The 72,089-nt window shown below is 38.4% G+C and overlaps 1 protein-coding gene across 1 annotated transcript; it reads left to right on the top strand.

Moving 5' to 3' along the window:
- Window positions 1–20,640: 20,640 nt before the first annotated feature.
- On the top strand, window positions 20,641–64,464 carry CPB1 (carboxypeptidase B1). The gene is made up of 11 exons (XM_020980930.2): window positions 20,641–20,711; window positions 20,817–20,892; window positions 22,990–23,114; window positions 34,196–34,295; window positions 34,387–34,488; window positions 35,352–35,453; window positions 38,395–38,505; window positions 38,599–38,689; window positions 40,552–40,754; window positions 60,808–60,892; window positions 63,483–64,464. Exons 1-11 carry the CDS (start codon window positions 20,641–20,643, stop codon window positions 63,668–63,670), a joined length of 1,254 nt encoding a protein of 417 aa, XP_020836589.1. The 3' UTR covers window positions 63,671–64,464.
- Window positions 64,465–72,089: the final 7,625 nt, after the last annotated feature.

Genomic DNA, 72,089 nt, shown 5'->3' with positions numbered 1-72,089 from the left:
ACTCTATTTCCCTTAATCCTATCCTGCCCTCCCATTTATTCTGTTCTTTCTTTTGACCCTGTCCCTCCTCAGAAGTATTTACTTCTGATTACACCCTTTCCCAATCTGCCCTCCTCTCTATCATCCCCCTGCTCTCTTGTCCCCTTCTCCCCCTATTTTCCTGTAGGGTAAGACAGATTTCCATACCCAATTGAATGTGTATGTTATTCCCTCCTTAAGCCAAATCCTATGAGAATAAGATTCACTCATTTCCTCTTACCTTCCCCCATTTCCCCTCCACTGTAAGACCCTTTTCTTTTCTGTTTTTTGTGAGATAATTTACCCCATTCTACCTCTCCCTTTCTTCTTCTCTGAGTATAATCATCCCTCATCCCTTAATTTTATTCTCCAGATAAGACCCCTTAATCTTCAACTCACCCTGTGCCCTCTATCTATCTATCTATACACACATATAATTTTTTCCCTCCAACTACCGTAATACTGACAAAGGTCTCATGAGTTATAAATATTATCTTTCCATGAAGGAATGTAAACAGTTCAACCTTAATAAGTCTCTTATGATTTCTCTTTCCTGTTTACCTCTTCATGTTACACTCGAGTCTGTATTTGAAAGTCAAATTTTCTATTCAGCTCTGGTCTTTTCATCAAGAATGCTTGAAAGTCCTCTATTTCACTGAATGACCATTTTTTCCCCTGAAGGATTATACTCAGTTTTGCTGGGTAGGTGATTCTTGGTTGTAATCCTATCTCCTTTGCCCTCCAGAATATTATATTCCATGCCCTGCGGTCCTTTAATGTAGAAGCTGCTAAATCTTGTGTTATCCTGATTGTGTTTCCACAGTACTTGAATTGTTTCCTTCTGGCAGCTTGTAATATTTTCTCCTTGACCTGGGAACTCTGGAATTTGGCTATAATATTCCTAGGAGTTTTCCTTTGGGGATCTCTTTCAGGAGGAGATCTGTGGATTCTTTCAATTTCTATTTTGCCCTCTGGTTCTACTATATCAGGGCAGTTTTCCTTGATAATTTCTTGAAAGATGATGTCTAGGCTCTTTTTTTGATCATGGCTTTCAGATAGTCCAATAATTTTTAAATTCTCTCTCCTGGATCTATTTTCCAGGTCAGTTGTTTTTCCAATGAGATATTTCACATTGTTTTCTAATTTTTCATTCTTTTGGATTTGTTTTACAGTGTCTTGATTTCTCATAAAGTCACTAGCTTCCAATTGCTCTATTCTAATTTTTAAGGAAGTATTTTCTTCAGTAATCTTTTGGACTTCCTTTTCCATTTGGCCAATTTTTCTTTTTAGGGCATTTTTCTCCTCATTGGCTTTTTGGACCTCTTTTGCCATTTGGGTTAGGCTATTTTTTAAGGTGTTATTTTCTTCAGTATTTTTTTGGGTCTCCTTTAGCAAGCTGTTGACTTGTTTTTCATGATTTTCTTGAATCACTTTCATTTCTCTTCCCAGTTTTTCCTCTGCTTCTCTTACTTGCTTCTCAAAATCCCTTTTGAGCTCTTCCAAGGCCTGGGACTGATTCATATTTTTCTTGGAGGCTTTGGATGTAGGAGCTCTTTGTTATCTTCTTCTCATTGTATATTTTGATCTTCTTTTTCACCAAAGATAATATAGTCTGACTCTTTTTGCGCGGCTTGCTCCTGATCCCGGCCAATTACTTGAGTTTTAAACTCTTTGTTAAGGTAAGAGTCTGCTTCCAATGTGGAGAATATACTGTCCCAAGCTTCAGGGGTTTGTACAGCTGTTTTCAGAGATACTTGTAGGGACCTGTAAATTTTCAGTTCTTCCAAGGTGGTATGATAAGAGGCGAGGTGTTTACTCCTTTCCTGGCCTGTGACCACAAGTATTCCTTTCTGTCCTGTAACTGTGAGGAAGGATTCCTCTCCACAGCCACTACAAGCTCCTCCACACCAGCGCTCCTCCTCACCCCAGCACCGCTGCCCAGAACTGTGACCCAGATCCAAACACGGGCAAAACAAGAGATTCCTGCCTCCGCACTAGCAAAGAGATCCCTGCAGTCCCTCTGTGATCAGCCACTGGATTCCTCCTCAGTCTATGGGCCGGAAGCTTGGGAAGCAGCTGCACCCCCCCCCTGGGCCACACTCTTGGGGAATGGAGCTGAGACCCCACCTTCTTCTCTCAGCACTGACAGAAACAGACTTTTCCCACTGACCTTCTAAATTGTCTTTGGCATTCGTGGATTGAGGAGTGTGGAAACTTCCACAGCTGCCCGTGATTCAGTCCTCTGAGGCCTGTTCCAAGTTGGCTGTGACCTGCGTGCCCACACTGAGATGCGCTGCACTCCAAGCCTGGTGTGATACACCTTTCTGATCAATCATCCAGGTTGTCTTGGGCTGGAAATTTGTTTCACTCTGTCTTTTTATGGGTTCTGCTGCTTCAGAATTTGTTTAGAGCCATTTTTTATGAGTATTTGGAGGGGTTTGGGGGACAGCTCAAGCAAGTCTCTCCTTTCACTCCGCCATCTTGGCTCCGTCCCCCCAAGGTAAGATCTTCTACAGGATAACGGGACAAGTGACTCTGGAGAACAACACAGTGTCTAGTTGGACTGGTTCACTAAGGCATCAGGATGGGGAAGAGAAGAGAGTATAACCAGTAGAGGGATGATTGCCTTGGTAAAGAACTGAGGGGCACAGGGATTAAAGGTCATGGAGAGGATAAAAAAAATGGGGCTTCAGTTTGCAAGACAGAAGGAAAGGTGAAATGACAACAAATAATGATACAATGAAGGAATTTCAGAGTTCTTAAGCATGAAAATGGAAGAGTTGTGGGTAATGGCAAAATCAAGGGTTATGACCATCTCTGTGTATAGCTGTGCTAGGATAGAGGAGTAAATCATGGGAAAGGATTAAATGAGGAATTAGGAGATTAGGATGTTTGAGGGAATGTCCATGTATATTTTGTAGTCCCCTAATTTGTGAGCAGAAATGGGGGAAAAGAAAAAGACTGTGAGCCATGCCCTGACCTCACTGAGGAAGGAAAGGGAGTGAGCTGGAGGTTGGTAGAGAATAGCTACCAGAATTCTGATCCAATCAGTACAAAGACACGAAAACAGGAGACAGAATGGCGTCTGTGAAAAACATTGGGTAGTCCAGTATGGCTAGAATGTAAAATGCATGGAAGGGGAAGAGGGAGAAGGAAGAAGAATAGAAGAAGATTGGAAAGGTAGGAAGGAGCCAGGTGTTTGAAGAGCTTTAAATGCCAAAAAAGGACTTTATAGTTGTTCCTGGAGGTAATAGACACTGACTTTTGCTGAGCAGGGGAATATGAAAATAGCCTTGACAGCTGAGAAGAGCATGGAATGGAGTGCGGAGAATTTAAAGGCAAGGAGAATAATTAGAAGGCTATTATAGTAGCACAGGTGAGAGGTGATGAGGGCCTGAACTATGGCAGTGGTTGCTCTGTGAGTCGGCAGAAGGAAACATATGTGAAAGATACTATAGAGAAAGAAGCTACAAAATTTAGCAACTGATTAGATATGTGGGGTGAGTGAGAGAAGGGAGTTAAGAATAACTCTGAGGTTTCAGATCTTGGTTATTGAAAGGATCAGGGGACCCTGAACAATAACAGAGAAATTCAGAAGGTGAGAGAGTTTGGGGAGAAGGCTAATGAACTCTGTTTTGAACCTGTTAGGTCTGAGATGCCTGGGTGAGATCCAGTTCAAAGTGTTCAAAAGGCAGTTGGGCTTCTGGGAACAAATCTCAGGAGACAGATTAGAGTCTGGAAGTAGATCTGGAAATCATCATCAGAGAGATGAAAGTTGAACCCAGGGGAGCTGATGAGCTCACCCATTGAGACAACAGAGATGGAAAAAGAGGAAGCCCAGGACAGAGCCTTGGGTGTAACCTGGATGAAGATCCAGCAACAAATACTTTCAAATAAAAGCGGAATAGGCTGCTATGAAACACCATGGAGTCCTCATCCCTGGAGGTGTTTAAGGGGAAATTGAATGTCCTCTTAGTGCAAAGGTCATTATTCTTTAGCTGTGTGCCTGAGGACCTGTCTGAGATTCTCCTACTTTATTCTGGGTGGTAGCTACAACGATTCAGGCAGAAAATGTACCTTCTGTATCCTAGTGGCTCCACACTCAGAGACAAAATTAGAAGACAGTTTCCAAGAAGGATGAAAAATATAGACAACCTAGACAATCAAGCAACCTATGGTTACTTAATATGTCAAAGTCTCCCTTAACATAGTATTGACAGCAAATCCATACAGATTTTGCTTTATTTTATACATTGACATACATATTGACATTATTTTAGAGGCACCAAAACATAATGGTTACAGTGTTTGACAGAGTCAGAAAGACTTGTGTTCAAATTCTGCCTCTAAAACTAAAATCACTTAGCCTGTGTGCCTTCAGATTTATTTACTGAGTTCTAGACTGGTTGAGATCTGCACTTATCAAACAAACCTACCTTGGGCTAGCAGCCTGGGAGCTTACACAAGATTAAGTGAGTATTGTGGCTTCTAAGCCCTGGAAGAATTCCATGAATAGTGGTGAGCTGACACAGCCAGCCTGGGAGTCAGCAAGTCCTACCTTTGCCACATACTGGTTGTGTGGCCCTGGGCAAGTCACCATATACTGAGCATTCTGGATAAATCTCTAAGAATATACATTGAAGAATAGGTGCAGATCTACATTGGTAAAGGGAGTTTCCCCACGAGGGAGCTCTGTTACCAATGAAATCCCCAGTCAAGGGGGAGGAAGGAAGGGAGGGAGGAAGGAAGGAAGGAAGGAAGGAAGGAAGGAAGGAAGGAAGGAAGGAAGGAAGGAAGGAAGGAAGGAAAAGAAGGTGAATTGAAAAAAAAAATTAGGGCTATTTCCATCCATATTTAAATGAAAATCCAGAGTTAGCTTTCAGTTTAAAATTTGTAATTTAATTTTATTTTGGTAAATTTTCATTTTAAAAAATATTTAAGGACTTCTGGGGATTTTGCCAGATGGTGGAGTAGAAGAGGCACTCAGCTGAGATCTCCCAACATTTTTCTCCAAACAACTTTAAAATAATGGCTTGAATGAAACTCTAGAGTGTGAGAGCCAATAAAAAAAAAAGTGAGGGTAAGACATTCTTCCAGCCCAAGGCAACTTAGGAAATGTGAAGAAGAGATCTGTGACATGGGAATGGAGTCTGACTCAGAGCCCATGTGGATGAAATACCAGTGGTGGGAAATGATGGTGGAGACGTAGGCAGCAGCAGCTTGCAGAGCTCTCAAGCCAGAAGTAGTAATAAGATCTGGCAAGTCATCAGAAAGAGATTACATGGGACCCCTGTGGTAGCACTGGTCACAGGACCAGATGCTGTTTCACAGCACATTGCCTATTCCCTCTTTTCGGTCACAGTTCATGGGCAGAGAGGAGTGTTTTTGGTAAAGAGGGAGGAGGTGCCATAAGGAATAATATCTCTTCAGTCCCAAGGGAGTTCGGGACCTGAGTGCAATCCCAAGGGATCAGGGGTCTTTCCTGAGTAAGGAACACAGTGTAGACCAAGAGAGCAGTGACCACACCTCTCTCCAGATCACTTCACTTTGGAAGCACCAAAAACTTCCAAACCTCCAGAATTAGCTCTAAAAACAGCAGTGCAAAATAGGCTGAAACTTGGGACCGTGCTCCTCTCCTCCCCAGGTGAGGAACAGAATCCAGTTTCAACACAAAATCAAAGTTAAGAAATAGGCTGGAAAATTATTTTTTTTTGCTTTCAATTTTATTAATCTTTTGATTTTCAGGATTTCCATTTTGATGTTTAATTAGGGATTTTTAGTTTGCTCTCTCTAGTTTTTTTTTCACTTTTTTAATTTAGAATTTTGTTTTTCCTCAGTTACATGTAAAAACAATTTTAACATTCATTTTTAAAACTCTGTCTCTCTAGTTTTTTTTTAGTTTCATGCTTAATTCATTGATCTGCTCTTTTTTTTCCCCTTTTTTTATTGATGTATGCTTTTAGAGACATATATTTTCCCCTAAGCAGTGCTTTGACTGCATCCCATAAATTCTGGGATATTGCCTCATTGTTGTCCTCTTTAATGAAATTGTTGTTTTTATAATGTATTCTTTGACCCACTTGTTCTTTAGCATTAGATTATTTAGTTTCCAATTAATTTTTAATCTATGCTTCCATATCCCTTTATTCAATGTAATTTCTATTGCATTACAATCTAAAAAAAAGTGCATTTAATATTTCTGCTTTTCTGCATTTGTTTGTGAAGTTTTATGCACTAATTATGCACTAATACATGGTCAATTTTTTTGAAGGTGCCATGTAAAGCTGAGAAAAAGGTATATTATTTTCTATTCCCATTCAATTTTCTCCAAAAGCCTATTTTATCCAACTTTTCTAAGCTTCTATCAACCTCCTTAACTTCTTTTAGATTTATCTAGCTTTGAGAAAAGAAAGTTGAGGTCCTCCACTAGTATAGTTTTACTGTCTATTTCCTCCTGTAATTAATTTAAACCCACACAAATCATTAGCATCTCTATATACTACCAATAAAACCCAACAGGAAAAAATAGAAGGAGAAATTCCATTTAAAATAACTGCAGACTATATAAAATACTCAGGTGTCTACCTGCCGAAACAAACTCAAGGAATATACGAACACAATTACAAAATATTTTTTCACACAAAAAAGCATAGAGCCAAACAATTGGAGAAATATTAATTGCTCATGGGTAGGCTGAGCCAATATAATTAAAATGACAATACTACCTAAATTAATTTAGTCATTCAGTGCCATACCAATCAAACTACCAAATAATTACTTTATAGAGCTAGAAAAAAAATTGTAACAAAATTCATCCAGAAGGACAAAAGACAAGACTATAAAGGGAATTGATGGAAAAAAAAATCTAAAGGATGGCAGCCTGGAAGTACCAGATTTCAAACTATATTACAAAGCAGTAATCATCAAAACAATCTGGAACTGGCTAAGAAATAAAGTGGTGAATCAGTGGAATAGATTAGGTACACAATACACAAAAGTAAATTATTATAATAATCTAATCTTTGACTAACCCAAAGATCCAAGCTTTTAAGGGAAGAACTCACCATTTGACAAAAATTGCTGGAAAAACTAGAAAGCAATTTGGCAGAAACCTAGGTATAGACCAACATCTCACAGCATATAACAAGATAAGGTCAAAATGGATAAATGATTTAGATATAAAGGGTGATATAAGTAAATTAGGGAGCATGGAAAAATGTACCCGTCAAATCTATAGATAAGGGAAAAGTTTATAACCAAACAAGGTATAGAGAGGATCATGGAAAGTGATATGGATAATTCTGATTATATGAAATTAAAAGGCTTCTGCTCAAACAAAACTAATACAGACAAAATTGGAAAAAAATAAGAAACTGAGGGGAAATTTTATAGCAAGTTTCTCTGATGAAGTCTTCATTTTTCAAATATACAGGGAACTGAGTCAAATTTATAAAAATAAAAGCTATTCCCCAATTTATAAATAGTCAAAGGATATGAACAGGCAGTTTGCAGAAGAAGAAATCAAAGCTATCAATGGACACGTGAAAAAATGTTTTAAATCACTATTAATCAGAGAAATGAAAATTGAAACAACTCTTGAGTTGCCACCTCACACCTATCAGATTGGCTAACGTGACAGAAAAGGAAAGCAACAAATGTTTGAAGGGATGTGGAAAAATTGGGACACTAATATACTCTTGGTGCAGTTGTGAACTGGTCCAACCACTCTGGAGAATAATTTGGAGCTAATCCCAAAGAGCTATAAAACTGTGCATAACTTTTGACCCAGCAATGTCATTACTAGGTGAATAACCCAAAGAGATCAAAGAAAAGAGAAAAGGACCTATTTGTCCAAAAATATTTATAGCAGCTCTTTTTGTGGTGGCAAAGAATTGGAAATTGAGAGGATGCCCATCAATTGGAGAATGGCTGAACAAGTTGTAGTATGCAATTGTGATGGAGTACTATTGTGCTATAGGAAATGATGAGCAGTATGCTTTCAGAAAAACCTGGGAGATTTATGTGATCTCATGCAAAGCGAAGTGAGTGGCACCAGAAGAACATTGTACACAAAAATAGCAATATTGTAATGATAACTATGAAAGGTTTAGCTACTCTGCTCAGTACAACGATCCATGATAATTCTGAAGGACCCATCATGAAAAATGCTATCCATTTCCAGAAAGAATTGATGAACTCTGAGTGTGGATTGAGACATAGTTTTGTACTTTCTTCATTTTTATTGCTTTTTGTGTGTATGTTTTCTTTTGCCACATGGTTAATATAGAAATATGTTTTTCATGACTTCACCTGTATGATCAATACCACCTTATTCGCCTTCTCAATAGGTGGGAGAGAGGCAGGAAGAAGGAAGAGAATTTAGAACTCGAATTTTTAAAAATTAATGATAAAAAATTTTACATGTAATTGGGAAATTTAATGAAATAAAAATATCTAAACTGTTCTTTTTAACTGAATTTAAATCATTTTGTGCACTCAATAAGCCGGAGAAGGAAGGCAGTAAGCATTTCTTCAGTGTCCACAATGTCCTAGGCACCATGTTGGGTGCTTCAGAAATATTTTATAGGTTATAGCTTTGACTGAGAAGCTTTTGTTTATAGGTTTGTCTCTTGGCATCCTGACTTTGTGTGTCAACTTTCTTGGTGATAATATTTTATATTTATACACCTGTGTATAGTTTGAAATCAGAGGATCTCAAAATTGGAAGGGAGCTGGACGTGATTCCTACCTAGGACATCCACAAGTGGTCATTGACCTTACACTTGAAAACCTCCAGGGAAGGGAATCTCATCGCCTTCTCACAGGGATCGTCCACTTTCAGGCAGGTCCAATTATTAGGGTGATTCTCATAATATCAAACCAAAATCTTCCTCTCCATCTATGCATTTGTCTTTGTTTTGCCTTCTGGGCTAAGCAAAGCAAGTCTAAATCCCTCTTCAACAAGACTCAGATATTTAAAGATAACCAATAGTCCACTTTTCCCTCCACCAAACCCCCATCTCTTTGCATTCACATTGATTCCGTACTTTATGGAGCAGCTGGTGGCACTATGGATAGAGCACCAGGCCAAGAGGCAGGAAGACCTGAATTCAAACCTGCCTGACATTTACTAGCTGCATGACACTATGCGAGTCACTTGACCTCTGTTTGTTTCCTCAACTATAAAATAGGGATAATAATAGCTCCTACCTGGCAGGTTTGTTGTAGGATCAAATAAAATGACATTTATCAAGTACTTAGCCTGGTGTCAATGAAATGCTTATTCCCTTCACTTCCCCTACTGTAATTTAAGGATACATATAAAGACTAGGTCTGTGATCTGATTGGTATGAGAAACTATACTCCCCACTCCCAGTTTTTTCCATGCATTCATATTTATTCTGTATTTAACTATATTAGAGATTGAGATTAGAGACTGGACCTGAAGAGAAATAAAGAGACAGGAAAATGAACATGGTGGTCTTGTATCATGACATCCCTAGCCCAAGTAAATTCTACTTAAAACACCTAGAAAGGATAAATACAGTTCCTCTGCTGTTCTTAAAACAGTTTCTTCCTATAGTGTGTGCCCTGAACTTCAAATCAAGACAGCCTTCGATGAGTAAAACCCTTGGACATCCTCTCTTAGCTTTTTGTCAAGAGCTTGGGCAGGGGCAGCTAGGTGGTGCAGTGGATAGAGCACCGGCCCTGAAGTCAGGAGGATCTGAGTTCAAAAATGGCCTCAGACCAAACACTTGACACTTACTAGCTGTGTGACCCTGGGCAAGTCACTTAACCCCAATTGCCTTAAAAAAAAAAAAGAGCTTGGGCATCTGGGTTTGAGAGCAGTGGCAGGGTTCACTATGATTGGTATCACATGAGGAAGTAGTCAGATCTTTACCTTAATGTTCAAATCTCAATTTCACCCCCAGGGACCCAGCTGATTGGGTCAGAATATAGGACCCTGAAGAGATCCTTGGTTGCTCTAGGTCGGAGTCAGGATGAGAGTATGAGTATAACAAGGAAATGGGTTAGGCTTTGGGAGGTCTGTAAAACACTCAAGATGCGGGGCAGCTAGGTGGCGCAGTGGATAGAGCACCAGTCCTGAAGTCAGGAGGACCTGAGTTCAAATCCGGCTTCAGACCAAACACTTGACACTTACTAGCTATGTGACCCTGGGCAAGTCACTTAACCCCAATTGACTGGAAAAATAACTCAAGATGGAACTGGGGCCAGTGTGAGGGTTTGTGTGCAGTAAAGGTAAAGGTCATATAGAGAGACAAGGTTGAAGGTCATCTAAGTATGACAAGTGAGCCACCAAGCTGTCCTAGAATATTCTGGAACAAAGAGAGAGGTAAGGATGGCACTGTATGATGAGACACCTGTGTGGCTCATCACATGAAAGGGTAGGAGACAGGAGTCACTGTGGGATGGGTACACCTACAAGTATCATTGAAAATGGCAGGAATTGGGCTTTAGGTTAACAGAGCCTGAGCAGATAAAAAGGCAATGTTGTGTGCTGGCATTCATTTTTCAAGCAGATGCCCTCAAAGCTACTAACCTACATAAAAATATTGACATTAACTACATCTTGGTTGGCCTATCACCTCAGCCTCTACGTAGGACAAATTCATAGTCCAATCAGAATCCTGTTCAATCAAGTCACCTCTTACCTATTCTTGGATGGGCAATGTGCTTTCCCACAACATGTAAAGACTCCACTGATGCCATGTGATTTGGTACTTGTCATATATCCAGAATGTGTAGAAAGTTTTAGCATCTGTCCTCTCCAACTGCATCTAAAAAAGAAGCAAGATACATACAAAGAAAAATACCAGCACCAAATATTTATGCTCTGTGACAATTCATTACACAGGTACACTAATTGTTTGTTTTTAATCTGGACCTGTCATTTCATTGGAGCAAGAATTCCTAGTACAGAACATCCCTCCAGTAATGAAGATTGCCAAATGATCTGTGATTTATAGACTCAGAAATTTTCCTTGGGCACAGAGATATTAATTGGCCTGCACAGGGTCACACAGTATGTCCCAGAGATAAGACTTGAGCCTGAGTCAACCTGACTTCAAAGTTGGTCCTCCATGCCCTACCCCATGCCACTTCCTCATCAGAAGTATGTAAAAGAGCCACATTTCAAATAGTTTCTACACATACTTGTGTATGTCTTTCTCCTGATGTTTCAAAATATTCATGATAATATTTAACATTTTTCATAGCATGATAGAGAGTCCACTTTATAGTGGACCCATTATTTTTACATACATCACTTAATTTAAGGCTCACAATAACTCACTAAACTTGGGCAGGGCAGATAAAACATCCCCAATGGACCATTTGAGAAACCTGAAGAGATTAAGTTACTTGCCCAAGGTCAGACAGCTATTACCTGGCAGAGGGCAAGGTAGGTTCAGGACTCATTCCACAAGACAGATGTTGTCTCTCATTACAGTGCAATATGGTGGATGGAGAGCTGATCTCAGAATTGGCAAGACCTCCACCTCTGCCACATACTAACTGTGGAATACTGGAAAAGTCAGTAACAACTTTCTAACACCGTGGAGAGCCATGGCTGAGAAATTACTGGTTTGCATTAGAAGAGGAAATTCCTCCCTTAGAAGTCCATTACTCCAAAGAAATAACAAGCTCAAGTAAACAAGGGGAATGGAAGGGAGAAAGAAATAAGAATTAATAGAATATCTAGTACATGCCAGGCAGTGTCCTAAGTGCTTTATAGATATAATCTCATTTGATCCTCATAACAATCCTGGGAGGTAGGTACTATTATTATTTCCATTTTACAGATGGGGAAACTGAGGCAAAAAAAAAAGTTAAGTGACTTTCCCAGGGTCACACAATTAGTAAGTGTCTGATCCAGATTTGAACTCAGGTCTTCCTGATTCCAGACCCAGAGTTCTATTCACTGTACCACCTAGCTGCTGCTACCACCACCACCACCACCACTACTAATCTCTATCTTACAGGGCTGTTTTAATAATCAGAAATGGTCATGTAAATAAAATGTCTTGCAAACCTTAAATTGCCATATAAAATAATCCATTGTTATCATGTAATCCAAAGTCTAATTCCATAAACACTTGTTAAGCACCAGTATGTTCAAGCAGTTACTATGCTAAGCCCTGAAGATATAAACCCAATGCAGCACAGAGATAACTGTTCCGCTCCTCCACCACCTCTGCCATGGGCAAAGTTCAGATATGTTGTCCATCACAATTGCCCACGTGGGACCATTGCTGAGAGGAACCTCAGCAGTCATCGAGGCCAAGACCCACATCTTACTGATGAGGAATCCAAGTCCCAAAGAAGAAGAATGACTTGATCATGGTCACATAAATGTTAATTGGTACTGATTTTGACTACAAATCCTAAGGTCTTTCCATATGGTTTGCATTTTTCAATTAACACTGAAAATCAAAGTCACTAGGCATTGCAAACTCTATTAGTCCCAAATCAAATCAGGAGTATTCCAGGGCTCCAAATGGCTAATCCCCGCCATGATGGTTCAACAGCACAAGTCTAGCAATGAGCTGACTGTGTGGTCTACGTAAGCAAAGTGAGCTAGAAAGCTAAAGAACTATCAAGCTGTTTCCAATAGAATTCTGGCCATAATAACATATTTTTTTTCTTTAAAAAACAGGCTTTGCCCCAGAATTCCTGATGATCCCTGCCTCAGCTATCCACTTCACGTTGCCACTGAGACCAAGCCACTGCCTCTAACTGAACTGTCCTGAAGTCCCAGACGTTTCTTTATCAATCTGACACTGCGTCACAACTTATCATTCAACCGTTCCCAGCTGCTAACTTTACACACGTTGGACTTAGACCAATCATTCTCCGCACATTTCTCTCTGAATTAAATTGTGTGTGAAAATTATTTTTTGTTGACTTTTGTGGATACCTTCCGCAAACAACAAAAGGGCAGATTTCAACTGGCCACTGCCAAAATGGCCCTACGTCCCATCTGTTGACTGCACATAACTTTCAGACTTTTATTATCCTCAGAAATGGGCAACTCATTTTATGGTGTTAACTAAAAAGCTCCAGTCAGTAAAAAGCAGCTCTCACTGACCTTGGCAACCACTGATGTTGAGCAAAATCTACTCAGTAAAGAAGTTTACTATAGTAAAAGAGGAGGAGGAGGAGACCCCTCCAAATGGTAGCACCAAAATAAAGGTTTGTGTCGGTGAACTCATTGAGGCATCTCATCTTACTGGATGAAAAGATCCCTGAGAGGTTTGTTTTGTGTCTTAAAGAGCAAATAAGATCCAGAATTGTGGTGAAGCATGATTCCTTAAAGGCACTGCTCCCAAGACAAGATTTTGTACAGGAGTCACTCTGCCAAAGGAAGGCAAGTACTTTCTTGCAAATGGTAAAGCTGTAACAGGCTTCACCATTAGGGGCCCTGGGAGAGGTAATGATCTTTTGCCAGAAGAAGAGAATAAAATTGGGGAGGCCTATATGGCTTTTTACAGTTCTACTTACAATTATGCATTAAACAATTTACCCCTTGTTGGTGAGCACCTAAACCATGCTGAGCTGCTGCAGTTGGAGAAATAAGTACATGCTGGTTTTTCTTCTGTTGCATTTTATTTTTATTTTAAAAAAAAACTAACAAACAACAACAACAAATTCTGCTTCACTAAATTTTACCCTTTCCAAGAAGACAGACAGCATAGATGAGCCATTTGTCCAGCTCCGGTAGTAGACACCCACAATAAAAGGCAATGGCTTACACATTCATGCCCAGTCAATGTCCTCTGGGCTGATATTCATAAAATCAAGGCAGCAGATGGCCCACCTAAATTTAATTTGCTATTTGATTTATCCTTGCATTGCCACTTTGTAATGCAGATATTGAATGCTTGTGTACTGCTGTTTGAAAACACAAAACCAGGCTTGGAGCACTTCATCAGCACGTTTGACACCTGGCCATCAATCCTCTTATGCAAAAGGAAGCTCGTCCCCAGATTACATGGCAGGAGCTTGCTTTCCATGGAATCTGAACCGTCGATGGCCAGGCCCATCATGCCGTGGTGTTGGCATTTTAGAAGTTTGGGACTAAGGATTTAATAGCTACAAGCCTGTGAGGGTCGGGTTTCAGGTGGGCATGAGTGAAGATTGGGAAGGGACCGGGAAAAGATGTTTTTCATGCTATTAAAAAACACGAGAAATTTCTTTTAAGAACTCTCAAGGTTCAAAACTAGCATTCTTTATTCCTGACTTGCTCTCTGGTGTTTCATGGGAAAATGATGACATCTGTCTTTTGTTTAATTATTTCTTGTGATGATTTATTCATTGTGGGGCCTGAGCTTCATCATCCCATGCTAATATCTTCGCTGGTGCATTAGTCCATGTAACGGGCCAGTCATGTAGATCTCGTACTTGGAACATGGAAACTTCTGAAGTCCTGCGTTCATGTTTCTGGCAGCTGTTGGAATAATTCCTGCTGTCATCCTGCATAGCCTACTTGCCTCCAAGCCAGATTAGTGTGGGGTAGCAACATGCAGTGCTGCTAAATTAGGTCATTAATTGCAAGAGAAGTTTGAACCTCCTTGCACTGGGGGAAAACAAAACACTGAGGTAAATGGGGAAAAAACACTTGAGAACTCTGGAATCTGACTCAGTGTAGTTGAGGATCCTGGGATTTAGAGTGGAAGGGACCTTGGAGATCATCTAATCCAATCGTTTTATCTTACAGATGAGGAAATCAAGGCCCAGAGAAGTGAAATCATTTCCCCGAAGTCATGTTGGTAACCAAGCTTAGTTCTAAATCCAGTACCTCTGACTCCAAATTCAGTGCTCTTTTCATCCTACCAAGTTAGATGTCATCCTTTGCTGCATAGTTAAACATCTAATTCTCAAAGGCATTATCTGCAATGATCTAATGATTAAGAAGAATGGTGTTTATAATAAGTGACCATCTAAGGTGCTGCATAATTAACAACTGGCTGGAATGCTTGAATCAAGGTATGAGGATGGCATATTTATCAAATTTGCCAAAAGACCCAAAGTTAGTAAGAATAGCTAGCACACTGAACAACAGAACTGGGCTACACAAAGAACTTGCCCAGATAGGACATGGAATTTAATAGGGGTAAATGCAAAATCTTACATTTGGGTTCCAAAATTCAGATTTACAACAAGAAATGGAGGAAATATGATCAGACAGCAATTCATCTGGAGCCTTTAGTAGACAACAAATTCAGAAGGAATTAACAAGGTTACCTGACAGGCTGTAACGCTAATTCAGTTTTAGGCCTAGCATCCAGGAAGAAGGAGATGATAATCCTATTGTAGCCTTGAGTATTGGCTTTGGTTCTGGCTTTAAGTCCACTGAAAAACTGTAAAGTGTCCAAAAGAGGGCAACCAGGCCAATGAAAGCATCCATTCTATATAAGAATTTCTTAAAGGAGCTGGAGATATTTAGCCTGGAGAAGCAAAGACTTGGAGTAAATATGGCAGCTGTCTTTAAGAATCTAAAGGATTGTTCACATAGAAAAGAAATGATATTCGTTCTGCTTGGCTCCAGAGAGGAAATGGAGAGTAATTAGTCGAATTTGACAACTCTTTCTACAAACAAAGTAATCCATGAAGTCCCAAAGAGTTACCTTAGGTCCAGTAAGGTGGAGAAACTTTCCCTCAGTTACATAGCAATTAAATGGCAAAGGAAGGTAATTGGACCCTAGTCTTCATGACTTCTGAGCCCAGCAATGTAGCCACTACTCCTCCTGTATCTCATTTCAAAAGGCGTTAAAAAAAAAAACTTTTATTGAAATGATGGCACAGTGTATAGAGATTTCAGAGTCTAGAGTCAGGAAGACTCATTTTTGTGAGTTCAAATCTGGCCTCAGACATTTACTAGCTGTATGAACCTGGGAAAGGGAAGGGGAGGGAAGAGGAGGGAAGGGGAGGAGAGGGGAGGGGAAGGGAGGGGAGGGGAAGGGAGGGGAGGGGAAGGGAGGGGAGGGGAGGGGAGGGCAAGGGAGGGGAGGGAGAGGAAAAATAAGGAGGGGAGGAAAAGAAGGAAGAAAGGAAGGAAGGGGGGAAGAAGGAGGGGAGAAAGGAAGTGAAAGAAAAATACACATAAGACAAAAATGAAAAAGTAAGCCAGCCTATAAAAAATAACTGAAACCAACTTACAACGTGCATTTAGATTTACTTGGCATGATTCCAACATTGCATTCACTCTTTTTTGTCCTGCTTTGTAAGACCACTGATGTTGTTTCTTTCATGTCTGTTGGGGGACTGTTGCTATAAAGATAAAAAAAGAACCAATTGCCTTTCAGCTAACACATCATTCCCAAGTTAATCAATCACAGCTTGCCTGTTTTAATTATCTTGCAAGTTCCAAGTAGATATACACTTGCAGTTTCCAAATATTTACGTGATTAAAGATGCTTTCCTGGTTTCAATAAGGAACATAAAGTTGTTGAGTCAGAAGTTAAGATTTATGAGAAAGAGTAGTCATATTTATCTCTTGGCTTTCTGAAATAATGTCTCTCAGTCCAGTAACGAACAGCATTCCTAACATTCCCAGAGATATGTAGGCTATCACCACTAATGATGATGAAGATGTTAAAAAGCATACTGAAACCCTTAAATGTGAAAAGAAGTTACCAGCCAAGGATATGTTTCATAGCCTGCCTTCTCGTGCCCACAAAAAGAAGGAAAGCGCATCCAAGTTTGTTAGATATGTTCACCGTGATACAATGTAGGTGCATTATGATGAAATTTAACCAACTTGTTTTGCTGGAGAGGAATGTCAGAATGCTGAGCAATCATTCAAAAGTATCTAGTTTATGCTGGTTCAGGGAAGAAACTGATTGGTTCAATAAAGTAAAATAAAACGGGACTGGGGCGGGCTCAGCTAGATTCTTGCTAAGGTTTCTTGCAGTTCTACATCAATGATCTCAGTTGACCAGACTAGAATACCCAGTTTAGGTGTCATGGTATAAACATGGCCAAAGTCAAATTACTCCGAGAAATGGTTCACCGCTTAGAAACTTATCTCTCCAACTGCATTGAATAGGATATTTTTATTCTGAAAAGGAAAGCAAAAAGGTGATATCCAAGATCTATAGGAATGTGACACAAAAGTAGGACTGAGCCATTTTCCAATAAATAAGTGTGCGAAATACGGACGAATAGTTTTTAAGGGAAGAAATTAGCATTATCAACAACTAAATGAAAAATGCTCCAAATCACTAATAATAAAAAGAATGCAAATTAAAATCTGATGGTTCACCTCTTACACATTGGATTGGTAAAGATGTTAAAAGTTAGAAATAGTTTATATTAGGGAAGTTTTAGATAGATAGGAACATGGTTGGTAGAATTGTGAAATGATTCAGCCATTATGAAAAACAATTTAATTATGTAAAAAAAACCACTAAATAGTTCACTTCTTTATGTGACAATCTCATGACTGGTTATATACTTTAAGAGGGTCAAAGAATGAATTAATGAATGAATGAAAAAGTACTTCTTAAGCACTTGCTATGTATATGTGCATATATTATACATATACGTATATGTATATGTATATATATATATTATATGTATAGGTGTATATATATATGTGTGTGTGTGTATATATATATATATATATATATATATATATATATATATATATATATATATATATATATATATATATCAGATACGGGGCTAGGTTTCCAAATACAAAAATGAGGCAGTTCTGAAGCAGCTTACACTCTAATAATAAAACACAACGCATACATGGGAGGAATGGTCAGTCAAGAGGGATTTGGTCTGAGGAGGCAAGGGGATGATGAGTTGATCCATAGGGCACTCAATTGATATACCCCTTTAAGAAATAATAGTATTATTGATTTAATCACTGTGCTCAGATCAAAAAGTGGAAAGGAGGAAGGAATACATGTATGGAATAGTAGAGCACGTGGCAAGATGGTGAGAAAGGACATTTGGGTGTTACATGAGATGAGGTCTGGCCTAGATACAGAATTCTCAGATTGAAAGGATCACCCTACTATGGCCAGTAGCCTATTTTGAAAATAGATTCACTCTCAGAGCAAAGCAGAAAAAGAAAAGAGAAGTCACAGAGGGACCATTCCTATTCTTCTAGGAACATATTGTTTTTATTCAGTCCTTTCAGTCATCTCTGACTCTTTGTGACCCCATTTGGGGTTTTCTTAACAAAGATACTAGAGTAGTTTGCCATTTCCTTCTCCGGCTCATTTTATAGATAAGGAAACTGAGGCAAACAGGTTAAATGACTTGCCCAGGATTACACAGCTAGGGTGTGAGGCCAGATTCAAACTAAGGTCTTGCTGACTGCAGGCCCAGAGTTCTATCCACTGTGCCACCTTGCAGCCAATATAATATATGCCTAGCTACTTAAAAATTGAACCTCAGAAATTAACTGTGGGACCTTGAGCGAGTCACTTAACCTCTTGCCTTGGCTTCCTCATCTGTAAAATGGGGATAATATTACCATTTACCTCATAAGGTTTTTGTGAGGGGAAAAAAATGAGATAACAAGAAAGGCACTTTGTAAACCTTAAAGTACTTTATAAATGTTAGTTATTATCCATATTTTCTCACTGGTTCTCCTTTGAACAATCAGAAAATTGCCAAATGGCTGGCTAAGCTTGGTCATGAACCAACTCGCTTGCAGAAAAAATTAAATCCTTAACTTTGACCTCATTAGCAAAGTGATATAATATTTCCTGACAAATAGTTCTTTGACCCCTATTCCCATGGACTGGAAAGCAAACATAAAAGGTAGGCCTATTGAAGGTCTTCCATCAAAAAAAAAAAAGCAAGCCAATATTTAGCACCAATACTACCAATTAGGACTTCTACTTTAATAAATCAAGTGCCTGGTGCTTTTTTTTATATCCAGAAATCAAAGATTATTGAAATATATCATATATCACAACTCTGGTACATTTTATCCTGATAAATCTCTACTGTCTGTATAAGTCTTTATAGTCTTCTTAGCCTGAAGTAAAGAGAGCAAGTCTGCCTAAATCTATGCTGGCTTTTGTAGCCCCCAAACCTCCCACCTCAGTAGGAATCAAGATACAATTATACTGAAGCTCAGAGGGCCACTAAGCAAGGGGGCATGGCAGACAGGTCTTTGGCCACCAACATACTAACTGCTTTTTATCCACTTTAAATTACATAGAAGGACTCAGATTCTTAAAATCCAGCCACTACTAGGATTCTTATAATCTGGCCACTGCTCAGATTTTTACAATATAGCCAATAGCTCACTAACGTTCGGACTCCTTAAGAGTCTGCCCAGTATGATGGATGTTCTAATAAACCTTGTCTTTGGCTGAAAAAAAAATTACATAGAAGGCAGCCCCTTAGTAGGCAGCTAAGTGTTGGGGGTAAGCTTGGAGGAGGGAGAGTGACCGATGCTGTAGAGAAGTATTCCTCTTTAGGGAAGATTCAAAGTGAGATTCTGGGGAGGGCAAAGGAGGAGTTAAGCAGATTCCCAACAAAAAGAATGTATTGCTGTTGTCCTCCTAGGCACAAGGCGGGAAAATTGTCTTTTTCTTTCCCCTTTATGGATTATAAATTTCAGAAAAACATATTCATAAAGCACTCTCCCTGGCAACTCAAGATCTTTCCATCTCTCCATTTCAAGTGCAATCCTATAAATTGTCATCCTTGATGATAATTTGAGTGCTTCAAGGATATCTAATTTCATCAATAGTCCTTCTAATGCTGCACATCTCAATCATCTGAAACATAGTAGTTGGTCTTTAAGAGCTGCTATGGCTGAAAAAAAAATCATTTGCCTACAGCCACCACCTGATGAGTTTTTCCTATCTTAGCCAGGATGGCCCTTGGTCTACAGACATCTGGCCCATCACAGTGCTCCTACTTGAAACTTTTCCAGCCTTGTAGGTTCTACTCCAGAGGTCCATCACACTGGCATAGACATAGAAAACTTTGAGCCACCTCCTTGCCACACTGAAACATTCAATGAAGACAACAATGGGAAATTCTTAATGACAGGAATCAAATACATATCAAAATAATATAATTGAAAAATGCACTCAACTTTAGATTTTGTCCATGGAGATCATAACAGAAAATCTTATTGCACCTTATTAATTCATTTCTGAAAAACACTTCTCATTCCATTACAATTCATTTAGTTCCACATGGGATAGCACTATCCTCATGAAAACAAGCTTAAAATGGCAGAATTTGGAAAGTTCTCTGCTGGTCATTGGGACCCCAATTTATTTTGTATTTTAAATAGGGTCTAAGTATATCAGCAGGACTGAAACTTGTTTGGAAAGAATCCTCCTACATTTAAAACTCTTTGATTTTTAACTCTGAAACATTCAAGTCCTGGGCCCCTAATAAAATATCTGGGTTGAATCTGAGACTATTTGTTCTGTGACCACAGGTGTTGAGAGAGATACCCAGTCAGACTACACAGTTCTGGGCTGCAGCAAGGCCAGCAAGGCCATTAATCATGATTCCGGTGTGCCAATCTCCTGCCAAGGTGAGAAAGGGAAGCAATGGGCTGGGTATATAAGCAGGTGAGACCCATTCATCAGTGTTGGTTGAAGCACCATGTTGACCTTACTGATTCTCATTACTGTGGGCCTGGCCTCTGCTCACCATTCTGGTGAACACTTTGAGGGGTAAGCCTCTACTTCTTCCTTGCTTTGCCCAATTTAGGGGAATTTCACAGTTGACATTCTCTGTTTTGTGTTTCTCTCTGTTTCCTTCTCTACTTCACCTCCCAGGGAGAAGGTGTTCCGAGTGAGCGTCCAGGATGAGAAGCAGGTTCACCTGATGCATGTTTTGGCTAACAAAGTACAGGTAAATGGACAAAGCGTGCAATTGTTGGGGTTTTGTTGTTCTTACTTTTGAATTTTAAATTTACCCTGTGATTCCTGCCAACAAAAAATGAAAATGAAATATGAATGGTCACATGCTTTGGAAGAGGCAATGAAGATTTTGAAGACAGTCTGTTTTCAGACTGTTATTGTTTACAAGATTTGCATGACTTTCCTGGTAACAGACATTGTACTTTATCTGTTGCCATTATTAAATTAGGGCAGTTTCGGTCCTGGCCTGTGATTTTATCCTTCAAACAGACATTCCCTTCACCCGATGCTAGACCAAGAACTGTCTTTAACTTAGAGTCTTAGAGTGAAGCCTGGGACGTAGAGACATGGTATGGCTTGGCTATGATCAGAGAGCCAGTGTGGCAGAGGTAGTCTGAGTTTTCTTGACTCCAAAGGCCAGCCCTCTCTCTACTGACCCGTCCAGCCTCTCATTAGTTGCCAGAACAAAACAGATTTTCAGTAAACTTTAGAACAGTCGACAGAGGCTGTCAACCTGCTTCAGAATTGGTGACAACCATGGGAGATTTTTAATGCAGAATAACTGACCTTCTCCCTCAAAGGAGTAAAATGATCTGCTTCGAAGTAACCTGGAAAACAACCTGGGCTTTTAGCCAGCTTCAACTTGAGCTTCATGTGCCATGTGTCATCACTTGTCTCTGAGTTTCTTTCATCCCAAAGCAAACTGTATGTCCTTGCTTTGGGCCCACTCTGAAAGACATGAAAGGAGACAAAACAACAATGTTGGGGAGGGGGTTTTCAATACTTCCCTTTCTCTTTGCTGTTGCCCAAATTCCTGTGCTAGTTTTTTTTTTTTAAGCATCTTCCATGGAATGGGAACTGACATTTTTAATTATATTGATGGTATCATGGGGCTGTAACAGAACATAAGGTGGTTCAGTACAAGCCCCCAAAGGGCTGTCACTGTGCCCCTTTCTGATGAATACCCAACTCAAAATATTCCAGCAGTTCTGCAATGCGCCTTAAAAGTAAAAACTGTTTCTTTTCTGCTTTTAAAATGATTTACTACTTGAACTTTGTGCCCAATACAGTCACGTCATGCCCGGGTCATGGGGGCTTGATCTAGGGTTATAATAGGAATAGCTAAGACTTATATAGAGTTTTAAAATTTACAGATGACTTTACATACATCATCTCATTCGATTCCCGCACTAATCTTGTGAGGTAGGGTCTATCATCGCCTCCATTTTACAGATCAGGAAACTGAGGTTGAATGAGATCAAAGTACTTTCCCAGAGTCAGGCAGCTAATACCTGAAGCAGGATTTGAATTCAAGTTGTCCTGCCACCAATTCCAGGGCTTTCTCTACTCACTGACACATTCATTATCTTCTCTTACATTATGGAATTAAGTGCCCACAGAATACAAGCTCCTACGGGGCAAGAACTGTGCCTTTTGTATCTGTATCCCTGGTGTCCACCACAATGCCAAGCACATGATAAGCACCTCATAAAGGTTTTTCGGTCAATCCATGGGTTGATTAATCTGACTCAACACGGGTTAGAGCAAAATAATGGGAACATTAAAATGATGGAAACCTAGATTTGGAATAAATTAATTCTCACGTCTCATCCAAAGCTTGGATCTTCTCTGCAAGATTCCTGACCAATGGTTACCCAGCCTCCGCTTTCATATCTCCAAAAATGAAGGGCTCACTCTTCCATAGAATCAAATATATTTTTGAAAAGCTCTAATTGTAGGAAAGCCCTTTCTTACAAAGAACTGAAATTAGCTTCCTTCTCTTTCCATCCGTAAGTCCTAGCTCTGCCTTATCCAACTACACAGAATAAATTCAATGTTCCTTCCATGTGATAGACCTTCCAAATATTTAAAACCAGGTCTCATCCCAAGGAAGTTACTTAACTTCTCTGGGCCTCAGTTCCCTCATCTGTAAAGCAAGGGGGCTGGATTAAAGCACCTTTGAGTTACTTTCTAGCACTAAATCTGTGATATTATGTTCATCTCCTCCTCAGTCTTCTCTTCTGAAGAGTAAATATAATCAGTCGGTTAAATTTAGCATAAAATGTTAGTATTTTGTCCCTTTTTTCAGGTTGATTTCTGGAAACCAGATGCAGTCTCTCAAATCAGACCAGAAAGCAAGACTGACTTCCGTGTTAAAGCTGACCAAGTTGTCGAAGTTGAACATTTCCTGGAAGAGAATGGGCTAACTCATGAGTGAGTTCATTTTTCAAAATGAATATATTTTTAATTACATTTTAAAGTCTTTTACATATATTTTTTCAAACGGGCTCACAGACGTGGTCTCATTGGTGCTTAACCATCAATTCCATAAGGGCAAGGACTGTGCCTTTGTATGCGCTTAAGAGCTATCTTTTCTAGGAAGACCCTGCTCACCCCCTCCAGAGTGCCTTCCTCACTCACCCTTCTTCATTCTGCAAATGAGAAACTATGGCCCAGGGATTTTAACTGATTTGCCCATGGTCATACAACTAATCAATGACAGAAATAGGAGTTGAACCCAGGTCTTCTGTTGTAGGGTCAGTGCTCAGTCTATTTTACTGCACAGTCACCAGTTTCTATTTGATTGTTCTTTTAAAAAAATTATTTAGTATTTAATTTTCTCCAATTATATATAAAAACAATTTTTAATATTCATTTTTAAAATTTTGAGTTCCAAATTCTCTCCCTTCCTCCCTTCCCGATCGCCCTCATTGAGAAGGCAAGCAATTAAGTGTATGTTATGCATGTGTTAGTCACGTAAAACATTTCCATCTTAGTCATATTGTGAAAGAAAAAGTAAACCAAAAAAAAACCTCAAGAAAAATAAAGCAAGTAAACAAAGTATGCTTCAATCTGTATTCAGCCACCATCAGTTCCTGTTATGGGGACAGATAGTATTTTTTATCGTAAGTACTTCAGAGTTGTCTTGAATAGTTGGAGTGCTGAGAATAGCTAAGTCATTCCCAGTTGATCATCTTACAATATTGCTGTTACTTTGTACAAGGTACACTTCACTTTGCATCAACTCGTGTAAGTCTTTCCAGGTTTTTCTGAGAGCATCCTGCTCATCATTTCTGTTGTTCTTTTATTTATTTATTCTTTAATTTACTTATTTTTTATTTTCAACAGTCACTTCCACAACATTTTGAGTTCCAAATTTTCTCCCCATCTCTCCCCTCCCCCACCCCAAAACAGCATACATTCTGATTACCCCTTCCCCTAATCTGCCCTCCCTTCTATCATGCCCCTTCTCCTATTCCCTTCCCTTTCTATTTTCCTGTAGGGTAAGATAGATTTCTATACCCCATGGCTTATGTATCTTATTTCCCAGTCTGCTCATCATTTCTTATAGCACAACAGCATTCCATCACAATCACATACCACAATTTGTTCAGCTATTCCCTAATTGATGGGCATCACTTCAATTTCCTATTCTATGCCCTCAGAAAAGAGCTGCTATGAATATTTTTGTACATATAGGTCCTTTTCCTTTTTGTTTTTTACCTCTTTGGGGATACAGACCTAGCAGTGCACTGCTGGGTCAAAGGGTATGCAAGGTTTTATAGCCCTTTGGGCATAGTTCCAAATTGCTTTAAAGAATGGTTGAAGCAGTTCACAGCTCCACAGACAGTGCATTAATGTCTCATTTTTTACCATATCCCCTTCAACATCTGTCGTTCTCCTTTTCTTTTCTATTAGCCTAAGTAACAGGGATGAAGTAGTATCTCAGAATTGTTTCAATTTGCATTTCTCCAATCAAAAGCTATTTAGAACACCTTCACATATAGATAACTTTGAAGACTTCATCTGAAAACTGTTCATATCTCTTGATCATTTATCAGTTGAGGAATGGCTCCTATTTTTATAAATTTGACTCAGTTCTCTATATTTGAGAAATAAGGCCTTTATCAGAGAAACTTGCTTCAAATTTTTTTCACAGTTACAATTGCTAAATGTATTTCCCTCCATCCTATTTCCCACCCCCTTGTTTATTCTATTCACTCTCTCCTATCACCCTGTCCTTCCTCAAAAGTGTTTTGCTTTTGATTACAGTCTCCCCAATCTCTCTTCAATCACCTTCCTCCTTCTCTTAATCCCTTCCACCTCCTACTTTCCTTTAGAGTAGACAGATTTCTATACCCAATTGAGTGTGCATATTATTCTTTCTTTGAGCCAATTCTGATGAGACTAACATTCATTCACTCCCCCAACCCCACATCTTCCCATCCACTAAAAAAGCTTTTTATTGCCTCTTTTATGTGAGATAATTTACCCCATTCTACCCATCCCTTTCCCCTTCTTCCAGTGCATTCTTCTTTCTCACACCTTAGTTTTTTAAAGATATATCATTCCTTCATATTCAACTCACACTTGTGTCCTCTGTCTGTATGTATTCCTAACTGTCCTAATAATGACAAAGTTTTTATGAGTTACAAGTATCATCTTCCCAGGTAGGAATGTAAAGAGTTAAACCTTATTAAATTCCTTGTGATTCCCTTTCCTGTTCACCTTTTTATGTTTCTCTTGAATGTTGTATTTCAAAGTCAAGTTTTCTATTCAGCTCTGGTCTTTTCATCAAGAATGCTTGAAAATCCTCTATTTCATTAAATATCCATTTTTTTCCCCTGAAGGATTGTATTCAGTTTTACTAGGCAGGTGATTCTTGGTTGTAATCCTAGCTCTTTTGCCCTCCAGAATACCATACCCTAAGCCCTCTGATCTTTTAATGTAGAAACTGCTAAATCTTGTATTATTATGATGGTGGCTCTATGATACTTGAATTGTTTCTTTCTGGATACTTGCAGTATTCTCTCCTTGTTCTGGGAGCTCTGGAATTTGGCTATAATATTCCTTGGAGTTTTCATTTGGAGATTTCTTTCAGGAGGTGATCAGTGGATTCTTTCTATTTCTATTTTACCCCCTAGTTCTAGAATATCAGGGCAGTTTTCTGTGATAATTTCTTGAAAGATAATGAGTAGGCTCTTTTTTATATCATGGCTTTCAGGTATTCTAATACTTTTAAATGTTCTCTCCTGGATCTATTTTTCAGGTCAGTTGTTTTTCCAATGAGATATTTCACATTGTCTTCTTTTTTTCTTTTTTTTTTTTTGGTTTTGTTTCATTATTTCTTGATTTCTCATAAATTCATTAGCTCAATTTGCTCAATTCTAATTTTTAGGGAATTATTTTCTTCAGTAAGCTTTTGTACCTCCTTTTCAATTTGGCCAGTTATACTTTTCAAGGAGTTTTTTTTTTCTTCAGTGAATTTTTGTGCCTCTTTTTTCCATTTTACCAACTCTGCTTTTCAAGGCATTCTTCTCCTCATTGGTTTTTTGTACTCCTTTTACCATTTGGCCTAGTCTGTTTTTTAAGGTGTTATTTTCTTCAGTATTTTTGTGTCTTCTTTACCAAGCTATTGATTCTTGTTTCATGATTCTTTTGCATCATTCTCATTTCTCTTCCCAATTTTTCTTCCACCTCTCTTACTTGATTTTAAAAATCCTTTTTGAGCTCTTCCATGGCCTGAGACCAATTCATAATTTTCTTGGAGGCTTTAGATGTTGGAGCTTTGACTTCCTTATCTTCTTCTAAGTGTGTGTTTTGATTTTCCTTGTCACCCTAGTAACTTTCTATGTTCAGAATTTTTTCCTATTATTTTCTCATTTTCCAGTTTATTTCTTGACTTTTAACTCTTTGTTAAAGTAGGGCTCTTCTTCCAGGGTGGAGAATGCACTACCCCAAACTTCGGGGATTTTGTGCAGCTATTTTCAGAGATATTTTTAGGAACCTGTAAGTTTTCAGTTCTTCCAAGGTGGTATGATCTAAGGAGAAATGTTTACTACTCTCTCTGTTCTCTGGTCTGTGAGCAACCAAAAGGAATCTTTTCTGCCCTGGAGCTATGACAAGGGTCTCAGCCATCCTGTAGCAAAGTTACTGTTGATTCCTGTCTTTACAATGTTTTGAGAAAACTTTACCATACAGCAGTATCTTATGAAGGAATTCCATTTCAAGTTGGCAAAATTTTTATAATTCACCTTCTTTGTTCAAGGCACTGAGGAAGCAAATAGGAAAATGACCTAGTCTCTTGTCCTCAAGGAATTCACAAATATATGGAGACTAGGGAGGGAGGTGACAAAGGATAATACCTGAGAAGGGCTGGTCATCTAATTTGTCTGGAATATAGAATGTGAAATAGAACTAGAAAGGAAGGTTGGAGTAATATCCCAGAGAGCTTTAAAAACCAGATTGAGAATTGGTACTTCATTATAAAGGAATAGGGAGCCATGGAAAGTTATTGAATGAGAGACCAATGGCCAGACATAAATTAAAAAGAGATCTTATTTTCTCCCTTATTCATCGCTTACAGTAATTAGTCAATTGAAAAGTATTCATTAAGCACTTACTATGTGTCAAGCATTGTGCTAAGTATTGGGGATACAAATAAAAAATCTAAGACAGTCCCATCTCTCATAGAGCTCACATTCTAATGGGGGAAGGCAATACATATAGGAAATTTCAACTGCAAATGCCCTAAGGAACACTGAGTCTTACAGTACAACAACAAATCAGAAGGTAAAATATCTACTTAAGGGTCATTTCAACAATTAAAACCATATCCACTACTTAACAGTGCCAAGGATGTTAGTGATAAGAACTTTCTTTTCTGGATCTTTTAGTAGCAGGGGCAGTGGACAAGGCAATCAGTGGACACAGTACCTGCAGAGGGGCTTACCAGGTCCCATCTCCATAAGGGTTGCTTCTCTAGACATAGGGGTGCGCTGGAAGCAGCTCATACAAGCTCAGAAGAGCCTACTGTTAAATTTTCATCATGACCAATTTATGTCTTGGAAATCAACAGTGCTGCAAATTATGGCTTAATTTATTGTTTTGTTGATTGTCTAGACTTAAGAAAGTGAAGAAAACATTGATAAGGCAGATTAAACTTAAAAGTTTGTCATGCATACTTTTTTGTGTGGAAAGCCAGTTGTTAAGCATTTAACAGCATACCCCTACCTACACGTGACCAAAGGAAATTAATGATATTTTTGCTGGTGTGAAATATTAGAATTGCCCTCTTATCACATCTGTTTAATGATATTATAACTATGTTATAAAGTATTCTGCAGATATATTTAATTACAGAATAATTATTCCAAACATATTATTAAGAAATGCAATTGAGACTATGATAGTTTAATTTTAGTATCATGTCCCATGCAGCTTAGATTTCTGCATCTGCCCAAGGGAAGTATTTAACAGGATATTTTAAGTCTTTTTTTTAACCCAAAAATATAACTGTGTTGAAAATGTTGTATAATCTGATGTTGACCATCTGCATTAAGGGTTCTTAACTTCAACCTTAGCCTTGGGTCCCTTTTCAGAATATGACTTTTAAATAGTTGAAGGAAATGATAAATTTCAGTTAGAGGTTAAGGAAAGTAAATATGTAATCCTTTTTTCCCACCCAAGTTCACAGACCCCCTAATGTTTTTCCCTGGATCCCTTAAGCCCAGGTCAAGAACCCCTGATCTATGCTATGGACCATGAAGCTAAACTTCTGGACCTTGATGCCATCATTTAAAATTTAATTATTATAATTGTTTAAGGAAAACAGAAGAAAATTAATGACCACAGAATAATTTCAGCAGCCTGGCTCATGGCCTAGTTCTATTTTTATTACTCAAATAGTAAGAGGACCAAATGGCTGTATTCTCACATCAATCTCCCTTTATGAGCTGGGCACATCACCATCTTTTAGTGGCAACTTTTCATGGGAGGTTGTCAGTGTGTTATCTCTGCTCCAACTCAATGAGATCCCCAAGGGAGAAAACCTTGCTAAGTTCAATTCCCATGTGCTTATGCTTAGTGGATTTTCTGTACATGGCATTCTCAGCATTAAGTAATAATTACATCCCTTTAAAATCCCCAAGAAGCAGGCCTGCAATATGTCTGCAAGTATTATAAGGAGCCCCTGTGCATTCCAGGATATCCCCACATAGCAATACTAAATTAGCACCTCGATGATTTTTTGTCTGCAAGAATTTATGTTTGTGTGCCTACATACTAGGAGCCAATTCACGCAAATAATAATAACTGACCATTTTAGACCAGATGGTAAGGCTTACAAAGTGCTTCTATAAGCAATATTTTATTTAAGCCCCATAGTAACCCTATGAAGTAGGTATTAGTAACAACCCCATTTTGCAGAGGCAATTAGGTGGCACCATAGAATGCTGGACCTGACGTCAGGAAGACCCAGGTTCAAATCCAGTCTCATACAATTCCTAGCTATGTAACTCTAAGCAAGTCACTTTTCTCTCTCTCTCTCTCTCTCTCTCTCTCTCTCTCTCTCTCTCTCTCTCTCTCTGTCTGTCTCTCTCTGTCTCTCCATTTCTGTCTCTCTCTGTCTCGCCCTCTCTCTCTCTCTCTCTCTCTCTCTCTCTCTCTCTCTCTTTCTCTGTCTGTCTCTGTCTTTCTCTCCCCCTCTCCCTCTCCCTGAAATAATAGGAATAATAATAGCGCCTATCTTCTAGGAAGATGCTATTTGTAAAATGTTTTGCAAACCTTAAAGCACTATATGAATGCTAGCTGTTATTATTACAGATGAGGAAACTGAGGTTTAGATCTGCCTAAGTGACTTGCCTGTGGTCAAACAATTAGTTAAGTACCAGAAGCACAATTCAAAGCCATCAGTAAGGTAGCAATAATAACAGGATCTACCTCTCAGAATTGTGAGGCTCAAATAAGAGATAGCGTAGAATTTGAAAACCTTAAAAAAGTGATTCTTAATTTTTTTGTGCATCTCTTGGACCACTTGGGCAGTCTGGTCAAGCCTGTGGACCCCTTTTCAGAATAATGTTAATTATTAATCAATTAAATAATTAACTAGAATTAAATAATTAATTAGAATTAATAGATTAGAATTAATCAGAGTTAATGTTGAATTCAGAAAATGAAACACATACAATTACAAAGGATACCAATTATATTGAAATACAGTTATCAAAGTTTATTTTCAAACAAGTTAATGGACGCCTAACTTAAGAACTCCTTGCTTAAAGCACTGCGTGAATATGAACTATTAGGCTGCTAAGGTTGCTTGTATACAAACCTTCCCTTGAATCTGACCAAATAACAGACTCTGGTAAAATAACAGAAGAGTCACCTCTTCATCCTCAAGGTTACATCCCCCAGCTCACTGGTCTCCCCAGTATTCTAACTTGCTTGTCTTTAAAAAAAATAGCCAACAGCTTGGTGGCCATCACAAAAAGAACATATAAAAAGAAGAAAACGAAGCACAAACCACTTTACTTCAGAACTGGAATGAGGTTCTTACTGTAAGAGACATTGTTTTAATCTCCCAAGAAAAAGGCTCATTACTTAGCAATATTTTATAATAGAACAAAACTAATGCTCTACAGTAAATCTAATAATATTAAATAATCATTAAGCTAAGAAAGCTCTTCTGAGGTCATTGCTTGGCCTTCGGGCAATGTTCCTTCCATACCTACTGTAAACAGGACCTTGTGCTACAAGCTGGGAGATAGAAAACATTTAGATGCCCCCCAAATCCTTACAGTCTAGCAGAGAGAAATGGCACAAGACACTTCGATGCCAGTGAATGCAGCTCAAGTGCCCTAGAAAAGGCTTAAAACAGCATGCTGTGCAAGGCAGTGAAGGTTATATCCAACTGGAGGGAAGCACAAGTGGGCTTTAAAATACATTGCAAGGACTGTTTGGGGGGGGGGGTTCTTTTTGTTTTTGGCAATTGGAGTTAAGTGACCTGCCCACACAGCTAGTGAGTGCCAAGTGTTTGGTCTGAGGCTGGATTTAAACTCAGGTCCTCCTGACTTCAGGGCCGGTGCTCTATCCACTATACCACCTAGATGCCCCTCCAAGGACTGTTTTCAAAGGGCTACTCAGTCTCTTACCACTGGACATCATCCTAAATTTAATTAGCATACCCTCTGTTTCATTATCTAGAAGCAAAGGTCATCATTTTGACCTCCATAAGTTTTCTACCATGAACCAAAAACTGGATGGCAAAATGGGGCAAATATTGTGGGAGCAGGAAACCTCCCCAAGGCCATTTTTTTCCTTTTAATGAAAATGGTGGCATTAGCCATCTCCGGGTATGACCTAAAGCCACTTGTAGTTCTACAGATGAGAAAACTGAGGCTCAGAAGTGACTTACTTGTCCAGGATCATAAAGGATCTCATCACACTATCCGCTGTGGCCTACTGCCTTTTGCACATAGAATTCATCTATCTGTTCCTTTCAATCCACCAGGCATGTCACTTGAATAAAGGAGCTTGCAAATTTGGGCAAGACTCGTTCTTTATAAAAACTTAATGGCTGATACCCAAAACCTCTCCCCTCTTTTTCCCCCTCTCCCTCTTCTTCTAAATCTCCTTCTCCTTCTCCCTCTCCTCTCTCTCTCTCTCTCTCTCTCTCTCTCTCTCTCTCTCTCTCTCTCTCTCTCTCTCTCTCTCTCTCTCTCTCTCTCTCTCTCTCTCTTTTCCTCTTTCTCTTCTCCCCCTCTCCTTCTTCTCTTTCATTCCCTGCACTTCTCTCCCTCCATCTCTCTCTGTCTCTGTCTCTCTCCCTCCCTCCCTCCCTTTTCTCCTCTCACTCTCTCTCTCTTCTTTCTCTCTCCTCTTTCTCCTCTCTTCTATTCTCTCTCTTCTCTCTTTCTCTTCTTTCTCTCTCTCCCATGTTCATATATGTATATGTGTTTGCATATTAATTTTGAGGTGACACTTTTTATAGAATTTTTTTTCAAAAGTCAAAGCTAAACATGGAATGCATAGTCTCCAATACATTCCACCACATGGATCAGATTTTTTCCTAATCTTTAGGTACTTCCCCAGCTTTCCAAAATTTATAAAGCTAACAGCTACCTTCACTCTGATAAATTCTTTTGCCACTTGAGATCTACTTATTCAAGTCATTGGGGAGACTATATATATATATGAATATAAATTCATATATAAATATATATTCTATTCATATAGAATGTTAAAACTAGATGGGCCCTTAGACATCATTAACTTTTACAAGTGAGGAAACTGAGGGCTAGAGAAATCAGTAAGTTGCCCAAGGTCACAAAGGCGGTTAATGACAGAACAGGATAAAGAATCTCCATTTCATTATTCCCTGTCCTTTATTCTTTTCCATCTGTTAGTTTTTCCTCTTCTCTGACTTAATGTCCAACCATCCTAATTTATGTTGCTTAAAATGGGGCATTATTTATAGTACCAACATGTTACGCAAAGCTGCTTCTCTGAGCATTCTACTACTAGCTGTTTTCCAACCTTGATAGTGAAAAGTTCACAGACAGAAAGTGGAAGCCTCAAGGTTCAGAGGATGTCCCTGACACATTTCATTGGCATGTCCTTAGGATATCCAGGCCAGATCCTGGCTTTTAATGTGCTGCCATAATTCTCTGCTGTGTCAGATGAAACCATTTCCAGGGTTAAAGATGTGTCCAGGGTCAAAGACCACTCAAACTGGTCTTTCTCTCGTAGTCTGCATATCATGTTGATCAAGGACAAAGCCCTCACATGGACCTGTCCCTTAGGGCAATATTTTCCCATACACGTAACCAAAGGGAACAAAGTTGCTCCTCCAGTCAGGTGCCTGTGAACTGGAAAACTCCCCTGAATGATTCTTTAGCATACGAGTCTACAGGGAATGTCTTTGGTCCCTTCTCATTCTAAATCCTAAGATCCTGAGACTATTATCAAAAATCAATCAACAAACAATGATTCAAGGTTCATAATGTGCTAGGCACTGTGATAAGTGCTAGGGATAAAAAAAAAAGCAAGCAAAAGAATGGGGTGGGGAAAGGGGAGAATGCATTTTTATTAAGCACTTAAAATAAAACAGTTCATTCATCAGCCAGGCAATAATCATGTGCTTACTATGAGCCACACACTGGGCTATGTTCTGGGAATGCTAGCAAAAGCAAAAAAAAAAAATAGTTTTTGCCCTCAGGGAGCTCTGATTCTAATGGTATAGACAACATGCAAATAACCATGAACGTACAAGATAAATACAGTGTAAATGGGAGATGTCCTCTGAGGAAAAGCAACTGAGGGGAAGGGAGAAGATAACTGAGAAAAACCTATTGCAGAAGGTGAGTATTACAGGAAGCCAGGAGGCAGTTGCAAGAGGGAGAATCCAGGCATAAGGCCATTGTAAAGACATGGGATCTGGAGACGGAATACCTTGGGTTAGGACCACTGAATAGGTCAGAGTAGCCAGATTGTAGAACAGGAGATGGAGAGTTATGTGTAGTAAGAGTGAAAGGGGCCAGGCAGGCGGGGGGGGGGGGGGGTGGATATCAAGTTCAAGTGCCATCTCTAATTTATGCTGCCTCTGTGACCCAGGCAAGTCACTTAATCTCTCAATGCCTTATGGGCAAAACTGCACCTATTTATATTGGTAAAGGAGTGTCCTTACCTGGGAACTCTTTTTAAAATTAAGGAATCATAAGTCTAGCATGGCCAATGTATGGATTTATTTTTGCTTAATTATGCTCTTTTAACAAAGAAGGGGTTTTTTGTATATGGCAAAAACAACCAGGACAATGAAAGAAATTAATGACATTAATACCAAAAAAGGGAAGAAAAAGAAAAATAATGAAAGGAGCATCAGTGAAACTTTTTAACATATAAAACAGAACAGAAAAATTTTAGGAGACAAAAATGAGCTGAGCAGATTTGAAACTACTGTGCTGTTTGTCATATGCCTTTAAAGAATAAGCTATGAAATAGAGATTTTAAGGTTTCATATATTTAAAAAATTACAAGGCTAGAATTTTTTTTAAAAAGATGCACACATAAACTAGCAAATGTCCATTTTTTTTTAACCTTTAAGACATCAGACTCAGAGCATAAATGCATGTTTCTGTGTCAACAGTGGTAGCTGGCTGTGGGCATAGGTTATAGAAGCAAGCTCAGTTGAAAAAGAACTAAAAGCAACCCTAAAAAAACAATCTCTGAATAATTAGGATTAAGAGATCCAGGTCCATGAAGCCTGAGTCTAAGGCGAGCTCATACTGTGTACTTTCTCTATGCCCAGAATTTATTTTTTGATTATGCCAAAAAGAAAAGAATCAGATATGGAATCAAAATGAATAAATGCCAGAGCAACAGTGACCCAAGGACATGGACCTAGTACAGTCTCACAAGGGAGTGACAATGACCTTTAACTTGGTGGCGAGCTACCGCTCTTCAATGGGAAGGAATACTCCCATTTTCATGTTGGGTTCCACACTTCTTTGTTGCAGGGTTTTAATTTATGACCTGAACAAATTGGTTACAAGTCAGTTTGATAGCCTTGTTCGTAGCAGTGGACACAGTTATGAAACGTACAACAGCTGGGACCAGGTATGAATTGTAACAATTGCTCATGCCAAATTTATGATTATTCTAGAAGTGGATTAACCATGTCATTGTCCTCCATGGTCCTGCTCTTCAGATCGAAGCTTGGACTGAACAAATTGCTGCAGAGAATCCAGAACTTATCTCTCGAAGTGTGATTGGAACCACATTTGAAGGGCGTTCTATGTACCTTCTCAAGGTAATAATTTTTAATAATGACCCAGGCTTCCTGAAGTGTTGGAAAGCATTGAATTCTAATCTATTAACATCTGGTTCATTGCCTCTCTTATCCCAAGAATTATGTCATAACTCTTCCTGTTCCCACCTTCTACACCATCCTTCTTTACTACCCCCTGGGGAATCGAGCAGATTCCTTGGCTACTTTTATCATTTGTGTATTTTTTTAAATCATTATTTTGATTTACTCAAAAGGAAAAATGCAGTAAAACAGGGGAAATTCTGACCTATAAATTTAACCACATTCCTGTAAGCAATGTAAATGATCATCTACCTTGATGAAATTGTTTGCTCCCATCTGTTGTTTGCAAACCCCATTTGCCAAAGAGATCCATAAACTTCAGTCTATCAGACAACATTACAAAATGTACCAACGATTTGTTTGTGTCTTCTTTAAATGCCATTCTTATCATTTAAATCTGATAAACAAGTAAAATTACTAGGATCAAGGGGCATAAGGGATGGGAAAATGCATTGACAAAGATCACAATTATTTTTACAGTTATCTCAGTCACGTCATTTAATAATATCTGAAAATAGCCATCAAGTGAATGAAGCAAGGGTAATCAAGTGTCCTCTGAAAATATGAGCTTGTCAACCTTAATAAAAATAATAAACAGCCATGTAAGCCTTCAGTTCCAACTTTGTGATTGTCTAGAGGCAAGAACATTGTGTGCTCGTATCATGTTTTAATTTAATCATGGAATATATCTCTTGCTGCTGTCAAGTTTCACCTGTTGAGTTCTCCAGCTCAATCTGGTGATGGAATGCTTGCCACTGTATGGCAGATGAGTTATTGCTTCCTTCTTCTTCTGTTTGCAATAGGTTGGAACAGCAGGATCAGACAAGCCTGCCATCTTTATAGACTGCGGTTTCCATGCTAGAGAATGGATTTCCCCTGCATTTTGCCAGTGGTTTGTGAGAGAGGTCAGTCACTAGTTACCTATTGATTTGAAAAAAGGAAATGATATTTTTTTGTTTCTTAGAAAGTCAGTTAAATTTGTGATTATCTCTCAGTGATGACAAAGAATGATCATTTTAATAATCCCAACATTTCAAGTGAGTAAGTGATTTAAACATGCCCCATCAGACCTTCACAGCAAACATTGAACAGTGCTGATTTCCACTTTCTTTATTCTAACTTCCTTCCCCAACTCTAATGGAAGATGAACAAATGGGAAAATGAACAGGAGAGTTGTAAGAAGCAAATAGCCCCTGGAGTGGGCCATAATGATTTTCAAATGATTCTAATTATCAGTCTTAATAATGAAATAGTATATGCAAAATCACTTTGAAAAATAAAAACATATACAAATATAAGGATTTATGTCATTGATTTTAATACTTTGTTAACTCAATACTTCCCGGGATTATGATTTTGTGGAAAGGGATACATTCTTATCTAAAGCATATTAGGACGCATCTATAGCTTACATGATCTTTTAAGAGGTGTTGTGGCTAAAAATCCATCACTCTATAGCCAACATAGGAATGAGCCTCTCTGATCTTAGTTAGCCTGGTTCTTAGACAACAAATGTACAGTCTAGCACAGGAACTGTACTCAAAGCCTCTCCAATATGGTAGGACCACTAAGAACTTATGATCCAGGACATATAGTTACTTTTTAATAGTAGAAGAAAGAGAGTGAATAAAGACACCTTCACTATGATGGTGTTTGGAGTTAAGAAAATCTCCCCCACACCACTTGTGAATCATAGATCTAAAATTGGAAGGGCTCTTAGGGGTCATCTGGTCCAATCTTTTCATTTTATAGATGAAGAAACTGAGGCTCTAAAAGGTAAAAATGCTTGTTTCAGGTCCCACAGATCCTCTCTCTTTTTGGTTTTCATGACACCTCTCTCTTAGTTCTCCTCATACTGGTCTGATCACTCCTTTTCAGTCTCCTTAGATGGATCTTCATCTGTGTCACACCCACTAATTTGATGTTCCCAAAGACCATCTTTAGTCATTTTTTTTCTCTATATTCACTCACTTGGTTATTTCATCAGTTCTTATGGGTGGGTCAGATGACTTGTGAGTTGGAGCTCATCAGCTCCCATGGAACATAGATAACTCCCAGATCTCTATCTCCATCCCTTGCCTTTCCTCTGAACTCCAGTCCCACACCACAACTACCTATTGAACCTTTAGAATTTGATATCCTGTAGTTATTTCAAATTCAACATATCCAAAACAGAACTTATTTTCCCCCTTAAACCAACTCCTCTTCTAAATTTCCCTGTTACTACCAAGGGCACCACCATCCTTCCACTCACCCAGTTTCATAACCTCCAGGTCACAGTTGAGTCCTCTCTCTCCACTCTACTTAATAGCAACAAAAATCTTGTAACTCTCCATACTTGTAACTTTCTCCATACATCTCTCAGATATGTCCTGTTTTAGCCTCTCACATTGCTATTATCCCAATTTCCTAATGTTCTAAAGTTCCTCTGAACTATCATAATAGATTCATAATTTGTCTCCCTGCTATAAATCTCTCCCTACTCCAAAACATCCTGTAAAGATCTGCCATAGTGATTTTTTTCCTAAAATATAGGTCTGGCCATGTCACTTCTCACTCCTTACTCATTTGGCGTTTTAATCTTCTCACAAGTGACCTTTCCAATGCCACTAGTAAGTCTACTTCCTGTTCCCCACATATTCTAACTCAATACCTTTGGACTGACTATCCCCATGTCTAGAAAGCTCTCCCTTTTTACTTTCCCCTCTTAGAATCCCTAACTTCCCTACTATAGGACATCCTTCTTGTTCCTTCCACATATTAGCTCATTCCCTTCTAAAGTTACCTTCTATCTATTTGTATATTACTGATGTATATTGTATCTCCCCCCATTAGAATTTAAGCTTCTTCAGGGCAGCAACTCTAGTTGTTCTTTTTAATCTCAGAATTCAGCACAGTATCTGCCACATGATAAGCACTTAATGCAGATTGGTTGATTGAGATGAGATTCAAACTCAGGTCATCTGACTCTAGATTCAGTATTCTTTACATGGTACCATAATATTTCCCTCTTTGCTGCCAACTAGTGAGAACTTATGGTGAGGTAGTGGGGAGTAGCCATCCCTACTGCAGGCATAGTCTATAGGAATACAAACCGTATAGGTCTATTTTCCACAGAAGCTAAATGAGGCTATGGAATATATAATAAAAAATAACTTGCACTCCTCAATAAGGGATTCATTACTCTATCAATATTTTCTTTGATCAGGTTGATAAAGGAATATGCCTTATTCTATCATTGGGAGAAAATTACTTACATGATGAGGGTGACTACATACTTTTTTAAAAAATTATTATATTTTGGTAGATTTTTATTCACCTTTAAATAGAAATGCAAAACTTCAGAATGGAAAGGACATCAGGCATCATCATGTCCAGCTCATAGCTAAATAGGAATCTCTCTACAACAAACCCAAGTGGTCACCCATCACTAAAGACCCCTAATTAAAGAAATCCTCCACTTCCTAAGCCTGCCAAATTCCACTTTGAGAGAGCTTAAATTATTTGGTGGTTTTCCTTTAGGTCAAGTCAAAATCTATTTCTCTTACACTTCAACCACTACTCCCAAGTAGTACAAATCTAATCCCTTCCTCTAAGGGAAAAAAAGACTAAAATAAAAAATTATAAAGTTTCTGTGAGATAAGCAGGAACAACTTTGAAGCCCAGGTGACATAGAAATTGTCATTTTTAATGATGATTAGATAATTTTTTAATCTCTTAAATGTCAGTGCTCTAATGCCTTTGGGTTAACCAAAGGCAAAGATATTCTATTAATTTAAAACATACTGAATCTGTTTTATGCACAACGATTTCCATCCAAGTGATGCAACTGCAATTATTCTTCAGGCTGTTTCTACCTATGGAACTGAGACCCAGATGACTAATATTCTTGATAAGTTGGACTTTTATGTCCTACCTGTTTTCAACATTGATGGCTATGTCTACTCATGGACCGAGGTACACATACTCTCTTCTTGCCTAGACATTCATTTGATGAAACTGAAAGTAAGAGCTTTTAAAAAAAAGACATTACTTCATACCTTCTTTCAGAATCGATTGTGGAGGAAGACCCGGTCCACCATTTCAGGCAGCAGTTGTGTTGGTGCTGATCCCAACAGAAATTTTGATGCTGGATGGTGTGGTGAGTATCTTTGTGACAATATTATAGTTTTCTACCCAAAAGTATAGCGTTCAAAACACCTTAAGTCATCACTAAAGAAAAATAAATTTTATATACTATTACAGATGATAAATACTTAACCTTTAGCCCTTTAATTTTGGTGGAATACTGAAGATAACTAATAGTGTGTACTTCTGAAAAAAAGATAATATAGTGATGTTAGCAGGATCTCTACAGCTAATTTGCTTCACTTATATAAGTTTTCTTATATTATTCCTCTTCCAAGTCCTACTTTGCTACTTTACCAAAGTGTGGAGGTTACCCTGTCTTTTCAAAGGTTCTTTTCTAACTCTATCCTACCAAAGTCAAAAGGCTTCAAGTACATATAACACCAGCTTTAATTGCCTCTCCCACAGGGACTATGAAAACTGTTACTCTATCTTTAAAAGGAAATGAATTTTGCAGAGTTACAGTTTAACTGTCATCTTGAAGACTGAAGCAACTGGAAGTTTCACTGTCATTATTGAGTCTGTTTTAAATGTCATGAGAGAGTGAGAAATAAGCAGAAGCCTATGGGAAAAGAGGTTTTGTTTTTTTCTGATTTACTTCATAAAAAATACTTAATCAACTAGGTGGGGGCTCAGAGCTAATTGGTGTAATTTTAGTAATTTACAAGGAAAAAGCAGAATTTACCCCTCAATTGCACTAGGATATAGGAACAGAATTAATAATTTAATGAGTCAAATAGGCAGAGAGGTGGTGGGGTTTCTGTTATTGGTCACGGTATAATACCCTACATAGCCCACCTGATCCCACATAGGCTTAATATGGGGATAGCAAACCAAAAATTTGCTACATATTGTATGGTTATGGCCATAAACTGTTTTTGTTTTTGTTTTGTTTTGGTTTGGTTTTTGGTTTTTGTCAACCAAGGACCAGTCTAGCTAAGTTGAGAGAGGTTTATTACCAAAATTTTGATTAACTGATACTGATTTTGCAGTGAAGTGTGTTGTGAAGAAAAGAGCATTGGCTCTAATGGACTATGCATTTTCATATTAACTGGAAAATTTGCCATCCCATATCTCATAGTAAAAAAAAAAAGAAAAAAGAAAGAAAAACAACCCTATAGGATTTATGCATGCCTTTCACATTCTGAGAAGGAGAGGAGAAGAGTGAAGAATTGTGATATTAGGCATTTTCATATTAAGAGGAAAAACATACCAACTCTCTTCCCGTCTCATAGTAAGAAGTCCTATATAGGCTTTTATACATCCCTTACACCAGAGACATCAAATTAATAGTCCACGTACCACATGCAACCCACAATATTCCTTAGTGCTGCTGAACCAGATTGAAGTTTAATTGAGAAACATTTAACAGATGTAATATAATGTAGTATAACAAATGTAAATAAATTAAAATACAAGAGAACATAATCAATGTTAACATGTGTTTTTCTAAGTCAATAGGTAATTCACAAGGACTCTTATGTACAGTTTACTATTTGAATTTGACACCACTGCTTTACACATTGTTGTTGCTTGGGGGAGACGGATCAAGATTTATGAGTTCATCAGTGGGGAAACTCCCTCACCCATTGCAGATTGACACCCCTTCTGAACTTTATAGTTTTAGGGTGTTACCTGTGGCACTGAGGGATCAAGTGATTCTCCCAGGGTAATACAGCCCATTTGAGCCAGAGGCAAGGCTTGGATTCAGGTCTCCATGACTCCAAGGCTGCCACACTGTGCTTGCTTGAAGATAATTTTTAATACTCCATTTTAACTCTAGCTTTTGACTTTCTAGCTCGAAGACTTAATATATTCCACTGGGTACCTCAATCATGAGCTATCATCCATTAATCAGAATGCATGCTCTTACAGAAATCGGAGCCTCTACCAGCCCCTGTTCAGAAACATACTGTGGATCTACTGTTGAGTCTGAAAAAGAAACCAAAGCCCTGGTGAACTTCATCCGCCAAAACCTTGATTCTATCAAAGCCTATGTGACAATTCACTCCTATTCCCAGATGCTGCTGTTCCCTTACTCCAAAAGTTATGCCCTCACAAAGGACCACAATGAGTTGGTAAGTAGACAACCATTTTTCATTTTTAAATGCCAGAGAGAAGAAATATGTCATATCCATCAAATTTATCATTTCATTATTAAGGGGTTTTTTGTAATGCTTAGAGGAAAAAATCTAAAGGAATAATTTCTGAAAGTTGTTACATATTTTCAAGGAATCTCGAGTGACCTAAAAAAAAAGCTGGCAAATGAATATGTGAATTTGTTGCACGGGTCAGAACGTCAAAGGCGGTTTATTAGTTAAATTTCAAAATGGCGATAGCTATGCTACCTTTTGCTTCAGTGAAGAATTGACTCACATGACTCAATTATGGAGGCTTTGGGGATAATCAACAAAGGTACTTCATCACACACACATTGTTCATAATTCTATTGTCAATCTATTGTATGAAGGAATCTAACGTTTCAAAAGAATTAAAGTTCTTTCAAACTAAAGAGGTAGAATTTAGTAGAGGTCAACTCAGATTTGGCAGCTAGGTACTACCAGAGTGCATAGAGCACCAGGCCCAGAGTCAGGAAGACTCATCTGCAAGAGTTCAAATCCAACCTCAAATGCTCACTAGCTTTATAACCTTGGGCAAATCACTTAACCTTTTTTGCCTCAGTTTCCTTATCTGTGAAATGAGAAGGAAATGGCAAACCACTTCAGTATCTCTGCCAAGAATACCCCAAATGGGGTCATGGTGGGGTCAGACACGACTGAACGTGAGTACATGACAGTAGATAGATCAGGCTTTGCAGCCACAGAGAACTATGTTAAAGTCTTACCTCTGATTCAACAACGCAGTTAGATGGTACAGGAAAGAGTGATGGATCTAGTCAGGAAGACCTAAGTTCAAATGTGACCTCAGACACTTAAGCATTATATAAATGCTAGCTGTATGACCCTGGGTATCATATTGCCTATATGACCCTGGCCAAGTCACTTAACTTCTCAATGTTCTAAGCAATTCTCTAAGACTGTAAGTCATAGAGAAAAGAGTGCCAATTCACTTTAGTAGAGGGAATTTCCTCATCTGGGAGTTCCCTATACCAATGAAATCACTACAAGAGATAAATGACAATTTAATGCGATAATATAAGAAATATCCCAAGGCAGTACACAAATAACAGATAGTGATAAAATGGCTAGTTCCAATTCAGGAAGAATAAAACTGAAAAATTAGAAATTAAGGAAACATTTGGCTTGCGGGAATACAAACTCTTGTTCCACAGAGAAACTGTGTGAGATTTATTCATTTATCCAAGCCAAAATATTTTATCATTTAAAGGATGATAGATAGATACACACACACACACACACACACACACACACACGCACACACACATATTGGCTTACCCATATGACTAATACTTCGGAACAGTCAATACGTAAACTCAGCAACTGTAAAAGGTGGAATATTTTCTTTTGTATTGGGGCAGTTTGTTTTCTGTTTTTACTAAATGAATTGTGTAACTGCAAATATTTTTGAAAAGAAAAATAGAGGGGCAGCTAGGTGGCACAGTGGATAGAGCACCGGCTCTGAAGTCAGGAGGACCGGAGTTCAAATCCGGCCTCAGACCAAACACTTGACACTTACTATCTGTGTGACCCTGGGCAAGTCACTTAACCCCAATTGCCCAAAAAAAGAAAGAAAGAAAGAAAGAAAGAAAGAAAGAAAGAAAAAGAAGAAAAGAAAAATACGATTGGAGTAGCTAGAAGATACAGAGTCATAGAATCTCAGATTTCTTAGGCTCACTAGTGCAATCCCATACTTGACCATGTATCCTTTCTACAACATCTCCAGTGCCAGTGGATGCCCTGCCTTTGTCTAAAGGCCCCCAATGATGGGAAGACTAGCACCACCCAAGGCTGACCAGACCATCTTTAACCAGCTTTAATTGTTTGGAAGTTATTTTTCTTGTCCAACACCAATTTTCCTCTTTCAACCTCTACTCATTGACTCTAGTTCTGCCCTCTAGGACCAAAATGAAAAAGTCTAATTCTTCTTTGGATCACTCTAATTTTTTTTTCCATATGTAAACCAAAATTGACATAGACATTCTTTTAATGCATTTTTAAGCTTCTCATAGAAGAGAAGCCATGTAGTAAAGTGGAAAGAACCCTGGATTTAGAGTCAATGAATCTGAGTCGGAATCCTAGCTCTGCAACTTATTTATACTGCGGGACAGTCACGCAGCAATCTGGGCCTCATCTCAGTTCCCTCAACTGCAAAATGAGAATGTTGGGTTAAATAATCTCTGAGGTTCCTTTCTCATCTAAATCCCATGATCCTTGGGTTTTCTGACTACATCCCGTAAAGAACTACATAGTTCATAAATATTAGAGCTGAAAGAGACCTCAGTGACTGATCCTGTCATTACAAAGGTGACAAAAATAAGGCCCAAAGAGGGGAAAGTGATTTTTCCAAGATCACATCACAATTACAAACATATCTAGATCAGACTAGACTAGGCTAGAACCTGGTTGTCCTCATTCTCAGTGGAATGTTCTTAGGAATCCATCAATATTTCAACTTTCTAATTATCTCAGAACTATTGTGTTACCAAGTGAATAGTTTCAAATTCTGCTGTATTCCGATCAAGGGAGCCCATTTTCACACTATTATCCATTAAAATAGTGTATCTACTCCTCAGTAGAATGTAAGCTCCTTGCTAGGAGGAATAGTTTTGTTTTGTTGTGTCTTCATTTCCCCAGTTCCTTGCATACAGTAGGCACTTAGACATGTTTGTAGGCTTGACTTGGTTTGGCTTGACTTGGTTTGGTTTGACTGAGTTTGGGTTGAGTGGGATTGGGTTCTACTATGCAAGAAAAAGGAAAAAGACTAGGAGGAGCTGGCTACTTTTACAAACTGTAAATCTGTGTAAACCACAAAATAGCAGAGATCTTGAGCTATTTTGTTTTTTAAAAATAGTTAAAGAAAAATGTCAAGTTAAACCAATTATATACCTAAAGTTATTAATGAGTAAGATACCAAAATGAAAAACTTAAAATGATTACTTTTCAAAATTAATCAACACATCTAGTTTTTTCAGGGACAGCTTACTATGTAAGCAAACATATTAAAACTAATGAAGGAAGCCTTATCTCAAAACATTCCTCTGAGATTTCTTCCATCTCTTCCTGCCAACATATCCTATTGTCTCCTGAGGATCCAGATAGATTTTATTATTTCTGGCAGTATACACTTAAAACCTTTTAAAATTAAGGTTATATTATAAGCCAAATGGCTCTGTACACTGACCACCTAGTATCCTGGACTACTCTAAAGTCTCAGAATTGTTCTCAATAAAAAAGAATCCTGTAAATAAATTCTATCTTCAGAATGGCATGCACTATATTCCCTATTTCCTGCAGGAATTTGGTTCAAGAAAAAACCCAAGATTTAGAGATCAGATGGTTTTAGTCAAACAATCCTTTTCTACCTAAAGTAATACAAATAAATTATAGGGGGACATGGGCCATAAATACTTTTTTTTTTACAAATGGCTTTTCTCACTTAAAAAGCGAGAAAATCACGAAAGTGAGCAGTAACCCTTCCCCAGGTAGAGTAGTCACTTCCTTCAAAGGTACTTCCAGATAGAGGTGGAGAATCTAATTTTCTGAAATACTGAGAGAGGATGAAAGAATGAAGGAGAATTGGGGAGATTTTAAAACCGCTTTAATGCAAGTGGACTAAGTAAACATAATGAGAAACATTTCTTTCCAACCCAGAAGGTTCAAACAAAACTTTGAGTGATGAGAAGTTGATATATTCTTTCTTTCTCCCAAGAGTCAGGGCTCCTGCAGCTGTTGTGTAAAGTAGTTCTCAACCATTTGAATAGTATAAGGGAAGCCAAACTAGGAGAATCTAACCCAGAAGAAAACTCGGTTATGTGATTTCTGGCCCCATTCCCAGTCCTGGACACATCTCTTTTCTAGACCGTAAAGCCAGGTTTCCATTACCACATTCCCTCTGTGCACAAGTTAGGCAAAAACATTCTTCTGCCAGGTACACCTGGCTATGACAGTGATGTACAAGAGAGAGAAGATAGCTTACCATCAGATGAAAAACTAATTAACCAATCACCAATCCCAAAACAATGACTGGACATTGACTATGTAACTAGTATGCTAAAAGCATTTGTAATGTTTGCTGTGCTGTAACTATTTCTACCAGGTTTGTTTGTTTTTTCTGCTCTATATTTTGAGATAAAAGAACTGACCACTAAGTTCACAGCTTTGGAGCTCAATTCTGTCATCTTGAGTCCAACCAAAGTAGAAACAGAGCTGATGAAATTACCAGGATAATAAATGGAAACATAGGTGAGAAGAAAAACACAAGTAGTTTAAGCAGAAGACAAGAATTCAGCCCAATCTGGGAGACTCCTATTAAAAACAATAAATCAAATAAATGCTTATGGAGTACCTTTAAAAAGCAACTTTGGGGAGTTATGTGTGAAACGAAAGTCAAAGCCCCTATACTCAACCAGCTTACAGGAGAGGTGTCCAATGGGTAGCCTATAGAGTACAACATTCTTGAAGGCTGCTAAACAAGATAAAAACATAATTAAGAAATATCTAACAAAATATATAAAATACAGTAGAGTATAGATAATGCTAATATGTGATTTTCTAAATCAATTTATGGCCTGCAGGGATCATTATTGTTAATGGCCCCGGTTTCTATTTGAGTTTGACAACATTGGCTTACAATAACATATACTAAGTCTCATCTCATTATCTCTATATTAGGATTGGAGAATATCAGAGCTGGAAAGGACCTTAGAAATCACCTAATTTGACCTCCTTATTTTGCATTTACATTTTTTTGACAAATCAAAACGCTAAATGACTTTCTCAAAGTCAACCTGCTAATTAATGGCATACCTGGGATTGGAACTAGGGTTATGTTACTGTCTTCATTACAACAGATTATTATTCATTATTAATCCTCTGGATTAAAATTCTAGTTTATGTGGTACCAGACTGAATGTCCAGTTGGGTTAAAGCACTACTTTAAATGCCCTATAAATAAGAGGTATTGTTATTATTTTTATTATTCTAATCAAGGCAAAATTCATTTGTAACTTAGTAGAAAAGTCTGGGGCTCAAAGAGATTCCATGAATTTGTTGGGGTCACATATCCAGCAATGTGAGAAGTGGGACTCAAAGCTAGGTCTTCCCCTTTTCCAAGTCCAGCTTTTAGTCCATTCCATGTTTCCTCTCTGTATTCTGGATGGAATAAGATACCGTAGACAAGAATTAGAATTATTAGGAAGTGGGTGGACTTTGCTCCATATTGTTGCCCTCCTACAGTCGCCTTCTTAGCTCCTTTGCTGGGTCTGCTACCACCTCTCAAAACAGTGTTTCTAAGTCAGGTTCTCAGTCTAACTACCAGCCACCCAGAAGAATCAGTTAGAATGTCAGGAACTCTCTCAGAGCTCTGATCTCAAAAAATTCTGGAAAATGACCACTACAGAATGCCTAGGGCAGGGGAAAGAAATGGTGCCTCTCCACTCCTGCCATATTTGAAGCCACTTTTGAATTCCAAGGGCCATTATACCTGTCCCACTGAAATTCTCTGGCTGTCTCAGTTCAGTAAGTTATCAAGGAACTAGCAAATATTTGTTGATAAGCTATTATGTGTCTAGAATGAGGCTTGACTCAATGCAGAATCCAAAAGAAGACATGATCCTTATCCTTGAGAAGAGCTTAAAATCTTATTGGGGAGACAGCATTTGTACATAAGGAAATATATAGGAGAACAATAATTTAATTCAATCCAATGTGACTTTTCTTTTTTTGTTAATATTTATTATTTATTTTTAACATTCATTTCTTTTTTAAATTTTGAATTCTAAATTCTCTCCTTCTTGCCTATCCCTCACCCACACACTGAGAAGGCAAGCAAAGTGATATCAATTGATTATACATGTGGAATCATGCAAAACATGTTTCCATATTAGCCATATCACAAAAAAGAATAAAGAAAGCAAGAAAATTAAACTTAAATTTGCACTCAGAGTTCATCAGTTCATTCTCCGGATGTGAATAGTTTTTCATTATGAGTCATTTGGAATTGTCTCAGGTCATTGTATTGATCATAGTAGCAAAGTCTTTGACAGTTGATCATCATTACAACATTGCTGTTACCATGTACAATGATCCCCAGGTTCTTCACATTTCTATTTGCATCAGTTCATACAGGTCTTGCCATATCTTTTTTCTGAAATCACCCCCAGTCGTTGCTTATAGCACAATAGTATTCCACCACAATCGTATGCCACAGCTTGTTCAGCCATTTCCCAACTGATGAGCATCCTTTCATTTTCCAACTCTTTGCCACCAAAAAAAAGAGTTGCTATAATTGTTTTTTAACCTGTAGGTCCTTTTTTCTTTTTCTTTGGTCTCTTTGGGGTACAGACCTAGTAGTGGTATTGCAGGGTCAAAGGGTATGCACAGTTTTATATCCGTTTGGGCATAGTTCCAAATTACAGTTTATTAGTCTACCTATTTTTTCTCATCCTCTCCAGTATTTGTCACTTCTGATAGGTATGAAGTGATGCCTCAGAATTGTTAAATTTACGTTTCTCTAATCAAGAGTGATTTAGAAAATGTTTTCATATGATTATAAATAACTTTGATTTCTTCTGTTCATCTTCTGGCCATCTATCAATTAGGGAATAGCTTTTATTTTTATAAATTTGACTCAGTTCACTTTATCAAAGGTCTTTATCAGAGAAACTTGTAAATTTTTTTGATGTTACTTCATTGTCTATGGTACCTTTTAGCAAAATGTCGTTCCCCTGATCATCTCTTTTAATTAGGTCTGTTTTTGCTTTTGCTCTGAGATCATATTTGCTACCTCTGCCTTTTTGATTTCAACTGAAGCATATTGGATTTTGCTCCAGTCCTTTAACTTTGTGTGTGTGTCTTTCTGTTTCAAGTATGTCTCTTATAAACAACATATTGTTGGAGTCTGTTTTCTAAATCATTCTGCTATCGAATTCCATTTTATGGGTGAGCTTATCCCATTCACATTCAGAGTTAGTATTATTGTGTATTTCCTTCTACCTTACTTTCTTCTGTTTATCTTCTCTCACTTTTTATCTTGTCCCTCCTCAAAAATTGGTTTTGCTTCTGACCACTGTTTTATGCTGACCTTAATCCTCTTTCCCTTTTATATCATCGCCTCCATGTCTCTTACCACCTTCCCCTCTTATTTCCTTATTGGGCAAGGTAAATTTCTATAACCAACTGAGTACATAAATATATTTTTCCCTCTTTGAACCCATTTAGATGAGAGTGAAGTTCAAGCATCACCTGCCACCCCTCCACTTTTTCCTCAACTATAAAATTCTTCCTTGCAAGCCTCTTTCATGTGAGCAAATTTTCCTCATTGCATCTCTCCCCTCTCCCTTCCCCCAGTGTATCCCTCTTCCTCATCCCTTCATTTTGGGGGAGAGGGGATCATCCCATCACCTCACACTCATGCCCTCTGTCTATATAGACTCCTTCTAACTGCCCTAATAATAATAAAGTTCTTAAGAGTTATGTATATCATCTTCCCATATGGTAACATAAGCAGTTTAAATCTGTTATGATTACTGTTTCATGTTTATGTTTTTATGCTTCACTTGTGTTGGAATGTCAAATTTTCTATTCAGCTCCAGTTTTCACCAGGAATTCTTGAAAGTCCTCTGTTCCTTTAAATATCCATTTTTCCCCCCAAAGGATTATACTCGGTTTTGCTGGGTAGGTTATTCTTGGTTTTAATACTAGCTCCTTTGCCTTCCAGAATATCATATGCCAAGCCCTCTGCTTCTTTGATGTTGAAGCTGCTAAATCTTGCATGATCCTGACTGTGGCTCCACTGTATCTGAATTGTTTCTTTCTGGCTCTTTGCAATATTTTATCCTTGATCTGAGAGCTCTGGAATTTGGCTATAAGATTCCTGGGAGTTTTCATTTTGGGATTTCTTTCAGGAGGTGATTGGTGGTTTCTTTCAGTTTCTATTTTACCTTCTGGTTCTAAAATATTAGGGCAGATTTCCTTTATAATTTCTTGAAATATGATGTCTGTTATTGTTCAGATATTTCAGTCAAATCCAACTCTTTGTGACCCCTTTATGGAGTTTTCTTGGGAAAGATACTGGAGTGGTTTGACATTTCCTTCTCCAGCTCATTTTACACATAAAGAACTGAGGCAAACAAGGTTAATTGACTTGCCCAGGGTCACACAGCTAATAAGTGTCTGAGGCCAGATTTCAACTCAGGAAGATGAGTCTTCTTGACTCCGGCTCTATTCACTCTGGCCCCACTTAGCTGCAATAATAACAACAACAACAACAACAAAAATAGAAAAATTCAGCCAATGAGATGATCCCCTCTCCCCAAAATGAAGGGGTGAGAAAGAAGGATGCACTGGGAGAAGGGAGAAGGGAGAAATAGAATGAGGAAAATTTACTCACATAAAAGAGGCTTGAAAGAAAGAATTTTATAGTTGAGGAAAAAAAGGAGGGATAGCAAGCAATGCTGGAACTTCACTGTCATCTGAATGGGTTCAAAGATGGAAGAATATATTTATACACTCAGTTGGGTATAGAAATTTACCTTATCCAGTAGGAAAATAAGAAGGGAAGGTGATAAGAAATGTGGAGGTAGGAATTATAAAAGGCAAGGAGGATTAAAGTCAGTGTAAAACAGTGGTCAGAAGCAAAGCAGACTTTTAAGAAGGGACAGGATAGAGAGAGAGAGAGGATAAACAGGTAGACCAATATTTCTTAAATTATCTCTCCTTGATCTATTTTCCAGGTCAGTTGTTTTTCTGATATTGCACATTTTCTTCTATTTTTTCATTCTTTTGAATTTCTTTTACTGTCTCTTGATGCCTCATAGAATCATGAGACACCACTTGCCCAATTCTAATTTTTAAAGAATTATTTTCTTCAGTTAATTTTTATGCCTCTTTTGCCATTAGGCCAATTCTGTTTTTTAAGGTGTTATTTTCTTCAGTATTTTTTTGGTTTCTCTTTTACCATACTGTAAGTTCTCTTTTCATAAGTTTCTTACATCACTCTCATTTCTTTTCCCAGTTTTTTTCTCTGCCACTCTTATCTTTTTCATTAATGCTTCCAGGAATTCTTTGTAGGCTTGGGTCCAATTAGCATTTTTCTTTGAGGCTTTGTTTGTTGCTGTTTTCACATTGTTGTCTTCTGAATTTATGTCTTGCTCTTCCCTGCCACTGTAATAGCTTTTTATGGTCAAGTTCTTTTTGTTGTTGTTGTTTGTTCATTTCCCCATCCTATTTCTTGACTTTAAATTTCATATTATAGTTGGACTCTGCTACCTGGGAGTGGGGATGCACTGTCTCAAGGTTCAGACTTTTTCATGCTACTGTTTTCAGAGCTAGTTCTTGAGGTCAGCAAGTTTTTGGTGCTTCCGAGGTGGTATGATATAGGAAGAAATATGGTCGCTGCTCCTGGTCTGTTTTCTGGTCTTTACCCAGGAGAGGTCCCTGCTCCACTTCAGCCACAAGTGCTGACACTCCTCTTGGCCCTGGAACTGTGACCAGGTCCTCCGCTGTCCTATGCTTGTGCTGGCTCCAACCCCGCTGTCACAGACAGATTCTGCTGACCTCGTAAATTGCCATAGGCTAGAAAAAGTCCCAGTCTGACCTTTTGTTGGTCCTGCCACTCCAAAATTTTATTTTAGGAGTTATTTTAAAGTTATGTAGAGGAGAATATTAGGAGAGTTCAGTTCAATCCAGCCTCAGACACCACCAGTATTCCACCATCTTGGCTCTAACTTCAACAAGTATTTTCTAAAAATTCACAGTTCAACTAAGTATTTATGCCTGTGTGTCAAGCATTATACTAGAGCCTGGAGGATATACAAACAAACATAGATAGATAGATAGATAGATAGATAGATAGATAGATAGATAGATAGATAGATAGATAGATAGATGATAAACACATGAATTAATAAATAGCTAGATAAATAAATGAATGAATAGAACACAGGTCATACCCTCAAGGAGCTTACATTCTACTAGGGAGAAACATACAATAGAGAACAGATAAGTGGACATAAAATTTATAAAAGTAAGATATATAAGTAAGCAAAAAATACAGTCATGTAGGAGAGCTGGTATGTGTGCTGAGCATCAAAAGGAGATAGGGCTTCCAAAAAGCAGAAGTGAAGATAAAGAGCCTTCCAGTCGTAAGAGAGCCTATGCAAAGGTACAGAGGTCAGAGATGGACTGTTATGTTTGGGGAATAGCCAGTTTGTCTGGAACATAGAGTATATCAGGGAGATTAATGTGAAATAGGTCCAGAGACTTATTTAGGTCAGAGCAAGTTTGTGAAGGGCCTTAAATGCCAAAAAGATGAGTTTGAATTTCATCCTAGAGGCCCAAGGGAGCCTCAGAATTTGGATGCCAGAGATCTTGTGGAGGTAGAAAAGATAACACTTGGCAATTGATTGGCTTTGGAGGATGAGGGAGAGAGAAGCATTTGTATGAGGCTGTCATAAATCAATCCAGTCCCACAAGCATTCATTAAGTGTCAACTATGTATATGAGACTAGAGCTAGGATGATAAAATGATCAATAGTCCCCGTGCAGTTCTACAAGTTTTTATTTTACTAAAGGAAAACAACTTGTAAACAGATTCAGACTATGAGCTATGAGTTTAGAAGAGAGATAGACAATATGGGCTAATCAAAGAAGACTTCATAGAGGAAATTGACCTAAAGGATCTGGACAAAGAGAAAGGCATGGGAAGGACATTTTAGGCAGAGAGAATAGCATAAATATGTATGCAGAGGTAAGAATCCATTCAAGCTTTATTTAGAATTTTCTATGTGCCAAGCACTGTAGATAGAAATAAAAAAGGAAGGGGAAAAAATTATTGCCATTAAAGAGCTCATACTCCAATGGGAGAGGTAATATATATATAAATCAATACATAAAAAGTAAATGCAGAGTATATGATAGAAAGTAGTCTTAGAATGGGAAAGAAGAAGTCTAGGATGTATGTGTTGGGGGGGAAGCCAGGTAAAAAGGAAGAGAAGAATGAGAAAAGATCATAGGGAAACAAAAGATTTCAGCCAGATTCAAAAGTTCATGTTGAGGAGTAGTAAGAGATAAGGTCCCATTGGACAGGTGAGCTAGACAATTCGACGTATGCTTTGAGCTTATTACAAATACTTAAGCAGGGGAATGGTACAATGAAAGTGATGTTTCAGAAGACTAATTCAGCAGAGGTATGAAGGATTCAACATTATCTAACAGAAATATGAAATCCAATGCATTCTTTCACATTTATTTTCATTTGATTTTTCCTGAAATGAACTACAGTTGATGCTTGTGGTTTTTATCTCTGTTTTACTTGAAATATGGATAAGATGACTTCAAAATATTCTTGGTGAAAGGTATTTGGGGCTTTCACAGAATCCTAAGTATTTTTGTTTATAAATAGCCTCAAGTACAGGAGGGCTAGCTCATCTCGATTCCACCATACTTTTAAATATTTATTTGGAAGGAGCCTGGTCGTTTGCCAGAGTTAACTGTATGCAGCAGATTGCGCCATATTTATATAGCTACAGATGACTACAGTATATATGTAGCTACAGCAAATGCAAGCATGTAGGTACAGCTGACTCACCCTTCTTTCTCCCCTCCCCGGCGGGTTTTACATAGCTACAAAAAAATGTATGTCCATCGGCCAAGAAGGAAAAGTTTATGTCAGGGGAAGCATTCTCACACAACCCACAGGGCCTTTAAAGACTGACAGTTCCTGCTCTCTTGAGCCAAGCTCTCCCCTCATTCTTTTCCCTCATTTACTCTCTGGCCTCCTAATAAAAACCCAAGCCCTTTGACAGCCCTTTTTCTCAGAAACATGTTTGTTTTCTTGAGTCTCTCGTGCTTAGACCTTGGCATGTGTTCATAAGGTCTTAGGGGCTTCTCTTTTCCAACTAGAACTGCAAAAGTCAAATTTTCATTATTTTCTCCTGAATTAGTCATTTCTTATCACATGAAGAAGGTTCCTGGAGAGAGAGGAGGAAGCTGCAGATAGTGATAATCTTTCTTTTTGCGTTATCTTATGTAAACACCCGGAACGAGATGGCCAATCACTTAGCACTCCATTCTGAAGGCTGAGTTGGATTCTTTTTTTGTTTGTTTGTTTGTGTGCTCCTTTGCATTTTATTTTTTGCTTTTAAAAACATCATTACAGGAAGGGGGTCTGTAAGCTTCACCATAATACCAAAGAGTTTCATATCACAAAAAAAAAAAAAGATTAAGAACACTAGTCTTAGGGTCTAGTTTCCTGATTTATAAAATGAGGTTAGACTGGACAGTCTCCAAAATCCCTTCAAGTTCTAAAACTATGATCATGTGATTCTGAAACTACTGGATTTAATGAACGATACCTATAACTGGTTCTAACTTTGACATGCTTTGGCTCTAATGGTGGAATTTCAGGCGTAATGGAAGGCTAGTTGATGAAATATTCTGGGGCACGGAGGACCTTCCAGTGTCCCTCTCCCCTCCTCCCAACTCCATTAGCCATAAAGAAATCCCCATTTACCATGAGTGTTTACTTAGCGATGCCTTCTGAATGACCAAGCATGCAACTTCATTTACAAAGTCACTGAGAAAAGAGCCGTGTCTCTACATAAATACCAGAGTCGGTTACTTCCCACCATGCGGCAAAGTTCATTGTTTGTGTCTATAGTTTATTTGTGTCCAGGACACCAAACTGCTCACAGAGAAAAGGGATAACCTATACCCACTGCTTGACAAATCCCCTGCCAGTTTAGTACCTACTTAGCTCAGTGTCTGGCACATAGGGGGTGTAAATGTTTGTTGATTGACTAAAATAATATCAAATGAATTTTCAGAGCTTGGATCCTTCTTAAGTTAAATATATCAGGTTCAATTAACTTCAAAGGTTTCACCTTGACCGGCTTTGGTTTATTTTAGTCATGTGCTGTTGGTTTCAGGGAATTTTCCTTTTCCAACCTCATAATAAGCCCTTTTGTGGATTGGAAGAATTTTTTTTTTAGGCAATTGGGGTTAAGTGACTTGCCCAGGGTCACACAGCTAGTAAGTGTCAAGTGTTTGGTCTGAGGCCGTGTTTGAACCCAGGTCCTACTGAATTCAGGGCCAGTGCTCTATCCACTGTGCCAAGGGAGAATTTGATAAGAGTCAGTCAAAGCCATAGTGGCTGATCAGATAGCATGAAGGTTGAGGCCTCAGATGTACATGCAAATAAAAGGTCCCATCATCCTAAGTCTTAAGTGGTGGGGGTGAGGGGCATTACAATCAGTAAGCCATGGGCAGCAGTAGCAGACTGAGATGGAAAGAGTGATTGACTGGGAGTCAGAGGATCTGCCATTTTTATGTCCTTGTGGACAAATAATTTAACCTATCTGGTCTTCAATTACCTCATCCTTAAAATGAAGTTACTGAGGCTCTTTCCAACTCTAAATCTGTAATTCTATGCCCTACTAACTGAACATTCTGATACTGAGGGAGGCTATACACCAGATTGTTCTCTTTCTTCTTCTGATGGGCAACACCCATCACCTAGTAAAGTGCCTGGCACATTGAAGGTGGTTAATAATTGCTTGTCAACAGACAACAGAAACATAAAATGCTGAGTTGTGAACAAGCATGTGACATTTACAACTCTTTTCAGCTTCTGCAACCAGCATATCTTTTTAGAACCAGAATATATTAAAAGAAAAGGAATGAGGTTTGAATGGGAAAATATAGAGACCCAAAAGCCACTTATTTATATATGAAGAAAGAACTGAGGAAGGCAAGCCAGGAAGGTGGCACAGCTTGAGCAAGAGTTCAGAGGTAAGAATAAACATGGTATGCCTTAGAGCAACATCTGTAGTGGCCCTGACCTGTAAGTGGCTTGCTTCTGGCCTGATTTATATTTTATTTGCTTTTATCCTTTGCTACAGGATAAAACTTGCTCCGGCAAAGCTTCTATTGAGCCAAAACAGGAAATTTTCCATGAATGGCATCATAGGACTATGAGGGGAGAAGGGAATACAGGGCTATGAACTGCCAAAAAATGCATGCTACTTCCCGCACCACCAGTATTTCTGTGAGGCTTTCCTGCAACTTATTTAGTTGTCCAGCCTTGTGGAATTGTAGACTCTCAGAAGGAAGGGAAATTACAGATAAAACATTCCTAGCAAGCAATACCCAGACTCCACTTGAATACCACCAGTGATAGGGAACTCAGCCCTCACAAGGCAGCTCTGACCATTGTAATTAGCAGAAAGTTAGGCCCTCTCCTGAGTGTGTACCCCTCACACACTGTTTCTGAAACAGAGAACCTTGGGCGTGCTGTGTCTGCAAAGGAGCTGGTATAATGAAGTACTTTGATCTCCTCCAAAGGACAAATCAGAATGTATCCACTGCAGAAAGCTTGAAGTTTTACACTTTGGCTACTTGTGACACACACAGTTCCTAAAAGACCTGTTTTAGAGCTTGCTATCTTGTAGATAAGAAAGTACAGAACAGAAGCCAACATAGAGGGTGGGTGATGATATGGAAAGGGCACTGAATGTGAAGGGCTTGGGTTCAAATCCTGGCCCTGTTACACATGTGTACCTTTACCTTAGGTATGTAACTTCTTCAGGCTTCAGTTTCCTCATTTGTAAAATGAGGGTGTCAGATGGACTAGACAGTCTCAGGGGCCAGTTCCTGCTCTAAATCACAAGATCTTAGGAGCATAGATTTATATCTGGATGGACCTTCATGAGTGTCTGATCTAATACCATTATTTTACAGATTAGAATACTGAGGCTGAGATGTTAAATGATTTGAACAACATCACGTGGGTAGTTACTAGCAAAAGCAGGACTCAAACATAGGGCGTCTGACTCTGTCCCCAGCGCTCTTCCCTGTGATCCTGGGTCATAATGGGTCACCCCAGCCACCATGCAAACCATCCACCAAAGTCCCCAAAGCTCTGTCCTCCCACCACCAACCAAAGTCACGAGCCATTTATGCACTACTTCAACTACTATAATTAAACTCAAAATGGTCCCCATATCCATTCAGACAACAAAGCCACCCTGGAATCTTTTTAAAACCCATTCAGCCTTTCTGTTGTTTAGCAGTTTTCAGTCATGTCTGACTCTTCTTGATGCCTTTCTGCAGCTTTCTTGGCAAAGATACCAGAATTGTTTGTTATTTTATTCTCCAATTTGGCCCTACCCACACGCTTGGGCTGTTTGGACAGCTTTCTTCTAAGCCTAGGCATTGCAACTAGTGATGAGCTGAATTTGTTTTTCTTTAAATGAAATGCTTAAACTAAAGTCATAAGGTCATATTAATAAGTCTAATGCCTTGATGCTAACCCCCAACAGTGGTATTGCCAGTAACGCATAATGGTCAGTTCAATCGATGTCTATCTTAGCTTACATTTCATCAGAAAAATAAGCTATTTCAAAAAAGATGCCTAAAGACAATCAAGGAATAGTTGGTTACCATTTTGCAACCTCAGATTAAAAGTTTAAAGAGTGCCCAACTGAAAATAGATAGCTGATTGGTTTTTTTTTTTAAGATTGTAACTGTAATTGTGATTGAAAATGACAAAGGGAAATAAAAGATCACAAGTGCCTCTTTGGAAAGGATGTATCTGATAAGTAAAATATCTATAGATGGGATCAAATTAAAAACTCCTGCATACACAACTAAGCTTTCCATATGTGTAGCCAAGAGAAGAGTGCAATGAACTTAAATTAAATCTTAGAATTCACAGGAGTTTCAGAAGGAGCTCTTAAAAAAAATGGTATTCCTAAGAACAAACCAAAAATATAATTCAAGGTTTAGGAGCTTAAAGGAAAGAAAAGAACAGAAGAAAAGTCCCAGGAAAGTGGCTAGAAAGGACAGGAAGTTCATCTGTAGGATCAGAGGCTTAACTTCACAGAAAAATGACTGAGACCTTCTTTTGATGAATGACAAGTAAGAGAAATTCGTAGACCAGGGGGCCGGTGGGAATCAGGCTATCAATTACAAAAAAAAAAAATCCTTACTGCCTCACCAATGTTGCACATACAGGGTTATAGATTCAGAAGTGGAAGAGATGTCAGAAGTCAGATAATCCAATCCCCTTCAATTTACAGATGAGGAAACTGAGGGCCAAAGAGTGACTGACTGAAGATCACATGGTCAGTAAAAAAGCAAATAAGAACTTATCTAGCACCTACTGCATAGCCAGGCACTATGCTAAGAGCTTTACAAATATTATCTCCTTTGATCTTCAGAACAACCCTGCAAGGTAGGTGCTACTGTTATTCCCATCTTACAGTTGGGTAAACTGAGGCAAACAATGCTTAAGTCACTTGCCCAAGGTAACAGGGCTAGTAAATGTCTGAGGTTGGATTTGAACTCAGGTCTTCCTGACTCCAAGCCTAACACTCTACCCACTGTGCCACCTAGCTATCTCTGAAGTCCCACAGCTAGGATTTGAATCCAGTGTTCTTTCCACTATACCACACTCCATCTAAGAAATTATTTTCTAAAGTATCTTGAGTATTATTTAATACTTGTACAGTATCTTAATTGCATTAAGTGTCTGGCATATGAACTAATGAATGATGAGAAAACCAGAAGTCTAGTGGTTTGGTTGAATTTCGATAAAATAAAAATGATGGGGGGGGGAAGACAACTCCTAGTGAGGGGCACTTTCTACCAATGCAGGTAAGCAATTACTCTGAAACTTATTGTTTTTGAGAGTTGCTTGGGGTGTGGAGGGAGAAATGAAAACAGTTGTTCAGGCCCACCAAACCAAGGGGTGTCAGAGATGGGACTCAGATATAGATCTACCACATTTCAGGTTATGGTTTCTTTCCCCTACACTACATAATCTATGATATTAATGCTAATGCTACTCCTATTCCTCTTTCTCCTTCTCCTCCTCTTCCTCTTCTTCCTCTTCCTCTTCCAAATACTAATTAATAATAATAAATATTGTTTACTTAGTTAACATTCCATAGTAGTGCAGTGTATAAAGCACTGGGCCTAGAGTCAGGAAGACCTGCATTCAAATCCAGCCCCAGACACTTAATAGCTACGTAACCCTGGGCAAGTCACTTAACTTTGTTTGCCCATCAGTAAACCTTGTTTACTTCATCAGTAAAATGAACTGGAGAATAAAATAGCAAACCACTCCAGTTTCATTGCCAAGAAAACCCCAAACAGGGTCATGAAGAGTCGGACATAACTGAAATGACTGAAAAACAGTAACAAACCCCTGAATAATTTGCTTAACCTCTGTTTGCCTCAGTTTCCCTATCTATAAAATAGGGATAATAATAAAATCTACATCCCAGAGTTGTTGTAAAGATCAAAAGACATAATATTTGTAAAAGTGCTTAGCACAGTGCCTGGCAATAGTAAATAATATATAAATGCTTATTCCCTTCCCCCCTCTTATGAATTCCCATTTTAGAGAAAATAATCGCAGTTGATTCCATTAACCCTCTGAGGTTGGAGAAAGTATCTTTCTCGAGCTGGGAATTAGGGAAACCAAAGCATGAAAAGTTTAAGTGGCCAGTGAATTCACCCTAGAACTTGGGATGAGTCACTTCAAGAGCTTTGTCTAAGAGTCATGTGTCTGATTTCACAATTCTTTTCAAGCCCTCAAATTTGTAACTTGTTCAGTGAAACATTAAATCTTTCTTTACCAGAGCTGCCAAAACCCTTGACTGGCTTGACACATCTCACTCAGCTGGTTTTGAGTCCAGAACAAGAAATCAGAGCAGTTACCATTTTTTTCTAAATTGTATTATTTCTATGTTCTTTTTTACTCTCTCTAACTTCCCCTGCCTCTCCCACGTACAAGCAACAATGATTTTACTGCACTAGGAGACATTGCTGGTTTTATACACAGAATGAATTGTAGTTAATTCCCTAGCAGTAAACAATCAGTTTTTCCAATCTGTATTTCCCAGAAGACCCATTCAGGCACTACTGCTTAAATGATTCATTCAAATATGCTGTTTGTCAGTGGAAGTAAGAGAACATTTTAATGTATTGTTTCTCTTGGGGAAATCATCTTTGGGGTTGTAACTAGAAAGCCAAAGAGTTCTGGGTCTTATTAAAGCATAATACTGCTTCTAAAACAGCAGAATACAATGAAATTCTTAACAACATTTTATGCCTAACTTCGAATGACCTACATTTGGAAATACAACGTACAGTCAGTCTCTAATTTGCCAGATTCAAGATTTCCTGAGATATGTCCTGTTAATGGTGTGCTATTGGCTACATGGTCTGGTGAAAAGAGCGTGGGCCTAGTTGCCAAAGGCCCAGATGCCATTTTAGCTCTGCTATTCACTACCTGTGTGACGTTGGACAGGTTACTTCCCTTCTCTGGAGTTCTAAGTTTCCTCACCTATAAAATGAAGGAATTGACTCACTGAGCTGGAAGGAGCCTCCAACTCTGATCAGATATTTCTAGGCTGGTGTTGAAGATCACTTTGGCTACCAAGCCTCTTCTACTTAAAATTTCCACACCACCTCACTAAATTTCATATAACTACTATTGCTAAACCTTGACTTCATTTTTCCCTCCATTTAATCAATCAAGTATTTATTAAACCCTAACTATCTGCCAGGCCACTGGTAATACAGAGATTAGAGACCCAAAGGAAATAGCCCCTGTCCTCAAAGAGCTTACATGCTAAGGAGGGGAAGGGGACAGACTGACATGTACTTATGTAGGAATATACTAAATAAATACAAAATCATTTCGTTGGGAGCATTCTGGTGGTTGGAGCGGAGTAGGAAGAGATCATGAAAGACTTCATTTAGAAGGTGGCACTGAAACTGAGAGTTTTGGAAAAAAATAAGGGATTCTAAGAGGTGGAGGTAAGCCATGAGGGTATTCCAAGCATGAGGGACAGCCAGTTCAAAGACACAGAGATGGGAAATGGAGCATCATGCATGAGGAATGGTAAGAAGAATGGCTTGACTGGACCGTAGTATGGGAGGAGCAATGTATAAAAGGTTCTAAGGAAGGCTGGGCTACATTGCAAAAGTCTTTAAAAGCTTTACCCAGTTGTTGTTATTTTTTTTTCAGGAGTTAATCAATTAACATTTATTAAGCACCTACTTTGTGCCAGGCATTGTGCTAAGTAAGCACTAGGGACGTAAAAAGAGGCAAAAGACAGTTCCTGCCCTTAAGGAACATACGATCTAAAAGAGGAGACAACATTCAAACAAAGCAAGCTATACACCAGATAAATAGGAAATAATTGACAGAAGTAAGCTATTAGAATTAAGAGGCATTGGGAAAAGATTTCTGCAAAAGATGGGATTTTGGTTGGGACGTAAAGGAAGCCAAAGAAGTCAGTAGATGAAGGTGAGGAAGGAGAATGTTCCAGCAATAGGGGGGACAGCCAGAGAAAATGTATGGAGCTGATAAATGAAGTACCTTGAGTGTGGAAAACTTCTCATAGTTGTGGAGAAGCGCCTGGCTATGACTTTCTCCTCTTAACAATTCTACAGGCCAGTAATGTCTGCCAAATGAAACCTAAGGGCTTAAGTACTTCCTTAATATATTGGCCTTTGATTAGCAATAAGCAGAATGTTTGGGGAGTGTTGATTTATACAGCCTCATGTTTTTAAGCCTAATAATAATTTTTTTAAAAAATCTAAATTTTTAATTTTTAAAATTTTTAAAAATCTAAATAATTCCAGGGCCAATATAAGCAAGCCTTGTTCAAGTGTCTACAAAGGGAAAGAGTACTCTAATGGATAATAAAATACAGGTCCTCAATAAGCACCCAAATCAATTTATGATGAACTTAAACTAATCACCACAATTCTGAGCCTCATCATCTTTAAGATGAAGATGATGTTATTATTTCCATCTACCTCCCTCACTAGGCTGTAATTATATCAGGTCCCTGGGGTACTTGAAGGCTACCGGAAAAACTTGAAAGAAGGGAACAAGAGAAAGAAGAAAGAATCAGAAATATGAATGGTACTATTTAAGTGTCTGAATTCTCTTTCATTATGATTCTCCACACAGAACACCCTGGCAAAGGCAATGGTCAAAGAACTGAACTCATTGTACAGGACAAAGTATACCTACGGTCCAGGAGCCACGACCATCTGTGAGTACCTGATTTTCCCCTGTACTCATCAGCAAATGCTAGTCAGAGTAAATAAAGCATGTCCAAGGCCCTTTTTGGCTGACAACTTAGCCCTCTCTTCCAAAATGTGTAGCATGTGACTTTGGCTCAACTGTAAATATTTTTTTTCTCAAACGTGGAATCATAATCAGACTTCTGTTTCAGAAAGGATGTGGGTGGGGCAGGGGGACAGCACCCCCTTTCAAACCACAGAACCATGTGCTAGGCCTAGATATTTTGCTTACTCCTTCCTCAGACACAAAGGAGCACAATGGAGATTGGATATCTTCTAAGGGCGGATACAGACAGGATCTGCACATCATATTTTCAATTTCCATTTATATCCTGAATTGCTTACTGCCTGATTTACTTTAGATTCATTTTAATCACAGGGCCAGTCAGTTTACATCAAATACGTAGTTAATGTGTACATATCCTGATTCTTTTTTTAACAAAGGTTTTAATTTTCTACATACATAACTTTAACTACTAAGAGACAGACGAGTTTAATCACCCCATCCAGAGAATCCCTAAAAGAATTGGCTTTTACCATGGAAGCAATTACTCCTCTCAGTTCCTCTAGAATTTGGTGACAATTTCTACACTACAGTTATCATTTAAAATTCTGTGCTTCCTAGGGAAAAAAAAAACATAAAATTCCCCAGAAAATGGGTTTTTTAAATACTTGCAAATAATTATAACTCTTTTCTATACAAAATATAGAATATGTATTAATGTACTATTTATATAGAGAGAGAAAGACTTTAAATGTAGTTTATGTATTTGTATATATAGTCCATATATGCTTGACACACTGCCTGTGGGACCTTGGGGAAGTCATTTAACTCTCTGGGCCTCTGTAAAACGAGGGGTTTTTAAATAGATAACTTTTAAAATTTCTTCCAGCTAGGAAATATTTAGGGGCAGCTAGATGGTGCAGAGAATAGAGGCTCTGGCCTTGGAGTCAGGAGGACCTGAATTCAAATGTGACCTTAGACACTTAACACTTCCTAACTGTGTGACCCTGGGCAAGTCACTTAACCCCAATTGCCAAAGCAAGAAATAAAATAAAATTCCTTCCAACTCTGTATCTATGAGCCTATAAACCCTCAAGATGTCCTTCCTATACTCCCACTTTTTTTAATGTTACCAACACTATCACAGGAATACAGTGAACTAGAAAAACCAGCATCCCTGTCCCATGTTGTTTTTTGCATTTGATCATTTATAATTAGCAAGGAAAATCCTAGTGGATTTAATATTTTGTTTTTTGTTTATTTGCTTGTTTGTTTTAACCTACGATTTCACCAGTGTAGAGAACTCAGCCATAATAGGCAACTCATTTGTAAATTATAATGTTGGAATATTACCTAGGACACCAAAAGATTACACGGCTCACACATGGTCACAGAGCTAGATTGTTTCAGAGGCAGGACTCAAAACTGGGTCTTCTTGACTCCAAAGTTGATCTTTTCTCCGAAAAACAATGATGCCTCTTGGTGAATTTAATAGAGCAAGTGAAAATCTATTGAAGATGAGTTTTTTCTCTCTCCTACTCATTTGTGTCTCCTCACTCAAATATTAAACCTCTCCTGGTTCCTTCCCTACTGCCTTCAATATGACCAAGTCTCCACTGTCCTTGAAAAGCCTTCACCAGTCCTCTTTTCCTGCTCTCTCCTTAACTCTTTGAAATCTGGTGTCTGATTTCATCACTCGGTAGAAACTGTTCTCCAACGTTACCAGTGACCTCTTCATTGCTAAATCTTAGGGTCTTTTTTTCAGCCTTCACCCTTCTTGATCTATCTATTGCATTTGTTAGCCTTGACTACCCTCCTTTCCTCAATACTTTCTCCTGTCTGAGTTTTGGTGACACTTACTCTCTCTTGATTCTCCTCTCCTACCTTCATGAGTGCTCCTTCTCAGTCTCATTTGCCAGCTCACCATCCCAATTTCATCCCCTGACTGGGAGCATTTACCAAGATTCCACCCTAGCTTCTCACTTATTCCTCTGCTCAGGCTTGTCTTGGTAACCTCAGCTGCCTCTCTGTTCCTCAAACATAACACCTCATCTTCCATTTCTGTGTCCTTGCACTGGCTGAAAAGCCCTCCCATCTTACCTACACTGCATTGAGGTCCTTTCTTCTCTTAAGATGCAGGCTTTACAATATCTTCTGCAAGATTTAATCAGATTTAATTACTTTATATATATTTGTATTCGTTCACTTTATATTTTTGTTGTTTATATTTACATATTGATTTGTTTTCACTTACTCTAGAATATAAGCTTTTAAGAAAGGACTGAGGGACAGCTAGGTGGTGCAGTGGATAGAACACCGGCCCTGGAGTCAGGAGAACCTGAGTTCAAATCCAGCCTCAGACACAAAACACTCACTAACTGTGTGACTCTGGGCAAGTCACTTAACCCCAGTTGCCTCACCAAAAAAAAAAAAAAAAGATTCTTTGTATTTATACACCCAGCATCTAACATAGCACTTAGTATACATTAAGCTTAATAAATCCTTGTTGATTGATTCATTCAATTATTCTGGGTCTATTTCTTCTCATGTTTCAGATCCTGCAGCTGGAGGCTCTGATGACTGGGCCTATGACCAGGGTATCAAATACTCTTTCACCTTTGAACTCCGGGACACAGGAACATATGGCTTTCTGCTCCCTGAATCCCAGATTAAAGCGACCTGTGAAGAGACATTGCTGGCCGTCAAGTATCTCTCTGATTATGTCCTGGAACATCTATACTAATTTGGAAGGCTCCAAAGAGCCAAGAAAACTTTACTCACTCTTAGGTGCAAATTCTTTTTTCTTACTCTCATGAACTCTTATTTTTAATATCTTGAATGCTTTTAGAATTCTGACCTTACCTTTAAGCCACCACAGAAGTAGTTCAATTAATGTCAATGAAAATAAAAATTATTCCTAATTTAAAAAGCAATTGTTTGTCTACTTCTCTGGCATTTTGAATGGGCAAATGAGAAAACGAGCAAATCATATTTTCACTTTGAGGTTAGCCACTAGGGAGAATTTAGAAGCTTTGGAGTGTCTGAAATGGTGTTGAGCAAAAAGTAATCTCTGGACTGGTGTATTTGTTTATTCATTCCTTCACTCCACAAGCATTTGTTAAATCCTATTATGGGCAAATGGACTATATAAAGACAAAAAAAAAAGAAAGGGATTGTCCTTGCCTTCAAGGGATTTCCATTCAACTGAAGGGATCAACGTGGCAACAGAAGAATAAATGTGAAATATATACAAAGTAAATATGAAGTAATTTGAGAGAGAGAGAGCACACTTCTAGTTGAGAGAATCATTAGAGAATATAATACATTGTATATTCCATGAGAAACAAGGAGAATTGTGAACAAAAGATGAGTTTGTGAAGTATGGGTACAGTAAAGAACCTCCAAGACTAGTCTTTGTATCCAATGGGCATGGAAGGAAAGGGGGAAATATAGTTAATGATAGTAAAAATTTCATCAGACGAGAATCAAGCATGCTATCATTCACAAGCATATTGTGCATATTTAAATAAATAGGAAATAGACCACAGAGGTAGGAGGAAGAGGGTGTTGGGCTTGCAATTGGGAGAACGTAGGTTCAAATTGTCTTCTGGAACTTATGAACTTATGTATACTATTAGGGAAAACAGCATGCTCACATATGAGGATATACAAATCAATAAAATATAAAAATTTGCTGTTTTTGTTCAGTCATTCCATTGTGTCTGACTCTTCATGATCCGATGTGGGCTTTTCTTGGCAAAGATACTAGAATGGCTTGCCATTTCTTTCCCCAGCTCAGCTAAATACATATGAGGAAGTCAGGGAGATAGAGCACAAGCAGCAGCTGGGGACCAGGAAAGATTTCACCCAGAAAGCAGTGCTTAATCTACATTTTGAAGAAAATTGGGGATTCTCTGAGGTGGAACTGAGAAACAAGTGTATGACAAGTATGGATGCTGGCCACTGCAAAGGCATAGAGGTGGAAATAGAATCCCACCTATGAGAAATCTAGTTTTCTGGATCATTGAGTATGGAAAGGGGAGGAAGGAAGGAAATAAGCATTTATTAAGCACCTACTATGTACCAGCTACTATGTTAAGAGCTTCACAAATATTAACTCATTTGATCCTAATGACAGCCCTGAGAGGTAGGTACTATTATTATCTCCATTTACGGATGAGGAACTGAGGCCGACAGAGGTTAAATGAGTTGTCCAGGGTCACACAGATAATAAGTGCCTGAGACGAGATTTGAACAGGAGCTCGTATTTTCTCCTAAAGGCAATAGAAAACTACTGAATTGTAGTGGGTGGGGAAGCACGTGAGACATGGAGGATGGTCCAACAAAGGATACTGACGAGGGGTGGCCAGACAGGTAGGAGGAGAACCAGAAAGGAGCTGTGTCAGGAAAACCTAAGTAAAACAGAAGGTCTAGGAGGAAGGAGCGGTCAAGAACGTCCCAGGCTCCAAATTCACAGTAGCAATCACATCTCTCAGTGATGTCTGACTAAGTTCAGTGCAATCATAGGTCTCACAGACCTACACTACAGTCACAGGCTTATTGATCTGAATCTCCGTAGTTATCTAGTCATGCAGAGTGACAAAGGCCCAACTTTACCTTACCCAGGGACACATAGGTATTAATAGCCCACTCTCTTTCCACATATACTTGGCACCAACCTCAGGAACATTCAAAGCTGTGCGTAACAATATTGGGTTTTTTCAAATCACTAAGTAAAAATTGGTTTATTTCACTTGTGAGATTCCACATGTTTTACATATTAGATCCTAAAATTGTGTCTAAAATCCCTTCTTGTACTCCAGGCTTCCCTACCTTGTACCTTGGGATTATAAACCTTACTTAACCTGTATTAAGACATCCTCTAGCACAGTCAGTACTATTTAATGTTTGTAAGTATGCTTGCTGAAAGCAACTCTCTCCCTACACAGTAAAAGCCCTGTCTTGAAGGGACAGAAAAACAATTTGAGGCATTATTCTAAGCTCATGCAGAAGGGAAAGGAGCATATGCCATAAGCATGACAGAAATACATGGTTTAATAAAGTTTTTATAGCAATGTACATGTGAGGGTGAGCTCAAATCCCCTTTCAGTTTTGACTGACCAAATCTATATGTGAGAGGCCAGGAACAAGATGAGGTTAATAGGAAAGACCACATATGACCTTGCCCCTTGGGCTTAGATAAGAGCATTTTGGCTATTTGTTCTTAAAAGTTTAGTGTCTGGGGCAAGAATTTCCTGTCGGAGATGGAAGACCTCTTAGCCATAATTCTAAAAATGATATGACAGGTCACACCATAAGGGAAAAAGTCAAGAAGGGTTTTGTTTTGGTTTGGTTTGGTTTTTCCCTAAAGAAGGCTTTTTTTAGGATGGTCCAGATACTTTTCTAAAAGAAAGATATAAAAGTCTCTGACATTGAACTCTAAAAGCACGGCAAATCCCAATCTTTCCATGGAGAAGTGATAACCCAGAAGTTCAACTAAAGCCATAACTGCTATGAAAAAGAGGTAAGATCCAAGGCTAACTGCCCAGTGGGGAATGCTTTGGGGTTTTCAGTGGAGCAATGTCCGAGAAGTATACCCCAGTGGACACTGTGTTATCAGTAGGAAGAACTCTCTCTCTCCACCTGCCACCCCTTCCAGAAATAACCTGAGGAAATCACTAGAAAACATCAAGTTTGCGTGATTTACCCCTACATGCATTCACCGCGATCACACTTGGCCCTTATGTGTCTGCTCCTCATATACATATTCATTATGTGTGTCCACTCTTCCCACTGATAATACATGCATTTGTGGGAGAGTATGCATCAGGTTGTGAGATAATTGATTTATTGCCATTTTTCATACTGAAGCATTTTGCTTTGAACTAATTGTATCCTCTGACTATTAAAGGTAAACACATAGATGGGGTTTATGATTTTAACAGATGCAGAGAACCTTAAACCTGGCATAGCCTTCTCTGGGTGACCCACCCTTTCAGTTAGGGTATGTCTCCAGGTACAATACACATATGTAGATGCATTATGTTAGAGAAACTATCGAAGGACATGCACACTTATATGTTGTTGCTAGAACTGGGAACTGGTCCAATTGCCTGGAAAACAAGTTAGAATTATATAAGAAAAGTCTCTGAAGTCTGTGGCCAAGTTATCCTATTACTGGGTACCTAGCCATGCCTGAAACATTCTTCCTCCGTACTTCTGCCTAGCTGCTGTCTTCCTTTGACTTAAATCAAATCCTACTTTCTATAGGAAGCCTTTCCTGGTCCCAACCCTCCCTTCCACCTATTACTAGTGTTTTCCTAATCACATTTATAGTGTATCAGTCTTGGATACGCAATTGTTTGCATGATATCTCCCCCATGGGAATGTGTACTCCTTGAGGGAGTGACCATATTTTTGTCTTTCTTGTATCTCCAGCTCTTAGCACACTGGTAGCACTTAATAAATGCTTGTTAATTGCCTGTCTGACCAAAGAAAACAAAGATAAAAAAAAGATCCCATAGATACCAAAATGTAAGAGTACTATTTGTGGTAGCAAAAACCAGGAGACAATGTAAGTTACAGTGAATAGTGGAAGGGTTGAAAAAACTGTGGAAATTACTCTGCCATAAGAAATGACAAATATGAGGAATTCAGGGTAACGTGAGAAGACTCACAAGAATTGATAAAGAGAAAGTAAAGCAATGATATTTGAATTTAATATAGGTCCCATCACAAAAATGTTAAGAGAAGGGGAGAAGATACCATTTACAATTGTGAGAAAGTTGGTTAAAATTAACCTATCAGGTATATAGATGAAAAGTTCATGACTAAACAAGGTTTGAGTACATAAAATTGTTATATACATCTTTCTTATTATTTAAAATTAGAAAGGTTTTGTACAAAGAAATTCAATAAGGCTAAGATTAAAAAGAAAACATTTCACTGGGGAAAAATCTTTGCAACAATTTTCTCTGATAAAGATCTCATTTCTAAAATACGTGGAACTGATTCAAATTTATAAGAATAAGAGTCATTCCTAATTAATAAACATTTTAAGGATATGAAGAGACAGTTCTCAAGAGAAGAAACTCAGTCTATTTATAGCCATACGAAAAAATTCTCAAAATTAGGTGGTACAGTGGATAGAGCACTGGCCCTGTGGGCAGGAAGACCTGAGTTCAAATCCAGTGTCAGACACCTGATGCTTACTAGCTGTGTGACCCCAGGCAAGTTACATAACCCCAATCGCCTCACCAAGAAAAAGAAAATTTAACTCTAAGATTTCAAAATTTACATCAAAGTTTACAATTTATTTTTAGCATAGATGAGAGAAGATAAAAATGATCATTGTTGGAAGAACCATGAAAGGATAAGCAAGCTTAACGTTCTGTTGGTAGAAATGAGAATTGCTCCAACCATTCTGAAAAGCAGTTTGGAGCTATACTCCAAAAGTCACTAAATTATGCATATCTTTTGAACCAGTAATAATGCTACTTGGTGTATACATCAAAGAGGTCAAAGACCTAAAATGAAAAGGACCTAAATGGACAAAAATATTTAAAATAGTTCTCTTTATGGTAGAAAAAACTGGAAATGAACTGAGTGACCATCAGTTGGACAGTGGCTTAACACTGTTGTATATGATTGTAATGGAATATTATTAAACTACAAAAATAAGGAGCATGAAAATTTCAGAGAAATTTAGGTTGACTTCTAACTACTTATGCAGAGTGCAATGAATGTAACCAGAAAAACAATTTGCATAACATCTACAATAATGTAAAGGAAAACAACTTTGAAAGACTTCAGAATGTTAATCAATGCAGTCACCAGTCATGACTTCAGAAGACTGACAGTGAAACATATCTCTCTCTTGTTGGCGATGATGCAATGGACCAGAGGTAGAGAATGAGGCGCCATTTTAAGAAATGGCCAATGTACGTATTTGCTTACTTTACTTATTGTTTAGTCTTTTCAACTGTGCCTGACTTTTTGTGACCCCTTTTAGGGTTTTCTTGGCAAAGATAGTGTAGTGGTTTGCCATTTCCTTCTTCAGCTTATTTTACAGATGAGGAAACTGAGGCAAACAGAATTAAATGACTTGCCCAGAGTCACACAGCTAGCGAATGTCTGAGGCCAGATTTGAACTCAGAAGGTGAGTCCCCTGACACTCTATCCACTACACCACCTAGCTGCTCCCTTCTTTTGACTACACATTTTTTTTTATTTTTTACAGAAGAAGGTTTTTATTTGGGGGAGGGGTGAATTAGGAGGGAGTGATGGAAGGAAGGAGACAAAGAAGGAAGAAAGGAAGGGAGGAAGGAAGGAAAGTAGGGAGGGAAGAAGGGAAGGAAAGAAGGAGAAAGGGAGAGAAGGGAGGGAAGAGAATTAATAAAAGGTTAAAAAGAAAAAGTTCAGAAAAAGAAATAGCAATGTGTTGCTACCTTCTTAAATTAAATATAGTCTTTAAAAAAACTATACATAAGAAAAGTTCACAGTTTCATATACAAGCCCCTTTTTTGTTCTTCTTTATAAATTTAAATGTGTGTGTCAATCACTCTTACATTAATAATATCATTTTTTAAAAGCAGTTCCAGGAGAACTATATACACATGGCTAGAATGATGTAAACAGAAAGAGCACTGAAAAGTGCCCTGACTGATTAATTACAATAACCAGACTGGTTCCCAAGTCGAAACAATGTTTACCAAGCTTTGTTCCAGACCCAGTTCAAAACACAATGAATGCAAATATAGGCAAAAAGAAAGCCAGTCCCTGCCCTCGTGGAGTTTACATTCTAACAGGGGAAGAAGACACAGAAAAAGGAGACAAGAAGGGGGAAGACTGGCAATGAAGAAGTCCACAGAAGTCCAGGAGCTGAGCTGGAAGAGAAGTGGAGTAAGCATGAGACTGGGCTAGGCATTTCCTCAAAATGTAGGTTCCAGGAAGAATTCAGCAGAGAAGCCGGAGAAGCCACAAGTGGGAGGAATCTTCCAGTAAAATTCCAGATTCCAGGAATCTGAGGAGGCTGCTGAGAATGGAAGAGAACTCCCAAGAGTCAAGAGCAGAGCCCAGAGAAGAAAGTAGGAAACGTGCGTGCCTCCTCTGTACATGGCATGTTGCACATGCTGTCACTCATGTTCATTTTATCAGCAAATTTTCTCTATTTTTCTTTGTTACAGGGAGGGCTTGATGGGGGGGGGGGGTAGGATTAAAAAAAACACTAAATAAATCCAATAAAACATCAATAAACCTTTTTAAAAATGTGTTCTCTATAACTTTGAATCCTCAAGCAGCCTCTCACAGATATATGACAGTACGTACATTTAAAATTATGTAAGCTGTATATCAATCAATGCTTTTTTAAAACTATTGAATTCAGTAAAGTAAGTAATACAAGCTCTCATAAGCTCTCCAACAAAGTATCTCTTGAGCACATTTTAATATCATTTAAGATTCTTTGATAAATTCAACCATAGAGATAACTTGGCTCAGCGATCTTCTGACTTCTCTTTTTAAATAAGTTTTTATTAATGTTTTTTTGTTCTCCCCTTCCTGCTCCCAGATAGCTGCCCCATATAACACATAGTATTTTTATAAAAATTTTTAAAAAGGAAAAAGAAAAAAATCAGCATAACCATTCAATATACCAAAAAACAGTTTGAAAATATGTACAATATGCAATACTTATGGACTCCCTACCTCTACAAAGAGTAGAGTGTGAGCAGTTTTCTGACATCTCTTCTTTCAAGCCTTATTTGTTCTTTATAATTCCACATTTGCTTTTGGGGTGTGTGTGTGTGTGTGTGTGTGTGTGTGCTTGTTCTTTCCATTTATATTATTGTAGACATTGCGTACTTTGGGTTTTCTTGGTTCTACTCACTTCATTCTTCACTGGTTCCATGCTTCTCTGAATTCATCATGCACGTGATTTCTTCCAGTATATCAATATTCCATTACGTTCAGGCATTCACTAGTAGATAGGCATCTATTTGGTTTCCAGTCTTCGCTCTCACAAAAAGTCCTCCTATGCCTGTGTTGGGGCATGTAGGGACTTTCTTCTTGCCCATAGCCTCCACAAGGCGTAAGCCCAGTAATGGAGTCTCTGGATCAAAGGCTATTTCTTTGCATAATTCCCAATTGCTTGCCAAAAGGGTTGTACTAATTGACTTGCAATAGCAAACAAGACCTATCTAGAGTCCAAATAAAAGAGAAGTTCTTCATACATGGCAAGGTCTCACAGACGCTTCTGTTTCTGAATGATTTTGTTGACTGCTGAATGCTGATGACACTAAACTCCAGAATACTATAGAACCACCAGAACTCAATGGAGAGAAGGAGAAGAGTTTGAGGCAACAGCCCTGATGAGTTGATTTCCCTTCAGTCTAGGAAATAAACTCACAGAAGATAACAGGCAAATAACAGACATAACAAGGTGCTTCGTTCTTAAATGAAACTCCAAAACATGTCTGTTCTACCAAGTGTGAAGAAGCTCTCCTAGCAAAATTGATATGAATAGAGGGCATTGGACCATTGGTTGACCAAGGATCAGTTACATTCCTGGTGGCATTGGAAAAGTGAGACACAGGGGCATCAAGGTGGCACAATGGATAAAGCACTAGACCTGGAGTCAAGAAGACCTGAGTTCAAATCCAGCCTCAAGCACTATCTGTACGACCCTAGGCAAGTTATTTAACTTTTGTCTGCCTCAGTTTCCTCCTATGTGCAATAGAGATAACAGTAGTACCAACCTCACAAAGCTGTGGGAGGGATCAAATGAGAGATTTGTAAAGCACCTGGCACATAGTAGGCATTTAACAAATGCTTGTTCCCCTCCCTTTTCCCCCTTTAAGGTTATTGTATTAACTGATGGACTGTTAAAAGTAAGTATAATGGTTTAGGGTTGTGAGCCCACACCATACACTCGTACCTAGAAAAATTGTATTTCCACTGCCCACTGAACCTATGTGTTGGGCATGTGCTACACTCAAAACACCTTTACAATGAGGGCAGCAGAAACCAACTGGATGAACTTATTTATTTTCTATTGTCAGATGGTGGCGTGCAACTACATGAATAATCCATTAAGTTGGTCTGTTAATGTATGTATGTATATAGAGATATAGATATCTTAACATACAGATATATAGACACACACA

This window comes from Phascolarctos cinereus, unplaced genomic scaffold, assembly GCF_003287225.1.
Source record: "Phascolarctos cinereus isolate Bilbo 61053 unplaced genomic scaffold, phaCin_HiC Scaffold_7;HRSCAF=346, whole genome shotgun sequence".
In the NCBI taxonomy this organism is placed as follows: domain Eukaryota; kingdom Metazoa; phylum Chordata; class Mammalia; order Diprotodontia; family Phascolarctidae; genus Phascolarctos; species Phascolarctos cinereus.
The sequence above is the reverse complement of the archived record's forward strand: the minus strand, read 5'-3'. Positions and strand labels throughout refer to the sequence as shown.

Bases quoted from the DNA above. Each gene is read 5' to 3' on its own strand.
- CPB1 (XM_020980930.2), top strand. From the start codon at position 20,641: ATGTTGACCTTACTGATTCTCATTACTGTGGGCCTGGCCTCTGCTCAC. The intron at 35,454-38,394 runs GTCAGTCACTAG...ATTATTCTTCAG, and splicing joins GCCAGTGGTTTGTGAGAGAG to GCTGTTTCTACCTATGGAAC. The intron at 40,755-60,807 runs GTAAGTAGACAA...TTCTCCACACAG, and splicing joins CAAAGGACCACAATGAGTTG to AACACCCTGGCAAAGGCAAT.